At 46.1% G+C, this 72,089-nt stretch overlaps 1 protein-coding gene across 2 annotated transcripts; it reads right to left on the bottom strand.

Moving 5' to 3' along the window:
* Window positions 1-31,504: 31,504 nt before the first annotated feature.
* LOC141048090 (protein FAM162B-like) lies at window positions 31,505-54,843 on the bottom strand. 2 transcript variants are annotated; one of them, XM_073543473.1, is made up of 5 exons: window positions 54,433-54,843; window positions 54,125-54,254; window positions 36,443-36,548; window positions 35,661-35,769; window positions 31,505-31,742 (listed from the first exon to the last, which is right to left on the bottom strand). In XM_073543473.1, exons 1-5 carry the CDS (start codon window positions 54,445-54,447, stop codon window positions 31,638-31,640), a joined length of 465 nt encoding a protein of 154 aa, XP_073399574.1. In that variant the 5' UTR covers window positions 54,448-54,843; the 3' UTR covers window positions 31,505-31,637. The 2 variants fall into 2 exon arrangements, with proteins under 2 accessions (XP_073399574.1, XP_073399575.1); XM_073543474.1 differs by lacking the exon at window positions 54,125-54,254 and having other exon boundaries at window positions 54,433-54,812.
* Window positions 54,844-72,089: the final 17,246 nt, after the last annotated feature.

Below are 72,089 nucleotides of genomic sequence, written 5' to 3'. Positions count from 1 at the left end.
TTCCTAAGACCGGTCCTTGCCACGAGATCGTAAGTATTATAAATTTAGGGGTTTTATTTTTATTAATCTGTGTTTTTCTAATCCACAGCTGATGCTTCTTGTAAAGGCATGGTAGTAATGATTTTCCTTTCTTCCACAGCACCTGGAGCAGCACCCTGCAACCTGGCCCTGGAGCGGTCCTTCCTCGGACGTCCTCTGACCCGTCCCAGCCATCCGACAGCCAGGAAGCACCTTGCAGGTCAACCACACACACAGCTGGTGACCAGGAAGCTGGGCCATCAGGTGTTCCCCTGTCCCAGGTCTCTGCCACTGGTTATGCGGGCACTACCCGCCAGCGGCAGAGGGCCTTGGACAGGAATGTCTTGCCCGAGTTTATGCATTTGAGCGAGACATTTAATTCCAGCCTCAAGTCACTGTCCGACAGAGTTGAAAGCGGTTTTGCACTCATGGAACGTGGTTTTAACCACTTTGAACACCGCTTCAATTCTGTAGAACAGCGCCTTGACCGTCTGGAGGCCGACCTCAACAGACCAGCACACCATTTTTTTAGTAAGATTGAAAAGGGCATGGAGGAACACCTTAGTCCTGATCAACAGCTGAATGTGCTGCAGGCCTGCAACAATGCTTTCTTGCAGGCTATGCAGCATAATCGGTACGGTTAGCAGTCAGTGGTGTCCTTTCCACCTGTGCCACCATTGACTCGCTTCACCTCACTACCGACTTGTGCTGCATACCACTGCACGGACACCTCTATTCAAAGCCAGGACACCCACCGTTACACCACCACAAGTCTGAGTGCAGCTGGTCACTTCACCGACACCACCATGGCAAGCGCTGCTCCTGTCTGGAGCACCACCGCCACTCCCATGCATGCGTGGAGCTCAGCCACCACTAGGCAAACATGGAACAGCCCTGCCGCTACAACAACATGTAGTAGCCCTGCCACCACCACTCTGCAAACCTGGACCATCACTGCCGCCACCAGTCCTCCTGCAAGGACGAGCACTGACAACGAAGAGCAGCAGCAGCAGCCACCTCAGCAGCAGCAGCCACCTCAGCAGCAGCCACCTCAGCAGCAGCAGCAGCCACCTCAGCAGCAGCAGCAACCACCTCAGCAGCAGCAACCACCTCAGCAGCAGCAGCCACCACCTCAGCAGCAGCAACCACCTCAGCAGCAGCAGCCACCTCAGCAGCAGCCGCCACCTCAGCAGCAGCCGCCACCTCAGCAGCAGCAGCCGCCACCTCAGCAGCAGCAGCAGCCATACCAGCAGACGGGGGACCTACATTCAATATTTGCCCCTAGTTCAAGGCGAAATCTATCAAGGCGGGCATTGGGCCAAAGTCGGTCCAGGCACACAAGCCTACGGCGACATGCCATTACAACTAATGTACCTGAACAGATTTCCTCTCCTCCAAGTGTTCCTAGTTTAATTCCCTTAACTGGACTACTTTCCCCCACAAGTTTTGTTGCCCCTTCCCCTCAAACACCGTCTTCAACTGCAAGTGTTGCATATTCCCTGCACACCCCCAAATTGAAACCATCTGCCCCCAAACGACGGAAAAAATAATTTTTTGGTTTATTTTTGTGATAAAAAATAAATTTACATTTGTGGTTCACCATTACTAAGTTTCATTAATGTTGTTTGCGCCGCTCACACACACTGATGGGTAAATACATGTTAAAAACCAACCCAAGGCCTAGTATAGTCATATGTGAAATAACACGGACTAGTATAGTCATACCAAGGCCTAGTGTAATAACTCGAGTTTTACCAACTTGGATCTGGTTTCATGAAAAACAAACTGTTGAAACTTGTCTTAAAAATAAGTTTCTTTCTACTTTCAACAGTTTGTTTTTTGTGAAACAAGATGCTAGTTGTTAAAAATCGAGTTATTACAGTATGCCTTGGTATGACTATACTAGGCCGTGGTATTTCACATATTACTATACTACTAGCCCCAAGGCCTACTATACTCATATTTGAAATACCACGGCCTAGTATAGTCATTACAAGGCCTAGTGTAATAACTCGAGTTTTACCAACTTGGATCTGGTTTCATGAAAAACAAACTGTTGAAACTTGTCTTAAAAATAAGTTTCTTTCTAGTTTCACAAGTTTGTTTTTTGTGAAACAAGATGCTAGTTGTTAAAAATCGAGTTATTACAGTATGCCTTGGTATGACTATACTAGGCCGTGGTATTTCACATATTACTATACTACTAGCCCCAAGGCCTACTATACTCATATTTGAAATACCACGGCCTAGTATAGTCATTACAAGGCCTAGTGTAATAACTCGAGTTTTACCAACTTGGATCTGGTTTCATGAAAAACAAACTGTTGAAACTTGTCTTAAAAATAAGTTTCTTTCTAGTTTCACAAGTTTGTTTTTTGTGAAACAAGATGCTAGTTGTTAAAAATCGAGTTATTACAGTATGCCTTGGTATGACTATACTAGGCCGTGGTATTTCACATATTACTATACTACTAGCCCCAAGGCCTACTATACTCATATTTGAAATACCACGGCCTAGTATAGTCATTACAAGGCCTAGTGTAATAACTCGAGTTTTACCAACTTGGATCTGGTTTCATGAAAAACAAACTGTTGAAACTTGTCTTAAAAATAAGTTTCTTTCTAGTTTCACAAGTTTGTTTTTTGTGAAACAAGATGCTAGTTGTTAAAAATCGAGTTATTACAGTATGCCTTGGTATGACTATACTAGGCCGTGGTATTTCACATATTACTATACTACTAGCCCCAAGGCCTACTATACTCATATTTGAAATACCACGGCCTAGTATAGTCATTACAAGGCCTAGTGTAATAACTCGAGTTTTACCAACTTGGATCTGGTTTCATGAAAAACAAACTGTTGAAACTTGTCTTAAAAATAAGTTTCTTTCTAGTTTCATAAGTTTGTTTTTTGTGAAACAAGATGCTAGTTGTTAAAAATCGAGTTATTACAGTATGCCTTGGTATGACTATACTAGGCCGTGGTATTTCACATATTACTATACTACTAGCCCCAAGGCCTACTATACTCATATTTGAAATACCATGGCCTAGTATAGTCATTACAAGGCCTAGTGTAATAACTCTAGTTTCACCAACTAGAATCTGGTTTCATGAAAAAAAAACTGTTGAAACTTGTCAAGTTTCACCAGTTTGTTTTTCGTGAAACAAGATCCTAGTTGGTAAAATTCGAGTAGGCCTTGGTATGACTATACTAGGCCGTGGTATTTCACATATTACTATACTACAAGCCCCAAGGCCTACTATACTCATATTTGAAATACCACGGCCTAGTGTAGTCATTAAAAGGCCTAGTGTAATAACTCTATTTTTACCAACTAGAATCTGGTTTCATGAAAAACAAACTGTTGAAACTTGTCAAGTTTCACCCGTTTGTTTTTCGTGAAACAAGATCCTAGTTGGCAAAAATCGAGTAGGCCTTGTTATGACTATACTAGGCCGTGGTATTTCACATATGACTATACTAGTAGGCCCAAGGCCTACTATACTCATATTTGAAATACCACGGCCTAGTATAGTCATTCCAAGGCCTAGTGTAATAACTTGTAAGTTGGAATGGAGCAGATTACATTCATCCACTCAATGCTGACTTGTATTCCCCATGGACTTTCATTGGGGTTGGGTTTTGAGGGTTGTGTTTTGAGAAAATCACATACTTTGTTTTCAACTAGTTTCACAATTTTCTCTTGAAAAAAATGGTTTCCTGATTCATGGCCTGCAGCTTTGCTCGTTCCAATATATTTCACGCAGACTAGCAATGCTGCATTTTAACTCATATGTGTATTTACCTGCCCAGGTGTGTGAACATCAAAAAATTCAGTTATACATGGGAAGTTTTTTATTTAATTGGAGTTTAAAAAATATAGTGCACTCAGTAATGGTATCAAATAAGGTTTTTTATTACCATAAACAAACAAAAACATTACACCATTTCATCTTGCCAGTGCACCCGTCCTACATCAGAAATAAAGTAGGCCGCAAATTGGTCCCTCATTTGGCCAACTTCAGCGGATGACCTGAGAGTGTGCTGAGTGAATTCAGGCAATGGGTTAGGAGCATCATCGTCCAGTTCAAAGGTCGGGTGCTCTTTAGCCATCACAAAGTTATGTAGAACCACACAGGCCTTCACCACCTCATCGACTGTTTCAAGTTTAAGATTAATGGCCGTGCCCAGAATTCGTCATCTGGAAACAAGAATCCCAAAAGCACACTCGACAGTTCTTCTGGCCCTGGTCAGCCTGTAATTAAATATTTTTTTGGTGTGGTCCAAGTCCCGGCTGGAGTAGGGTTTCAGTAAGTTTCCGCACATTTGAAAAGCCTCATCGCCAACCATTACAAAGGGCAGTGGCGGAGCTTCGGTGTGAGGAAGAGGCCGTGGCATAGGGAAATTAAATTGGTTGCCATACAACCTCCGGCCCATGTCTGAGTTTTTAAAAGCCTGTGAGTCATTACCACGGCCAAATGCTCCAATGTCCACTGCTACAAACATACATCCGGCATCCGCAATCGCAATGAGTACTATTGAAAAGTACTTTTTGTAATTATAGTACTCAGATCCCGTTCTTTGGGGTTTGATGATCCGTATGTATTTACCATCAACAGCTCCCAAACAGTTGGGAAAATTGCATACTGTCCAGAATTTGTCAGCAATTTCCATCCACTTTTCAGTGGTGGGCAGGGGCATAAATTCTGGGCAAAGAACATTCCAGAGAGCCCGGCAGGTGTCAGCAACAATTCCAGACAAGGTAGAGATTCCAATACGGTACTGGAAGTGTAGTGAAGATAGGGTTTCTCCAGTCGCCAGGAATCTGTGAACAGACAAAGAAGTAAAATTAATATTTATGTATATTATTTTAAAAAACTATAAAATAAAATATTAGTACATTCACGAAAAATAATTACCCAAGGTTTTGAATACTAAATTTAAAAAAAAAACATCAGACCGCACCCCTTGTTTTTTAAAACATACCGTAATGTCACCAGTAGCCGTTCCTCAGGATGAATCGCACGACGGAGCTGTGTGTCCTGTCTCCGGATGGATTGTTGGACACGAGCAAGCAAATCCATGAAACTTTCGTGGGACATCCTGATATAATCTGTAAATTTCTCCGGGTTTGCCTGTAGCTCGCTGTAGAGGGTGTGGTATGCCCCACGGCTCTCCCGGAGTTCAACAATCGGATGTATCCACATACGCCGCCGTCTTCGCTGCCTCTCTCTCTTCCTTTGTTCATGGCAAGCAACTGCATACGCCTGAGCCATCGCGATGTCCAAATCCAAGTTGAAGTGAAAACTCTTCCAGCGCAGATCCATGGTCACGAGAAGAATCAAGCAAATGTGAAGAATACTGTAGACAGGGTCTATATATTAACATACCACACCCACAATGAAGTCCCATTGGTCTTGTGTGTTGTTGAATGGTTGTTTTTTCATTTTTGTGGGGTTTTTCCAAAATCTGTAAAAAAAACGCAAACGCACAAAAAACGCATACAAACGCGCAAAAACGCTGCGTTTTTTTCCTGCATGCGCATAAAAATGCTTGAAAAAACGCAGCGTTTGTATGCATTTGTATGCGTTTTTTTAATGCGTTTTTTTGCGGGAAAAACGCGCTGCAAAAAAAAGCAAGTGTGAAACTAGCCTAAGTGCACAAAAACCCAACGTGCAATACCAAAACCACCACCGGGGACAGTCAAGACACCTTGGAACTTTCCAAAGTAAAAAAAGTTCACCCAGTGATTTAAAACTGTCAGATCACTTCAGATCATGACAATTATTTTTCCCCACAGAGCCTTGATCTCAACATTATCCAGTCTGTCTGGGATCACATGAAGAGACAAAAGGATTTGCACAAGTGACATCAGAAGATCTGTGGTTAGTTCTCCAAGATGTTTGGAATAATCTCCCTACTGAGATCCTTCAAAAACTGTATTCAAGTGTAGCTAGCGGAATTGGTACTTTGATGCGTTTTTGATGAAAAATGGCGGTCACACCAAATATTGATTTGATTTAGATTTCTTTTTTTATGCATTCATTTTGCATTTTGTAAATTGATAAAAATATACTATTAACACTTCTAGTATATAAAGCATTCTTACTTTGCAGCATTTTCTCCACACCTGCTTAAAACTTAAGCACAATACTTTATATGAGTGCATAATGGGTAAATGTGTTTGTAATGTGAAACGTGCATATTTATACATGTATGAGTATTTGTATGCCTAATATGGATATGCATGGGTATGTGCGTAGTGTGTATGTGCGTAGTGTGTATGTGCACACATACATGAACCTGATGCAAATTCTGCACAGGAGTCCTTTGTTAACAGTGCCCGCTCCTTCTATAGAGGAAACCTTAGAATATATTTTAGAAACTATTGTGAGTAATATTTAAAACTATAATTTGATTCTATACTTCTATCTTACCATCCATAAATGTCTGTCATTGAGGCTATGATACTTTCAGAAATGTGGACTTTTTATTTTTATTGAAATGGTAAGTATGCATTCACTTTCAAAGCATCACTTCATATCTTCGAGCTCTAATATAAAAATCTTCCCACGGCCCAATATGATGAGCTGAATGCAGTAAAATGAGCTATAATACAATATAACAAGAGAAATAGTGACATCATGTGGCCATTGCATAGTTATAATGATGCAATCTGTATAAAAACCCCACAACATTGAAATTGCAAAACAAAGAAGGAAAAGTCATGGAATTATGGAAGGAAGAATAGACGTGTTAATGATGAGTAAATGATAAATAATTATGGAAACAAAATTTTCAAATAATTTCACTTTATTCAATATCAGCTATGAGAGACAAGCACAGAAATACACGCACTTACATAATTTGGCATGATGTGAATGGTTGTCTGAGGATTGTTATATTAGGAAGAATGCACCTTACGTGCAAATCATCAAGATCCACAGCTGGCAGCTCCCTTTACAATTGCCGACTAAGGTGAGACAAGTCCCGAGACTCTGCAGGCCATGGTAGTCCTAATTGATGTTGCATCATTTTAAAAAGAATTCTGCCAAATAAAGCCTAATGAAAGATTTTTATCAACGCCCTGGTGTGTGAACTGGATCCATTTTCATACTGTTCAGGCCATGGTAGCACATTTCGGCCATGCAAACTGCTTACAGTAGCAATAGCAAAAAATGGCCTGGCACCACGTGTTGAAAAATAGCTCCTGGGACACTGGGGAAATAGCAGTGCAACTTGTTCCATAACCAAATCAATGTAATGTCGAGCTAGTAGTATACCTAAAATAGAGATATTATGAAACAAATTGCCATAATCCTCGGACAAGGACAAATGTGACATTCCCTTGTGAAGGCTAATTCATTCCACTGCCCTTGTGGTCTGCACACCAATGTCCACCTATCAATGTATTCAAGATAAAAGCAAGTCTCTTCCAGCCTCCATTGCCATCTTTATAATAGCCCCTGAGAGTATTAGCATGAGGTCAATGGATGACCCGTAGCAGAACATCTGACTCGTAGTCCAATGTTGTGAAACCTTCTGATGGTTTGTGTAGACACTGTTTGACAACTGGCCTGCAGAGTCCCTGGTATTGTCTCTCATTGAGCTCATTTAGGACATCATTGGTCGGTAATGTCGAAGGCAGCTGTCAGCAGGAGATCTTGATGATGAGCGTTCCCATGTGCATTCGGCGAGGCAGAACATTCCTCTGACTATTAATAATAGGCTGACTGATAGCAGCCAAGACATGTAAGTGTGGGGATTTCTGTATGTGGTGCTCATACTCTATATTAACCCCTTCCTGACATTGGACGTACTATTCTGTCCATGTGCCCTAGGACTTAATGTCCATGGATGGAATAGTGCGTCATACGCGATCAGCCGCGCTCAGGGAGGAACGCGGCTGATTGCGGCAGGGTGTCAGCTGATTCTCACAGCTGACACCCGCAGTAAGCTCTGATAGCTCCGCCCCCGGCCGCACCTCCTTCGGTCAGCTCCGCCTCCTTCGGCATGCGGCATGCGTACCCTATTTTTTGCATTAGGTATGCAGGCCGTGCCGATGAATGCAGAATGCGTTTGGTGCAGGTTGCAACATTGTCAAAAAGACGCATGCGGAGGCATCCACATACATCGGCACGGCCTGTGTACCTAATGCTAAAGATAGGGTATGCAGGCCGCATGCCGACAGAGGCGGAGCTGGCCGGAGGAGGCGCAGCCGGGGGCGGAGCTTCATGGAGGAAGTCCGCAGCCATCTGCAGCTCCTCCATACGCTAGTGTGAAACTAGCCTTAGACCACAAACATGCCTCTGATTTATAAAGGCCCAAGACCGGACCAGACCTTTTTACAAACCCCAGCCTCGTAATTTGTGGAGCCTGGACTAGACAAACCCACAAACAGAACCTTGAACAAACACAGAGGGATCTTCAGATCCATCTTCTAATCAGCCCCATCTATGAGGACCACAGACCAGCCTTGTATACAGATCTTAGACCAGATATGCAGATACTAACCTTTCTCATCCCTACAGTCCTCCTCACTCTCAGGCACTGGATTAGATAGCATCCCAAAAATGCTCAGTTTGAAGATGATGTTTGCAGGGACACCTGGAGCAAGGGGAAGTGCAGAGGTATCATTTAAAAATTTCTAATAAAAAGTTAATAGCCAACTTGCTTGTTTTTACAAGCATTTTGTATTTTTACCCATCTGCGAGGACATGACAACACCTTTTGGACTAGAATAATGAATGGATCATCAATCCCATTAAGTTTACCCACCTATTAGATGCTATAGGAAAGCACCCAGCACCAAGGTGGCCAACATCGGTGATGTAAGTCCTGAAGGTAAAGACTCCAACAACAGTAGGTTGCTGAGAGATATTTATTGGGACTAGATTATGGGTCTAGGTTTTAGGAATGAGCAGAAGAGCTTGGGTAGGAATTGTTGATCCCATACCTCCAGTATGGGCATTGCAGCTTCCTATTTAAGGCAGCTGAACTGTTTCAGAGGGGTCTGTTTGTGAGTGAGGAAAAACCTGCTAGTGATGGTCAGCCTCTGACAGAATCTCAGAGAACTGGACGCTCTCAAGATACAGGCTGTACTGCTGTATTGAACTGTTTTCTTTCTTTTTTTTACCGCTGTGTCAAAAAAAAGCTGCTTTTATTTCGAATCCTCTAAATGTTTATGAAAGTAACAAATCTTGTCTTGTTGCACCAGAATTTGTGTATGTATGTGTAGGGGTGGCGAGGAATGGGTAATTAGGTGGTGCTGCTGACGCTGATAGGTGGGAGAGGTGTGCTGATCCCACAGAACTGGGGGGGGGGTGACCCACTTCTTGACGCAAACAGACTGGAGACTGAAACAGGAGCTTACATTCAACAGGTCTGTGTTTATTCACCACTCTCGTGACGACTTCCAGAGTTCATGGCAGGACTTTTGACAATTTCTTTTCACACAGACCCGGGTACCTTTACCCTTTACTTGTTCTGTGTCACCGTCGTGGTGTCCTCTGCGGTTCTCCTCACTGTGGCTGCTGTGTCACACAGATTCTTGGTCACACAGACTCTCGGTCACACAGACCCTTTGTCACACAGACCATTGGTCACATAGACCCTTACTCAGGTAACCAGTCCGTCTGTCTTCTTCTGGTCCCGTCGTCTGGTCAACTCAGATAAGTCGTGATCATCATACTCTTCGTACCCAGGACCTGCTGAACACATTTTTTTTTTATAACACTTTAACATTTCAACTTCACTCCACACTTTTTCATATTTGTTGCAATACGTCTTTATCAAAACAGATATATATATATACACTCACTGGCCACTTTATTAGGTACACCATGCTAGTAAGGGGTTGGACCCCCTTTTGCCTTCAGAACTGCCTCAATTCTTCGTGGCAGAGATTCAACAAGGTGCTGGAAGCATTCCTCAGAGATTTTGGACCATATTGACATGATGGCATCACACAGTTGGCGCAGATTTGTCGGCTGCACATCCCTGATGCGAATCTCCCGTTCCACCACATCCCAAAGATGCTCTATTGGATTGAGATCTGGTGACTGAGGAGGCCATTTGAGTACAGTAAACTCATTGTCATGTTCAAGAAACCAATCTGAGATGATTCGAGCTTTATGACATGGCGCATTATCCTGCTGAAAGTAGCCATCAGATGTTGGGTACATTGTGGTCATAAAGGGATGGACATGGTCAGCAACAATACTCAGGTAGGCTGTGGCGTTGCAACGATGCTCAATTGGTACCAAGGGGCCCAAAGAGTGCCCAGAAAAAATTCCCCACACCATGACACCACCACCACCAGCCTGAACCGTTGATACAAGGCAGGATGGATCCATGCTTTCATGTTGTTTACGCCAAATTCTGACCCTACCATCCGAATGTCGCAGCAGAAATCGAGACTCATCAGACCAGGCAACGTTTTTCCAATCTTCTACTGTCCAATTTCGATGAGCTTGTGCAAATTGTAGCCTCAGTTTCCTGTTCTTAGCTGAGAGGAGTGGTACCCAGTGTGGTCTTCTGCTGCTGTAGCCCATCTGCCTCAAAGTTCGACGCACTGTGCGTTCAGAGATGCTCTTCTGCCTACCTTGGTTGTAACGGGTGGCAATTTGAGTCACTGTTGCCTTTCTATCAGCTCGAACCAGTCTGCCCATTCTCCTCTGACCTCTGGCATCAACATGGCATTTCCGGCCACAGAACTGCCGCTCACTGGATTTTTTTTCTTTTTCGGACCATTCTCTGTAAACCCTAGAGATGGTTGTGCGTGAAAATCCCAGTAGATCAGCAGTTTCTGAAATTCTCAGACCAGCCCTTCTGGCACCAACAATCATGCCACGTTCAAAGGCACTCAAATCACCTTTCTTCCCCATACTGATGCTCGGTTTGAACTGCAGGAGATTGTCTTGACCATGTCTACATTCCTAAATGCACTGAGTTGCCGCCATGTGATTGGCTGATTAGAAATTAAGTCTTAACACACAGTTGGACAGGTGTACCTAATAAAGTGGCCAGTGAGTGTATATATATATATATATCTATTTTTCTTTTACCCTTTTCTTTTTCAAACATCAAGAACTGTCATGCTGACATACTCCCCCTTTCTTTGACCTGAGCATCCCTTGTATGAGCCCCTACTATGTCAGGAGATGAACAGCAACAACAAAAACGTTTCTATTAACTCGGACGTGAAACTGTCCGATGAATTGCACAACGGTTCATCAAATTCCCGGTACTCCGGGCCGTCTCCTGAGGCCAGTGTTTTACCAACTCAGCAAGGGGCTTAAAGTCCTGGGACTCTTGGGGTGTCTCTGAGAGTCCCTTTTACGGGGGCACGTAATCTTCATGACACGCAATTACTGCCACAGCGTAGTAGCCTTGGGGGCAGTACTCCTTATAATAAGAGACCCAGTCTCCTTCCTGTATAGCCCGGCCGTGACGGATAGACGCCACATTTAAATAAACTTTTTCTCCACTGGCGCGATCCCGGATAAAGCCATACCCTTTCTCCCGGTTTGCATGCACCAGCCTCCCGATAGAACGTGGAGCCGCCATGCCAGCCTCTCCTTTTTCATGGAGTAGCCCCCAGATCTCCCGCTCTCTGGCCTTCTGCCCTTCGATAACCTCCGCAACCCAGGCAGAGGGTCCGGTATAGGCCACAGAGTCTGGTGGGCGGGTCGCGGTCAAGGTTGGGGGCGGGGCAGAAGCAGCCGCAGACTCCGGTGTTGAATAGGCCATGGCTGGCTTTGACAGCGACGTCGGCGTGGCCGCAGCTGGTACCAAGTCATCCTCGGGCACCGGCAGAGAAAACAAAGGTAGGGCCACAGATGAAGCAGCGGCCGCAATTGCCGGTGAGTCAGGCACTGCAGCTGATGGCCCGATTTCAGCAGTGACCAAGAGTGGAACCGATGAGGTGGCAGTCAGCTTGGCGGGGGCCACGCCGTCGCTCAGAGCGGGAGGCACCATAACGTAAGGAGGCAGGCGGGGAGGCCGAGGACCAGTGTCAAGACCCCGTGGTTTGTCCGCTGCATGGTACGTGGGGACGGGGTTTGCCTGGGGTGTCGCCGGCGGGGCCGGGGACACGCTCACCTTCCCAGCCGCCGCGACTCCCAGCAGACTCTCCCACCGCTCCTGTTTCGGCCGTTGATTTTCACCCCGCCGTCCGACAGGGCCGGCCTCCAGGCCCAACAGGGCCGGCCTCCAGGCCCAACAGCTCTGCGGGGAGGCTCCCTGAGCAGGTCTCCCCAAGTGTCTCCAATTCTTGGCACCACCGCCATTCCGGGCGTCCGATACACCGACAGCTAAAGTGTCTCATGCCGTCTGAGGTCCAGTAGCTGAATGGCGCCAAACAGCCGCAAGTCACTCCACCCGGGCCACTCCCGTTCTTGGGGGGTGCGGCGGTGGGCCTCTCCACCCATCTTCCAGGGTCCAACATGAGGTAACAATTCTCTTCATATGAACACCACTCCCCCCAGGGGCGGATTTGATATAGCCCTGGATCATCCAGTACAATCAGCAATGTCTGTATCTCTCTCTTTGGACACCAAATCACCACAGCCATTTTTTCTTTTTAGTACACTTTTCTGCTCCAGTTGAACTTTTTGTTAGCCAGCAATCCACAGTCCAGTTTCAAATTGTAATCCACAGGGAAAACAAACAAAAAAAAAATTTCTTCACCCCACACAGCTTGAGGGGCCTTTGTTCTTGGTGGCAGGCTTGCCGCTGAAGATGTTGTATTGGCAGCAATGATCCTGCCGACTACGCCAAATGTAGGGGTGGCGAGGAATGGGTAATTAGGTGGTGCTGCTGATGCTGATAGGCGGGAGAGGTGTGCTGATCCCACAGAACTGGGGGGGGGGTGACCCACTTCTTGACGCAAACAGACTGGAGACTGAAATAGGAGCTTACATTCAACAGGTCTGTGTTTATTCACCACTCTCCTGACGATTTCCAGAGTTCATGGCAGCACTTTTGACAATTTCTTTTCACACAGACCCGGGTACCTTTACTTGCTCTGTGTCACCGTCGTGGTGTCCTCTGCGGTTCTCCTCACTGTGGCTGCCCTAGGCACTTCCACCACAGCGCTTCACCGTTCAGAGTACACTGTCCCTTACTTCACTCAGACTGTCTCTGTCTGATGCTACTGTACTTTTGGGTCACCCCCAGTGACCGTCTCCACTGTCAGGCTCTCTCTGAGGTTCTCCACTGCCTTTCCCTGCGCAGCAGAACCTCCTATCCAGTGAGCTCCCCTGGCTGACTGACTCTTCTGGAACCTTCCCTCAGCCTTTTATACTACCAGCCTAGGTAGCCCCGCCCACTGTCACCAGACAGTCACCTTTGACCAATGAGAGTGACCTTCACCTGTGGCAGTTACATAACTACTCTCTTCTGTGCTCCCCACTGCCCTCTAATGGTCACACTCAGTACGACACCCTATTCTTCTTCATCTCAGTGCTTCTATTCCTACACTGAGCTATTCCCTCTGCCTCTCACTGAAAGCAGATTCATCGGTCAGACTAACCTCCCCACATTCCCCCTTCCTTTAACCATTGTTGTCCTCGACAATCTCGTCCTGGGGTATAAGTGGTGTCAGGGGCCTGGCACTATAACAAGTCAAGGTCGGTGTCTGGGTCACACAGACCCTTGGTCACACAGACCCCTTTGTCACACAGATTCTTGGTCACACAGACCCCTTTGTCACACAGACTCTCGGTCACACAGACCCTTTGTCACACAGACCCTTGGTCACATAGACCCTTACTCAGGTAACCAGTCCGTCTGTCTTCTTCTTGTCCCGTCGTCTGGTCAACTCAGATAAGTCGTGATCATCATACTCTTCGTACCCAGGACCTGCTGAACACATTTTTTTTATAACACTTTAACATTTCAACTTCACTCCACACTTTTTCATATTTGTTGCAATCCGTCTTTATCAAAACAGATATATATATATATATATTTTTCTTTTACCCTTTTCTTTTTCAAACATCAAGAACTGTCATGCTGACATACTCCCCCTTTCTTTGACCTGAGCATCCCTTGTATGAGCCCCTACTATGTCAGGAGATGAACAGCAACAACAAAAACGTTTCTATTAACTCGGACGTGAAACTGTCCGATGAATTGCACAACGGTTCATCAAATTCCCGGTTCTCTGGGCCGTCTCCTGAGGCCAGTGTTTTACCAACTCAGCAAGGGGCTTAAAGTCCTGGGACTCTTGGGGTGTCTCTGAGAGTCCCTTTTACGGGGGCACGTAATCTTCATGACACGCAATTACTGCCACAGCGTAGTAGTCTCGGGGGCAGTACTCCTTATAATAAGAGACCCAGTCTCCTTCCTGTATAGCCCGGCCGTGACGGATAGACGCCACATTTAAATAAACTTTTTCTCCACTGGCGCGATCCCGGATAAAGCCATACCCTTTCTCCCGGTTTGCATGCACCAGCCTCCTGATAGAACGTGGAGCCGCCATGCCAGCCTCTCCTTTTTCATGGAGTAGCCCCCAGATCTCCCGCTCTCTGGCCTTCTGCCCTTCGATAACCTCCGCAACCCAGGCAGAGGGTCCGGTATAGGCCACAGAGTCTGGTGGGCGGGTCGCGGTCAAGGTCGGGGGCGGGGCAGAAGCGGCCACAGACTCCGGTGTTGAATAGGCCGTGGCTGGCTTTGACAGCGACGTCGGCGTGGCCGCAGCTGATACCAAGTCGTCCTCGGGCACCGGCAGAGAAAACAAAGGTAGGGCCACAGATGAAGCAGCTGCCGCAATTGCCGGTGAGTCAGGCACTGCAGCTGATGGCCCGATTTCAGCAGTGACCAAGAGTGGAACCGATGAGGTGGCAGTCAGCTTGGCGGGGGCCACGCCGTCGCTCAGAGCGGGAGGCACCACAACGTAAGGAGGCAGGTGGGGAGGCCGAGGACCGGTGTCAAGGCCCCGTGGTCTGTCCGCTGCATGGTACGTGGGGACGGGGTTTGCCTGGGGTGTCGCCGGCGGGGCCGGGGACACGCTCACCTTCCCAGCCGCCGCGACTCCCAGCAGACTCTCCCACCGCTCCTGTTTCGGCCGTTGATTTTCACCCCGCCGTCCGACAGGGCCGGCCTCCAGGCCCAACAGCTCTGCGGGGAGGCTCCCTGAGCAGGTCTCCCCAAGTGTCTCCAATTCTTGGCACCACCACCATTCCGGGCGTCCAATACACCGACAGCTAAAGTGTCTCATGCCGTCTGAGGTCCAGTAGCTGAATGGCGCCAAACAGCCACAAGTCACTCCACCCGGGCCACTCCCGTTCTTGGGGGGTGCGGCGGTGGGCCTCTCCACCCATCTTCCAGGGTCCAACATGAGGTAACAGTTCTCTTCATATGAACACCACTCCCCCCAGGGGCGGATTTGATATAGCCCTGGATCATCCAGTACAATCAGCAATGTCTGTATCTCTCTTTTTGGACGCCAAATCACCACAGCCATTTTTTCTTTTTAGTACACTTTTCTGCTCCAGTTGAACTTTTTGTTAGCTAGCAATCCACAGTCCAGTTTCAAATTGTAATCCACAGGGAAAACAAACAAAAAAAAAAATTTCTTCACCCCACACAGCTTGAGGGGCCTTTGTTCTTGGTGGCAGGCTTGCCGCTGAAGATGTTGTATTGGCAGCAATGATCCTGCCGACTACGCCAAATGTAGGGGTGGCGAGGAATGGGTAATTAGGTGGTGCTGCTGATGCTGATAGGCGGGAGAGGTGTGCTGATCCCACAGAACTGGGGGGGGTGACCCACTTCTTGACGCAAACAGACTGGAGACTGAAACAGGAGCTTACATTCAACAGGTCTGTGTTTATTCACCACTCTCGTGACGACTTCCAGAGTTCATGGCAGGACTTTTGACAATTTCTTTTCACACAGACCCGGGTACCTTTACTTGCTCTGTGTCACCGTCGTGGTGTCCTCTGCGGTTCTCCTCACTGTGGCTGCCCTAGGCATTTCTACCACAGCGCTTCACCGTTCAGAGTACACTGTCCCTTATTTCACTCAGACTGTCTCCGTCTGATGCTACTGTGCTTTTGGGTCACCCCCAGTGACCGTCTCCACTGTCAGGCTTTCTCTGAGGTTCTCCACTGCCTTTCCCTGTGCAGCAGAACCTCCTATCCAGTGAGCTCCCCTGGCTGACTGACTCTTCTGGAACCTTCCCTCAGCCTTTATACTACCAGCATAGGTAGCCCCGCCCACTGTCACCTGACAGTCACCTTTGACCAATGAGAGTGACCTTGACCTGTGGCAGTTACATAACTACTCTCTTCTGTGCTCCCCACTGCCCTCTAATGGTCACACTCAGTAAGGCACCCTATTCTTCTTCATGTCAGTGCTTCTATTCCTACACTGAGCTATTCCCTCTGCCTCTCACTGAAAGCAGATTCATCGGTCAGGCCAACCTCCCCACATATGTTAAAGGCTGCAAAAGAGAGTGAATCCCTACAATGCCTATAATGCACCAACAAAAAGGTGTATGAAACACATAATAAAATGGTGCAAGCCATGTACCACAGTTTTTGGGTGCATATTAAAACACAATTCTGAATCCTTATACTTAGATTTCCCGCATTGTAACATTATAGAAAAGTATTCTAATATATAAAGCTCAATGTGTGTGTGTGTATATGTTTGTATGTATGTGTGTATGTCCGGGATTGGCATCTGCACCGTCGCAGCTACAGCCACAAAATTTTGCACAGTCACACGTCTGGACCCCGAGAGCGTCATAGGCTATGTTGTGAGGCGAAATTTTAACCCCGTGCATTCCAATTCACCAAACAATTTTGCCTATTATTCTTATCATTTCTATGGTGTTATCGTCCTTCTGTGAAGCTGTAAATAACACAATTTATTACCGTGCCAACACAGACCACCCTCTGACACAGACTGCAGGGCGAGCCCAGTATCACACAGGATAGGATTAGATACACAGCTCAGCAGTCAATATCACACAGGATAGGATTAGATACACAGCTCAGCAGTCAGTATCACACAGGAGAGGATTAGACACATAGCTCAGCAGTCACTATCACACAGGAGAGGATTAGATACACAGCTCAGCAGTCAGTATCACACAGGATAGGATTAGATACACGGCCCAGCAGTCAGTATCACACAGGATAGGATTAGATACACAGCTCAGCAGACAGTATCACACAAGATAGGATTAGATACACGGCTCAGCAGTCAGTATCACACAGGATAGGGTTAGATACACGGCTCAGCAGACGGTATCACACAGGATAGGATTAGATACACTGCTCAGCAGTCAGTATCACACAGGATAGGAATAGATACACTGCTCAGCAGTCAGTATCACACAAGATAGGATTAGATACACAGCTCACAGGCAGTATCACACAGGATAGGATTAGATACACAGCTCAGCAGAAATTATCACACAGGAGAGGATTAGATACACAGCTCAGCAGACATTATCACACAGGATAGGGTTAGATACACAGCTCAGAAACAGGATGTGCCAAAGGAGAGGAAATTTTCAATCCTAGAATTCCACTCATTCCATCTGATTTGTTTTTTGATTTTAAACGCCTCCAGTTTCCAGTTCAACTGCTATTTGCAATCTCCATTAACAATGCTCAGGGACAGTCCTTGAAAGTAGTAGGGATCGATTTGCAATCTCCATGCTTTTCTCATGGTCAACTTTACGTGATCTGTTCAAGAGTTGGAACTGTCAAAAATCTGTTCATCTTTGCAGCGAAAGGAAAAATCAAAAATGTTGTTTATGAAAAGGCTCTTGAATGAGTTGAAAATAAAATACTGTCAATACTTGGGTAATCGTTTAGTTAATTTGTGTTGCAAATCTGTAGTGCTGAATATATGATGTGAAATGTTTTTAAATGTGCAATATAATCATTATAATTTGTTATAATTAACCACAGTTGGTTACTATGCCCAGGCAACGCCGGGCTCTTCAGCTAGTTCATTCTAAAGCCCCAAAATGTTACAATAATGAAATAACTAATTCAGATAAAGCAAGTCTTTAAAGATAAAATACAGAAGCTGTGAAAAGGCAGCAGTCGTACTCAGGTCCTTGATGCCTGGGGAGCCAAAAATGCCCCTTTTCCACAGGGACTGTAGGCGAGGGCCTTGTTCCAGATTTTGCACTAAGACCTGGGGATACTTTGCAATGAGCAATCCCTTATGTTGATTCTGCTTCATCAGTAAAACAAACTACTAAATTCTGTTTGGCAGCTAAATGCCATCTGCGAAGATAGGAAATCAGAAATTCTGCAGGGTTTTGCAACGTGAGGAGACTCGGTTAACGTTTCTTATCTACAGTAAGGATCAGATTTCTATACAAGTTTTAACAAGGGTTGATGGATACGAAATCCATATTAGACCTCCGAGTACAGGACCCAATAATCCCGAGAAGTGTGAAAAGAAGAACTGCTCAGTAATTACTGGTGATGACTATGTAACATGCACAGACGCGGTTACAGAGAACAAGTAATGTCAGGTGTGACAGCGATTGTCATCACTAGAGACAGCTTGGCTCACACTGGAAAGATGTCCTACATCAGAAATTGTGCACAATCCGGGGGCTAGTGGAGACAGCGCTGCACTGGGTGAAATCTGGCACCAATGAACATTATTCACAGGAGATGGAGCACTCGTTATTTGCGTGCAGGCCCGGAATGGTAATATAATCAACCGGGCATTTTCCCGCTGGGCCGCTGTCATATAGGCCGCGGGCGACAGCGCCCGATCATCTGGCCGCTTGCCAGCTGATGCAGCCACTGGCACTCCATTCTCGCTCTAGCATGAGACTCCCCCCCCCCACGCACTCCATCCACGCCCTAGCATGAGACCCCCCCCGCCTGCAGCCCCTCATAGTGTCGCTTGCCTGCTCTTCTCTGTACACAGGACCTTTGATGAGGTCACAGGAGGGGAGGAGTCAGGGGTCACATGATCAGGAGCCTTTGTCCAGACCCCTGATCATGTGACTCCGCCCCTCCTTTGATCTCATCACAGGTCCTGTGCGCACAGCCCTGCCTCTTGGTGTCTGCAGGACTCTGCTATGCTGGTTGTCATGGCGCTGGATGAGGGAAGTATGTGTGGGGTCAGGAGGGGTTTACAGGATAGATGTAGCAGAGCCGTGTGTGTACGAGGTGTACGGAGTGGAGCGGTGTGTGTACGAGGTGTACGGAGTGGAGCAGGATGTATACGGGGTGTACGGAGCGGAGCCACGTGTGTATGAGATGTACGGAGTGGAGCGGTATGTGTGCAAGGTGTACGGAGCGGAGCCGCGTGTGTACGAGATGTACGGAGTGGAGCGGTGTGTGTACAGGGTGTACGGAGCGGAGCCGTGTGTGTACGAGATGTACGGAGAGGAACTGCATGTGTATTAGGTGTTCGGAGCAGAGCCGCTTGTGCGAGGTGTACGGAGCGGAGCCGCGCATGTACGAGGTGTACAGAGAGGAGCCGTGTGTGTACGAGGTGTACGGAGCGGAGCCGCGCGTGTACGAGGTGTACAGATCGGAGCCATGTGTGTACGGAGTGGAGCCATATGTGTACGGGATGAACGGAGCGGAGCCAAGTGTGTACGAAGCATACAAAGCAGGCTTTTCCCACGGACACAGGAGTACATGGGAGAGCCCCGAGGAGCATTTTAATACTCGCACATGACGTTCCACCTGAAGTGATGTGCTGGAAGCTGACCGGATATTAGATAATTTCATGAGGAGATTGTGACGGAACTAGGAAATGCTTCCGATCCATCACCATGTCCTCCTCTGACAGCGCAGACAGCAGGATCGTCTTGGAATCGGGGATGTCGGCCATGTGAGCGGATCATGATATGTCCTGCATCGGGAGGCTCAGGTGGGCACTACAATGGGAGCCGGGCTGCTATAGTATCTTTATAGAATATTTCTTTATTTTTCTCTGTTCTTTCTCTCTCTCTCTGTTCTTTCTTTCCTCTTTCTTTTTCTTTCCTCTTTCCTTCTCTGTTCTTTCTCTTTTCTTTACTTCATTCTCTCTCTGTTCTTTCTTTCCCCTCTTTCTTTCTCTCTGTTCTTTCTCTCTCGATCTCCTTTCTTTTTTCTGTTTTCTCTCTTTCTTAGTGCCAGTCAGTGTGCCCATAATGCCAGCCACTGTGTCCTCAGTACCAGTCAGTGTGATCAGCAGTGCTAAATGGGTGCAATTGGGCGTGGACATGGGTGTGACTAGTTGTGAAATGGGTGTGGCCAGGGCGTGGCCTAAAATTTGCCGCAGTCTTTGTCCCTCTTTCCCTTCTTCAAAAGTTGGGTGGTATGATAGGGGCGGCTGTGACCAGGGGGTCTGGTTGCCCAATGGATAGCAGCTCTGCCAGGAATTCTGTCATCGTGCGTACAAAAGTGGACAGAGCTTTGGAAGGAGTACTGTACCTAAAAGCAATAAATAGGACTGAGCTGAAATACTGGGCACAGCTGTGACTACATGTTATATAGTCGTGTTAATCTCCTCTCACTTCTTGTAACCTACAAGTGTACAAAAATATTATATAGTCACCATGTGACTAGTGGCCCTGTGTAACTTCAAATGCCAGTCCTGAATTTTAGTCCCAGTCCGGCCCTGTTTGTGTGTGACAACAGATTCAGGTCTCAGCGTTCCTATCAAACATATTGCAACCACCAAGTGTCATACATGGCATTGGGTGATGCAAGTGAATGTTGAGATCACAATTACTTAGTCCCTGAGTCGGTAAAGTCTATCCAGCGTACCACAATGTAGAAGTTGGACACCAGTGTGCCCTTGAAGAGTTAATGCACTGAGCTGCTGGTGACATGGCTGGGTCAGGAGGTGGCGTGGAATAACACACCTATGCCACCTAACGATGGTGCACAGATAGGAGTAGTAGTCTGCACTGCTGTGCTAGAATCAAGTTTGGAGGACATGATGAGGGATTAGATTATGTGGTTTCAGCATTTTTCTTTTATCATACTGATTTGGCACGAGAAAAAAAAATGTAAAAATCGAAGCATGCTGCAATATGACGTGTAAATCGGATCAGACTCACCCATTCAACTCTATGGGTGCGTTGAAATCAGACTGCACTTGGATGACATCTTAGTGCAGATCGATTTCCACGGACTCACAGAATGTAGGAGATGGAGATATTTTTTGAGTTTGATCGGAGCGTCATTAGCAAAATTGACCTGATTATCTTGGATGAGATCTACAGCTGTGTGACCTGAACTTTAGGCAACATTCACACGTTCAGTATTTGGACAGTATTTGACATTAGTATTTGTAAGCCAAAACCAGGAGTGGGTGATAAATGCAGAAGTGGTCACATATTTCAATTAGACTTTTCCTCTGATTGTTCATCTTCGAGTTTTGGCTTAGAAATACTGATGTAAAATACTGACCAAATATTGAACATGTGAACGTGGCCTTAGAAGAACATACCTGCTGAATAGAGTTGAGCGATACCGTCCGATACTTCAAAGTATCGTATCGGATGGTATCGGCCGATCTTTAAAAAAAGTATCGGTATCGCCGATTCCGATACCGGAAGTCCCATTCAAGTCTATGGGACTTCCGGTATCGGAATAAGAAAAACCCTTTCCTGCCCTTGTACAGCCTCTCTGGGGTCTGTACGGGCCTTTCGGGGGGCTGTGCCGGCCTGCCAGGGGGTCTGTGCAGGCTCCGGGGGGCTGTGCCGGCCTGCCGGGGGGCTGTGCCGGCCTGCCGGGGGGCTGTGCAGGCTCCGGGGGGCTGTGCCGGCCTGCCGGGAGGCTGTGCCGGCCTGCCGGGGGGCTGTGCCGGCCTGCCGGTGGTCTGTGCAGGCTCCGGGGGTCTGTGCAGGCATCGTCCGATGGGACTACAAGTCCCATCGGGCGATGCCTGCTACCATGACAGTGATTGACACATTAGCCAATGATGGGACAGTAGTAGTCCCATCATCCGGCTAATGTGTTAAATGTAAAAAAAAAAAAAAAAAAAAAAAAAAAAAAAAAATTACATGCTACATACATACAACATACTTACTACATACATGCTACATTCATACTACATACTACATACATGCTACATTCATACTACATAAATACTACATGCAACATACATACTACATATATACTACATGCATGCTACATACATACTGCATGCTACATACATACCACATACATACTACATACATACTACATGCATGCTACATGCATGCTACATGCTACATACATAACACATATATACTACATGCATGCTACATACATACTACATGCTACATACTACATATATACTACATGCATGCTACATACTACATACATACTACATATATACTACATGCATGCTACATACATACTACATGCATGCTACATACATACTACATGCTACATACATACTACATACATACTACATACATACTACATGCATGCTACATACATACTACATGCTACATACATACTACATATATACTACATGCATGCTACATACATACTACATGCTACATACATACTACATATATACTACATGCATGCTACATACATACTACATGCTACATACATACTACATATATACTACATGCATGCTACATACATACTACATGCATGCTACATACATACTACATGCATGCTACATACATACTACATGCTACATACATACCACATATATACTACATACATACAATACATTCATACAATACATACATAGACATACAGTACATATAACATAGAGTAACATACTTACCAATACTTGTCACATTGTTCCCCGAAGCCATTGTCTTTTCCGGGATAAATATTAACATAACAAACCACAAAAATACTCACCCACGATCCGAAGCAGTCCACGAGTGTGTCCCACGACGATCTTGGGTAGAGAACTGCAGCATCAGATGATGCTGCCGTTCTCTACGGGCTGCAGGAATCCAATGACGGAAGGTAGGTATCCTTCCGCACTGTATTCCTCCGCCACTTAAAAAAAAAAAGTCCCTAGTCTCACTTTATGCCATTGCTGTGTGGGAAATTCCCACACAGCAATGGCATAAAGTGAGACTAGGGACTTTTTTTTTTTAAGTGGCGGAGGAATACAGTGCGGAAGGATACCTACCTTCCGTCATTGGATTCCTGCAGCCCGTAGAGAACGGCAGCATCATCTGATGCTGCAGTTCTCTACCCAAGATCGTCGTGGGACACACTCGTGGACTGCTTCGGATCGTGGGTGAGTATTTTTGTGGTTTGTTATGTTAATATTTATCCCGGAAAAGACAATGGCTTCGGGGAACAATGTGACAAGTATTGGTAAGTATGTTACTCTATGTTATATGTACTGTATGTCTATGTATGTATTGTATGAATGTATTGTATGTATGTAGTATATATGTGGTATGTATGTAGCATGTAGTATGCATGTAGCATGCATGTAGTATGCATGTAGCATGCATGTAGTATGTATGTAGCATGCATGTAGTATGTATGTAGTATGTATGTAGCATGTATGTAGTATGTATGTAGTATATATGTAGTATGTATGTAGCATGTAGTATGTATGTAGCATGCATGTAGTATATATGTAGTATGTATGTAGCATGCATGTAGTATGTATGTAGTATGTATGTAGTATGTATGTAGCATGCAGTATGTATGTAGCATGTATGTAGTATGTATGTAGTATATATGTAGTATGTATGTAGCATGCATGTAGTATGTATGTAGTATGTATGTAGCATGCAGTATGTATGTAGCATGTATGTAGTATGTATGTAGTATATATGTAGTATGTATGTAGCATGCATGTAGTATGTATGTAGCATGCAGTATGTATGTAGCATGTATGTAGTATGTATGTAGTATATATGTAGTATGTATGTAGCATGCATGTAGTATGTATGTAGCATGCATGTAGTATTTTTTTTTTTTTTTTTAACATTTAACACATTAGCCGGATGATGGGACTACTACTGTCCCATCATTGGCTAATGTGTCAATCACTGTCATGGTAGCAGGCATCGCCCGATGGGACTTGTAGTCCCATCGGACGATGCTTGCACAGACCCCCGGACATCAGCACAGCCCCCCGGCAGGCCGGCACAGCCCCCCGGCAGGCCGGTACAGACCCCCACAGGGTGCACAGACCACCGGCAGGCCGGCACAGCCCCCCGGCAGGCCGGTACAGACCCCGGGCAGTCCACACAGCCCCCCGGCAGGCCGGCACAGCCCCCCGGCAGGCCGGCAGAGACCCCCGGAAGGCCCGAAATGACGGCGCATCATGATGCGCACACACCGCGCATCATGATGACGTCAGGCCGTCAATCAACTGAACTTCCGATTCCGATGCCGAATTCCGATATTGAAAAAATATCGGAAGTCGGTATCGGAATTCCGATACAGCAAGTATCGGCCGATACCCGATACTTGCGGTATCGGAATGCTCAACACTACTGCTGAAGCATTCCAGCATCACCTCTCTACTGGTCAGTTTTTATTACCAGAGAAGAATAGAGAAAGCGGCACCCAAGTCCCACTGTAAGGTACTCAAATAGGGTCCTAACCCACGATAGTCAAAAGAACTATTTTTCAAACTGCAAAGTACAATCGTTCTGTTTATTGCCAGCATTCCAAAAGCAAAGCTATTTTTTTTTATTAGATTGCAAGAACTTTTTAAAATATCAGATTTCAGGAGCTAAACAGAACATAGAAGAAAAGGGCAATGGGTTTCACAGATCTGGTGAGAGACACCTCATAGTTACATAGTCATACTGCTTCTCGCTTAGACCGGGGCTGATTATCCATGTGACACTCGGCTCAAACTGTCAGAGTGGAAGCTGAGTGTCAGTGCTCTGAATATCTCGCATGAGAGCATCGCAGCACAGATGCGGAAGAGACGGAGAAAGTAATTTCTCTCCATCTTCTCCATTGCCGGCATCTGAGGTAGTTGGACTGCACTGGGATGACATCAGAGTGCAGTCCAAAGTTTCACACGCAGCCATAGACTTGTATAGGTATGTGTTATAAATGAGTCACAGTAGGAAGCAAAAACAGAAATACTAGCTAAGTCCAGAAAACCAGAGAAGTTGGCAGCTATCGGATTGCAGACCCCTGAACCTAACAACAACAACTAGCCGTAGCCGTGGGGGGTTCCTACGGTGCCCTAGACCCCTTGATCACAGCCGGAGAACTACATAGCCTAAAGACAGAAAGGGAAATCTAAACTGCCCCAGAGCAGACCCCAAAGCAATAGGCAGCCCCAACATATAATGACGGTGAAGCAAGATGAAAAAACACTCACACAGATCGAAAGATAGGCTGAGCAAATGATGGGGCCCAAGCTAACTAAATAGGACAGAATAGAAAAGCTGCTGTCTGCAATCCACCAAAACCCTCTCAAAAACAAGAGCCAACAGACTGATAGGGAAAAAAGCCCTGAAGACGCTAGGCTTCAAAAAGACTATATCAGTACTCAGGTATTTTCTGAAGACAGAGCAAAAAGGAATTCAGCACACCCAGCAGGGAAAGGCAGAAATCCAGAAAAACAAGGCAAAACAAAACCGAAACACGAATGCAAAAAGTAGAGCAGAAAACTTAGCTTTTGAGGAGCAGGAATCAGACTGGTCTCCAAGAATCCCTCAGAGTAATCACCCGCAAGGCAGAAGGGCGTCGGCTGCCTTATATCCAGTCAGCAATTCTAGTCACCCAGTCATCATCATTCTGCTCAGGTGCTTTGTAATCAGCCTCACTACCTTCCTTCACCAGAAGAGGGAGTTCATCAGACCTCCATGGTGAAGGGGAAAATGAACTAACAGTACCTCCCCCTTGAGGAGGGGTCAGCGAACCCTCATTCACACCACCAGGGCGATCAGGGTGAGCCCGATGAAAGGCACGCACCAATCTTTTGGCATGAATATCAGTGGCAGAGACCCAGGAATTATCCTCCTGACCATAACCCTTCCACTTAACCAAATACTGGAGTCTCCGTCTAGCCAGACGGGAATGCAGTATCTTCTCTACCTCATATTCCATGTTACCTTCAACTAATACAGGGTCCGGAGGTGCCACCCCAGGAACAACTGGTTCAACAAACTTCTTCAACAAGGACTTATGAAACACATTATGAATTTTAAATGTGACAGGAAGAGCCAAACGAAAAGAGACTGGATTAATAATCTCCAAAATCTTGTAAGGTCCAATAAATCTAGGCTTAAACTTAGGAGAAGCCACCTTCATAGCAATATTTTTTGATGATAACCAAACCATATCACCAACCTTAAACTGGGGACCAATGGTCCTATGTCGGTTGGAAAACCGCTGGGCCTTTTCCTGGGAGAGAGATAACTTATCCACCACTTGGTCCCAGATCTGGTGAATTCTCTCCACCACAGTGTCAACACCTGGGCAGGCAGAAGGCTCCACCTGCCCTGAAGAAAATCGAGGATGAAACCCAAAGTTACAAAAAAAAGGTGACATCAAAGTGGCAGAACTAGCTCTATTATTTAAAGCAAATTCGGCCAAGGACAAAAATGAAACCCAATCATCCTGATCAGCGGAAATAAAACATCTCAAATACGACTCCAAGGTCTGGTTTGTTCTCTCCGTCTGCCCATTGGTCTGAGGGTCAAAAGCAGAGGAGAAGGACAACTGAATTCCCAGCTTGGAACAGAAAGTCCTCCAAAATCTAGACACAAACTGAACTCCTCTGTCAGATACAATATTCTCAGGAATCCCGTGCAAGCGAACCACCTGTTGCAAAAACAGGGGCACCAACTCAGAGGAAGATGGCAACTTAGGGAGTGGTACAAGATGAACCATCTTAGAGAACCTATCACAAATCACCCAAATAACAGTCATTCTCTGAGAGACAGGCATATCAGAGATGAAATCCATTGAAATATGGGTCCATGGCCTCCTGGGGACCGGCAAAGGCATCGACAACCCATTAGAGCGAGAACAAGGTTTAGACCGGGAGCAAGTCCCACAGGACTGCACAAAATTCCTGACATCACGAGACAAGGCGGGCCACCAAAATGACCGACTCACTAGATCTCTAGTACCAAAAATACCTGGATGACCAGCCAATGCAGAGCAATGAACTTCAGACATCACTCTCTTCTTCCACTGGTCAGTAACATACAACTTTCCACTGGGACAACGCTCAGGTTTGTCCTCCTGGAACTCTTCCAGAGCACGTCTCAAATCATGCGAGATGGCAGAAAGAACTACCCCTTCGCCTAAGATGGTAGCAGGCTTGGTCACCACAGGAGAATCAGCAAAGAAGCTCCTAGAGAGGGCGTCTGCCTTGACATTCTTAGTGCCAGGAAGAATAGAGACCACAAAATCAAAACGTGTAAAAAAACAAGGCCCACCTAGCCTGTCTAGGGTTCAAGCGTTTGGCCGACTCCAGGTAAATCAAATTCTTGTGGTCAGTGAGGACCACAACTTGGTGTTTAGCTCCCTCCAACCAATGTCTCCACTCCTCAAATGCCCATTTCAAGGCTAACAGTTTCCGATTCCCCACATCATAGTTACGTTCAGATGGAGAGAACTTTCGGGAAAAGAAAGCACAAGGATTCATTTTAGATGTTACAGGATCCTTTTGGGACAAAACAGCTCCTGCACCAATCTCAGAAGCGTCCACCTCTACCTGGAAGGGGAGTGAGACATCAGGTTGCCGCAAAACCGGGGCAGAAGTGAATCTTCGCTTCAGCTCCTGAAAGGAAGAAACAGCCTCCGGAGACCAATTCAACAAATCAGCACCCTTCTTAGTCAGATCAGTCAATGGCTTGGCAATACTAGAAAATTTTGCTATAAATTTCCGATAAAAATGAGCAAAACCCAAAAACTTCTGGAGGGCCTTCAAAGAAGTGGGCTGAACCCAATCATAAATGGCCTGTACCTTGGCCGGGTCCATTTCAATAGTTGACGGAGACAAAATAAATCCCAAAAATGAAATCCTCTGTACTCCAAAAAGGCATTTCGATCCTTTGACATACAGGGAATTCTCCCTCAAGATACGGAACACAGTCCGAACATGTTCCACATAAGAATCCCAATCCTTGGAGAAGATCAAAATATCATCCAGATAGATAATCAAAAATTTATCCACAAAGTCTCCGAAAATGTCGTTCATGAAGCACTGGAAGACAGAAGGGGCATTAGTGAGCCCAAAAGGCATCACCAGGTACTCAAAATGTCCCTCCGGAGTATTAAACGCCGTCTTCCATTCATCCCCATGCTTAATGCGGATAAGATTATACGCCCCCCTGAGGTCAGGCTTGGTAAACCAGCAAGCACCTTTAACTCTGGAGAATAGATCCGAAATCAGGGGTAACGGATACTGATATTTAATAGTAATTTTGTTGAGGGCACGATAAACAATACAAGGCCTTAATGAACCATCCTTTTTGGCCACGAAAAAAAAACCGGCACCTAAGGGTGAAGAGGATGGTCTAATATGACCCTTCTCCAACGCCTCCTTAATATAGGATCGCATAGCCTCGTGTTCGGGTACAGATAAATTGAAGAGCCGACCCTTAGGAAATTTACACCCCGGGCTCAGTTCAATTGCACAATCATAACTCCTATGAGGAGGCAAAGACACAGACTCATTCTCACTAAATACATCATAAAAGTCCGCCAAATAGTCAGGAACATCATGCGACTGAGGAGAGGTGGAAAAAACCGGAGCCTCACTAAGGGCACACCGACAACCCCAACTCACCACAGACACAGATTTCCAATCCAAAACTGGATTATGAATTTGCAACCAGGGAAACCCTAGAACAATGGTATCATGCAAATTATGCAACACCAAAAATCTGCAATTTTCTTGATGGTCTGGGGCGACCCGCATTACCACCTGGGTCCAAAACTGAGGTTTATTTTTCGCCAAAGGAGTAGCATCAATCCCCCTCAAAGGGATAGGCGTCCGCAGAGGTGTCATAGGAAATCCACAACGTTTAGCAAAATCCAAGTCCATTAGGTTCAGGGCTGCTCCCGAATCCACAAAAGCCTTGGCGGAAAATGTGGACAGGGAGCAGATCAGAGTAATTGCCAGAAGAAACTAAGGTTGAACACCACCCACAGAAAACGTGTGTGCAAAACGTTTCTCTCGTTTAGGACAGACAGAAATAACATGCGAGGCATCTCCACAAAAAAAAAAAACAGCTTATTACGCCTTCTGAACTCCTGACGTTGCTCTCTGGACAAAACTCTATGACATTGCATAGGTTCAGACACTTGTTCAACAGGTGGCAACACCTCTCGTGCAGTTCTGCGTTCACGTAAACGCCGATCAACCTGAATGGCTAATGACATAGAATCGTCAAGACCAGAGGGGACAGGAAATCCCACCATAGTATCTTTTACGGCTTCTGACAAACCCTTCCGAAAGAGAGCTGTCAAGGCATTATCATTCCAGGTAGTAAGGACCTCCCACTTTCGGAATTTTTGACAGTACAATTCTGCAGAATCTCGACCCTGGCTCAATGCCAACAGGGTCTTTTCAGCTTGATCAATAGCATTAGGTTCGTCATACAACAACCCCAAGGCTTGAAAAAATGCGTTCACATTAGTCAGAATAGGATCATCTGGTTTCAAAGAAAATGCCCAATCCTGGGGATCGCCACGCAGCAAAGAGATGACAATTTTAACCTGCTGCGTGGAGCTCCCTGACGAGTTAGGCTTCAAGGCAAAAAATAATTTACAATTATTTTTGAAATTCCAAAATTTAGACCGATCCCCAAAAAACACATCAGGAGTAGGGATCTTTGGTTCAGCAGCATGTGAATGAGCAAGGTAGGCGCAAATTCCCCGCACTTCCGCAGCGAGCTGCTCCACACGATCAGACAATTGCTTTATCTCCATTGAGAGAAAAAAAAATTCCCCCTACGGCCTCAGAGATATAGAGGAAAAAATATACACACTTTTTTTTTTTTACAATTCTTTCCTGCTATTGAGTACCCTAGGATCTGCGGTATGGCGGGTGATTCTGTTATGAATGAGTCACCGTAGGAGGCAAAAACAGAAATACTAGCTAAGTCCAGAAAAACAGAGAAGTTGGCAGCTATCGGATTGCAGACCCCTGAACCTAACAACAACAACTAGCAGTAGCAGTGGGGGATTCCTACGGTGCCCTAGACCCCTCGATCACAGCCGGAGAACTACATAGCCTAAAGACAGAAAGGGAAATCTAAACTGCCCTAGAGCAGGCCCCAAAGCAATAGGCAGCCCCAACATATAATGACGGTGAAGCAAGATGAAAAAACACTCACACAGATAGAAAGATAGGCTGAGCAAATGATGGGGCCCAAGCTAACTAAATAGGACAGAATAGAAAAGCTGCTGTCTGCAATCCACCAAAACCCTCTCAAAAACAAGAGCCAACAGACTGATAGGGAAAAAAGCCCTGAAGACGCTAGGCTTCAAAAAGACTATATCAGTACTCAGGTATTTTCTGAAGACAGAGCAAAAAGGAATTCAGCACACCCAGCAGGGAAAGGCAGAAATCCAAAAAAACAAGGCAAAACAAAACCGAAACACAAATGCAAAAAGTAGAGCAGAAAACTTAGCTTTTGAGGAGCAGGAATCAGGCTGGGCTCCAAGAATCCCTCAGAGTAATCACCCGCAAGGCAGAAGGGCGTCGGCTGCCTTATATCCAGTCAGCAATTCTAGTCACCCAGTCATCATCATTCTGCTCAGGTGCTTTGTAATCAGCCTCACTACCTTCCTTCACCAGAAGAGGGAGTTCATCAGACCTCCATGGTGAAGGGGAAAATGAACTCACAACAGGTATGTGTGATCTTCTGGGAGACACTCACAGCATGAGAAATGGCATGAGAAAATAATCACAGATCAAGATTGCCCCATAGTATAACACTGGGACGAGTGCTATGTGCCAAAACACTCGGCCATATTATACGCTCGTGTGAGCGAGGCCTTACATTCTGATTAGCTCCTGCAATTTGATGTTTGAGCAAGGTTACATAAATCTGATCGAAACATCACGGTTTTAGATTTATTGTAAGAAAACACAAAAAAACCTGTTCTTTGCAATGTGGAGATGATTGGGCTACAGCGGTGACATCCCGTCTACAACATATAACTGCTGCAGCCTCTTACTGATGATTGGGCAGCAGCGGTGATATCCCATTCACTTCCCCCTGCTTGAATGACCGCTTCTGTGCGACTTCAGGAGAACAAGCTGTTAAAGCAGGACTGGGCATGGAGTAGAGCTGGAGTGACAGAGGCTTCAGATTTATCACAGCCAGTTTATTTTATTTTAGTTAAAACAGTCTAAAAAAAAAAAAACGCTCTGTGTAGCTCTGACAATCCAACATCTCACAGGTAGGATGAATGGAGCCCAGGAACATGAATCCACTTGTACTTTTCCACATTGCTCTGTGCAATGTCAAGTAACTACTTTTGACATGTTAAAAATACAACGGAGAACAAAGAGGTCAGCACTGAGATCCCCTGACTTTTACTATCAGACGTGAAGAAATCAGTGAAAAAGAAGCCGTACCTGGACACTTATTTATTGAGACACACTAATAAATCACATACAGAAAATAAAGGTTGTGCTTTTCCTATAAAATCTATTGCATCTACTGGGAAAGGTTACAGATATCCTCGATAAAAAAGAAGACATCGGCTCAATGACTCTTGAGGGACTGGGACTGTTCTTGCTCTGCTTCCTCTCTCCATTTGGCTTTCTTCTCTATATTCCTTTGGAGCAGAGTATTGTCTTCTTTAAGAGCCTGCAAATGGAAGGAAGGGAGGAAAGTGAATTTTTCACAAGAGGGAAACATATAGGAGGGTCAAGGATTCAACCACTTAAGAGTAGCACTCCTCATTGTCTTGAGTGTGGTATTCAACCCCAACAGAATGAATGGGCAGTACTGCAGTATCAGAAAAAGAACTAACAAAGCCATGCATAGAAAATCCCATGAAGTATGTGAAACCTAAATCTAGATCTACTAATTTCATATGCAGTTGTTTCTTCATTACTGCTATCCATCGTTCCCAGTTATTTCCACATTTTGGAAGACAGCTATAGAGGTCTGCATGAGTGCAGTTGTGTAGAGCACTAATGACTTGAAAAGGAATCTGTCAGCAGAATTATACCCCCCCAAACTATTTGTATGTGGAAAAGTCCACCAATATCTTTACATGGCAAGTCCGTTCCTCCTTTAATGAGAAATCTGGTTTTGAATTGATATGCAAATGAGACTGAAGTATTATGGTAGATCTGAGACCTCTGTCTCTCCAGGTCTATTCCTAGCCCTGCATTACTTCCCCCTGGTTGAATGACCACTTTTATGCTGTGTGACTTCAGGCAAACAAGCTGTTAAGCAGGAGGAAGCAGCACTGGGCAAAAAATAGAGCTGGAGTGACAGATTTACCATAGCCCGGAAGTCTAATTTGGCTCACCATGTAAAGGATTTGTGGAAATGTCTGTGAAAGAGCTACATGCAAATATAAATAGTTTTGAAAAGATGGGATGAAATCCCACTGACAGATTCCTTATCACAATATTCACAAGTCCCATGGAAGTAAATGGAGAGAGAGACCGGTGAACGCAGCTACCTCTCAATTCCCAATGGAACAAGGTTGGTTCCATTCTCAAAATAGAGAGGGGACCCGCATATATTAGACCATGTAATATCCCAAACTATTCTTAGAAAATGAGAAGTACGCCATCTTCTATAATGTCACTGACTACTGTAACATTTCTTTTCAACATGGTAAATAGCCCCAGGTCACTCGACCACTCTACAGTTCATGATTGGGAAGCAGATCATCTGAAATTACAGTGGGGAAAAAAAGTATTTAGTCAGTCAGCAATAGTGCAAGTTCCACCACTTAAAAAGATGAGAGGCGTCTGTAATTTACATCATAGGTAGACCTCAACTATGGGAGACAAACTGAGAAAAAAAAATCCAGAAAATCACATTGTCTGTTTTTTTTTCATTTTATTTGCATATTATGGTGGAAAATAAGTATTTGGTCAGAAACAAGCAATCAAGATTTCTGGCTCTCACAGACCTGTAACTTCTTCTTTAAGAGTCTCCTCTTTCCTCCACTCATTACCTGTAGTAATGGCACCTGTTTAAACTTGTTATCAGTATAAAAAGACACCTGTGCACACCCTCAAACAGTCTGACTCCAAACTCCACTATGGTGAAGACCAAAGAGCTGTCAAAGGACACCAGAAACAAAATTGTAGCCCTGCACCAGGCTGGTAAGACTGAATCTGCAATAGCCAACCAGCTTGGAGTGAAGAAATCAACTGTGGGAGCAATAATTAGAAAATGGAAGACATACAAGACCACTGATAATCTCCCTCGATCTGGTGCTCCACGCAAAATCCCACCCCGTGGGGTCAGAATGATCACAAGAACGGTGAGCAAAAATCCCAGAACCACGCGGGGGGACCTAGTGAATGAACTGCAGAGAGCTGGGACCAATGTAACAAGGCCTACCATAAGTAACACACTACGCCACCATCGACTCAGATCCTGCAGTGCCAGACGTGTCCCACTGCTTAAGCCTGTACATGTCCGGGCCCGTCTGAAGTTTGCTAGAGAGCATTTGGATGATCCAGAGGAGTTTTGGGAGAATGTCCTATGGTCTGATGAAACCAAACTGGAACTGTTTGGTAGAAACACAACTTGTCGTGTTTGGAGGAAAAAGAATACTGAGTTGCATCCATCAAACACCATACCTACTGTAAAGCATGGTGGTGGAAACATCATGCTTTGGGGCTGTTTCTCTGCAAAGGGGCCAGGACGACTGATCCGGGTACATGAAAGAATGAATGGGGCCATGTATCGTGAGATTTTGAGTGCAAACCTCCTTCCATCAGCAAGGGCATTGAAGATGAAACGTGGCTGGGTCTTTTAACATGACAATGATCCAAAGCACACCGCCAGGGCAACGAAGGAGTGGCTTTGTAAGAAGCATTTCAAGGTCCTGGAGTGGCCTAGCCAGTCTCCAGATCTCAACCCTATAGAAAACCTTTGGAGGGAGTTGAAAGTCCATGTTGCCAAGCGAAAAGCCAAAAACATCACTGCTCTAGAGGAGATCTGCATGGAGGAATGGGCCAGCATACCAACAACAGTGTGTGGCAACCTTGTGAAGACTTACAGAAAACGTTTGTCCTCTGTCATTGCCAACAAAGGATATATCACAAAGTATTGAGATGAAATTTTGTTTCTGACCAAATACTTATTTTCCACCATAATATGCAAATAAAATGAAAAAAAAACAGACAATGTGATTTTCTGGATTTTTTTTTCTCAGTTTGTCTCCTATAGTTGAGGTCTACCTATGATGTAAATTACAGACGCCTCTCATCTTTTTAAGTGGTGGAACTTGCACTATTGCTGACTGACTAAATACTTTTTTTCCCCACTGTATGTCATTCTTCCCTACATATGATGTCAAAGTCTAAAAAGGTATACAGGAAATATGATTGCAATTTCATTTTTCTATTAAGACGACTATGACAGTTTCCCATGCTCCCAGTTTTGATTAGAATCCTATGCTATTCTGTTGCCTTGTTGCCTATTGTCTTGTGCTGCCTTTAAATTTGTGGTATAAATAATCATGCATTTAGTCTGATATATTTCCAATTAGTTCAAATAAAAGAAAGCAAGGAAAAAAGCTAAATGATAAGTGGTCCCTAGTTATAAAAATAGAAAGCAGAAAACTATTATAAAAATGTTAAAAAATTGAAAACACGTTTTGGCTGTACCGCCAGACACCAGATGAAGACTGGGTACAGCTGAAACGCATTGAGTATTTTTTAATAAATATTTTCATGGCGAGTTTACGACTTTCTATTTTTATAACTGCGTGAGTGTCACGATTTTACCTATTGGTGTTTCTGGACACAGCCAGAAACAGTTCAGTTGTCTAAATCAGGTCAGGGGCATGCTGAGCTGTCAGTATGGAGATGGACATCTCCGCTGGAGCATGCTGAACTGTTAATGTGTTGCGTGACAGTCCAGCCGCCCAATCAGAACCAGTGTGTACGAGTTTCCACCATGTGTCTCTTGTTCAGAGTGATTACCTGGCTATTTAGCTGGCTCTCTGCATCCAATTATTGCCAGTTGTAGCTTCTGTTCGGTGGTGTCTGCATGCCTCGTCTTCCTATACTCAGTCTCAGATCTATTGTTACTCAACTTTTTACCTTGCTTCTGACCATCCACTTGCCTAACCCCTCTGTATTGATCTGTCAATTTCCTGGAATCCTGACCTTGGACCATGACCTTACTACACCTGGTCTTATGCCTTTCTTTATGACAAATTCTTTTGGACCTCTTGACTACCCAACCTCACGGCTTGCCAGTGAGTAGTAAAAGGAAGCACCTATCATCTGGCTTTTTTTCCCTTGATCACGTTCAGCCTAAACTCTTCTTGGAGGAAAATCCTGCAGCACACCATGCCGGCTGCACCCACTTGAAACACTTCTCACTTGTGTTATATGAAGTTGTGCCCTATATTGCACAACTGTAATCAGGTAAAAAGTTTTCCTTTTTCCATGGTCAAAATAGTTTTAATGTTATTATGCTCAGACAGCTTCTCTCGCTCTCCCTTTCCCTCGATGGAACTCCATATTCATAAAATAAAGCCAAAATCTTAACTCAATTTCGCTTGAAACAAGTACTAACCTTTTTGCCAGATCGCACCATGAAGACGCAACCGACAATTGTGAAAAGTATCATCGCCATGCAAATTTTGATCCGAACATTGCTTCTTGCAGCAGAAATTACCTCCCATCTAAAAAGAAATGCAAAAATGTAACCTATTGGATGTCCGGGAGGTACATTGGTTCAGTCCTGGAGATTGTGTGTTTTGCGGAGCTTGTAAAAGTCCATTTACCCGGACAGGGAAGCAATGTTACAAAATTATTATTATGCAAAGAAGCACCTATGTGATCATGGTGGAATCTGTGCGATTGGCCAGAATGGGCAGTGGGAGTGGAGAGAGGAAAGTGGCTGCGAGTACATCTCTACATCATAATAGAACATTCATGAGTAGAAGTGTTGCGAACACCAAGGAGTACATAGAGTCATACAAATAAGGTTGACGTGGGTTAATTGTTTTTGGGGTAACAGTGACGTTTGATGAACTTAATTTTTGTGTTTTTTATTAATAAAATGAATTTGATATACTGGTAGTTTGGTATATTAGTGTATAAAAATTGTGGTTAATAAATTTAAAACTTATTAGGAAATAATTTGCAGGAAGTGCCCCAAGATTTCCAAGTACCTAGGGGTGCTTTTTCAGCACTACTCTTTCTGCAACAGCAGGAGAACCCAAAGCTGGGGAAAAGTATAAGAATTTCCAATATGTGGAGTTGTGATGAATGCTCCTATATGAGACCGGTTACAAAGTAGGTGGAAGACAATCTCGGGCCTCTGGGAAACAATACTGTATACACAATACTCACGAGACATATTCTGGGATTTCTTCCCGATTCTTGTACCGCCCGGCCCACACAAGCACCTTCTTGTCAACATCTGTTGGTTTTCTCTCGTTTCTATACAGTTGGTGACCTGAATGGAGAAAGAAACAAAGGCGTAATTGGGGTTTTGGTTAACAAGATCAGACAACATTGCAATTAAAGAGAATCTGTCATCTGATCAAAACAATATAATCTGTATACATCATGAAATAGACCACCTAGTTCTAATGAGGCTGGTGTACTTACTTTGACAATCTATGACAGAATAGCTATCTTAAAGTTTTATTTTTAACCTAGATATTAAACATTTAATGAGTCCAGCTAAAGAAAAAATGTAAAAAAGGATTATACAGCCATTCTGACAGATTTTCAAAGCAAGAACACTAGCCTTAAGATCTATTTCAATGTATGCATTTTGTATTGCAGAATCTGGTAAGAATAAAGAAATAAGTGATAGATCTCAGGAGAGTTGCAAGTGAGATAAAGACCAAGATCAGAGTCTATTAGGGCAGGTGCAGACGACCATTTTTTCCACATCAAAGAAAATGGGTTTGATTATGCTGATCTGATATTCTCAGAGGTGGACAGAAAGAAAGAAAAAAAAAAGTTTTGCCACCTTCTCTATAATGTCGGCCCTTGAAAATCAGAATGCACTTGGATGAAATTGAAGTGCTGTCCGATTTTTTTTCATGGACCCATAGAGTTGAATGGGCGAATATCATCTGGTTCTCAGAGGCAAACAGAGCACACCGCAATTTTTTCCTTGGACCCAAATCGGTCTAAGGAAGAAATAATAATAAAAAAAGCAAAGAAAAAAAAAAAAAAACACTCAACACAAAACAGTTTGTGTAGACGAAAAATAATATTTCTAAGCTTTTATCTTAAATTGTTAGTAAGGAGTGTTTTTTCCTCTCCTACAGGAGTGAGAACATGAGCAGTTGAATGTTAAGTGGGTGGTCTAAAAAGCAAAGTTGAATTTCATCCTAAATAACAATTTAAAAATGTAATTAAATTTAATGACCTAATCATTTATGATTGAGTATCTCAGCATTGCACTGGGGACTCACAAACGGGATGTTAGCTGCCACTGTCCCCATCCTGAAACGAAACTCCATCAGCGACATCCATTTCAGGATCTGGGCTAGTCCCTGCTCTACTGAGCATGCCTCTGTTGTCAATTCTCAGTACATTCTCCCCGCTCACCATGCAGTATTACATTTCGGGGTGGTGACGTCTGCTTCGGGGGCTGGTCTCTGCTTTCCACGTTCTCTATTTTTCAATGCCTTTTTTTGCCACTACTCAGAAAATTTGCTTTTTATTTTAAAATTCACATTTTGTCATTAATATGAAAAAGGTCTCAAAACTACTGCTAGTGAAATGGTTAAAATCAAATGGCCATTTTTGCCAACATTTTTACCTTTTCAAAAGATCTACTGTTATGAACAGGAAGCAACTTGATACAGGTTTTCCTTCCATTATCTACAGTTCCCCAATAAATCTATATGTCTCCATACTCAATTTGCCTCTTGAGAAAGAGGTCTAGAACTCAACAGCGCCACCTGTTGGAAGTAGCGCTCCTACAAGTCACCATCGACTCTTAAGCGAGCCATGCAATACGACTTAAGATACTAGCAAAACCAGAATCTCAATTTGCAGACACTGTTTCGGGGTACTGCCCCTCGTCAGTGCAAAGTATGAGATCGGTCCAGAGCCTATCACTTACCCAAATCGGAGCTCACACTTTGCACTGACGAGGGGCAATACCCCGAAACACTGTCTGCAAATTGAGATTCTGATTTGGCTTTTATCCTAACACATACTGTATTGCAAAGCAGAAACATTACTCCTTAGACCTATGTCTCCATAGTAATAGACAAACAAATGTTGTGTAGTCTGTTGTTGCAATTATATTCCTCATATGTGCCCTATTTCTTGCTATCCCACTAAATGTTTCACAGCAAGAGAACCAACCATCGTTGGAAGAGAATGGAGTGATCTAGGAAAATAAAACAAATATCCGCCTTTATAGTCCTCTCTGAACTGCAGTTTATCTGTAAAAAAAATGGTTAGGCATGGATAATGATATTTACATACCATGTAGATTATGCCTTGGAATAAGGCAACGTCAGGTTTATTACACACTCATTGGATTTACTGTATAGGATATGTACTATTTTTACACCTACAGATTGTAGACTGTGTAAACCAAGGGAACTTGTCACTAGAGATAAGCGAATATTTCAATGTTTGGTTCGTATTGCGATAGCCGAATTTGCAATATTCGCCGATTAATTTGTCGAATATTCGCCGAATATAACTGAACGCCATTCAGCTCAATGGGAGGCAAAAACAAACGCATGCACAACACCTTATTATGGCCTCAAATGCTGCCAAAACACATCAAATGAGGGACAGACACCAGGAAAGTGGCCTCAATTCACCCACAATTCAAATTTTAGCATGGAACTGCAGCAATCAGCCAGGCATGAGGTATCGAGGTCTGGGACAGCATTTACAGCTTTCAATTGAATGTCACAGTAAGACGAGGTGGGTGAAGGATCAGTGTAGGTCTCCTTTGCTGGGAGCCTTGATACCACATGCAACACCTCTACCTGCTTTCATGCTGAGCCAGACTCAGAGGTTTGTAGACTACCATTGTCAGAAAAATTTAAGGATAGTAACACGGGTAGTTGAGTCCAAGGAAGTGGAGGCCTGATGGTCTCGGAGGACCACTGCTACAGGCAACATGCATTAAGGAGACCCAATCAGGAGTGTTCACATTTCCAAAAATTATTGGAAGACACCACCAAAGTGGCATCAATTTCACCACAGTAGAAATAGTATAATAGGGACCAATAGGTCTTCCACTACACCCAATACAGCAGATGGACACCCAACCAGGAGTGTTCACATTTAAACAAATGATGGCCTTACACCACAGAAGTGGAATAACATTCACGAGAATAGAAATAGTATAATTTGGACTGCCAAGTCTTCCACTACAGCTAACCCAGCAGATATAGACCAACCATGACTGTTGACATTTCCACAAATTTGTGTTAACATCTGAAGCAGCAGCCACAGCAGGCAAAGAAGACACACTAAAGATATTACAAAGTGCAGTTGTGTGACAATAATGCATCACACTAAAAATGCAATATCACCTAGTCAGTAAAGTCTGTGATTAGGGTGCAAATGTCCTTGGAGATCCATGACTTGTTCATATTGAAGAAAGTTAGGCAGTCTACACTTTCAGGGGACAGCTGGCTGCGCTTATTCGTCATGACACCACCAGCAGTGCTGAAGACACGTTCTGAGAGAACGCTGGCTACCGGGCACAATAAAACCTTCAAGGCGTGTGAGGTGCGCTCAGGCCACTCATCAATTTTGGAAGACCAAAATCAAGGTTGTGTAAAATCGTGTTTGGATACTCCAGTATTCGCAGGTCCCTTTCCAGGATGGGAGGCATCTAGCAAAATTTGGTTTTATAACGTGGATCTAAAAGTGGCAGCCCAGTAGTGAGCAGTATTCCTAATCATAACTAAATGGGGATCATGTTGCAGATAGTGCAGCAAGAAGGCACTTATATGTCGGGCTCTACCATCAGGTCCAAGCCCATGCTGCATTGGAGGCTGGGTAAAAATGAGGCTCGTTTCCTCCATCCCCTCCTGCCAACCACGAACAGAGAAGGGAGAATTATCCTCTTCATTTGACAGTTGCTCGCCCATCACCTCTTCCTCCTCCATTTGTTCCTTGGATCTTGCACCTTCGATAACAGTTTGTCTGTTATCACCAGCCCCCCTCGATCGCAGTAAGCCACCCTCCCTTGGTACCCGCCTGTGTGACGATAGTCTTAAACTTAGAGGCAATGTTATCCTCCTCTTCTTCTGGGACCACCATCTCCTCCCACAGGCTATTCAAAGTCTGCTCCAGCATATAGATGACCGGAATAGTGATGCTTATAACGGCGGCGGCAGCACTAACCATCTTAGTAACCATTTAGAAACTGTGCCTACTCCGTGAATGTGATATGCGCCATGTCCATATTTGCATTGGCCCAGGCTATATGACATGACATACTGCGTTAGGGCTCGTTGCTGCTGCCACCATCACTGCATGTGCAGAGTGGAATTCCATCGTGTTGGCACATCGCACATCACCTGTTAACTGGCATGGACAAAGACCGCTGTATCAATGCAAGTCGATGACCTGAGGGGTGCAAATGGCAGAAATGAGCACACAGCTTAGGCTAGTTTCACATTAGCGTTTACGGCCGCAGCGTCGGGCTGCGCACGGCCGCCGCTAGGCCCCGCCCCGTCGCGCCTCCGCCCTAGCTCCGCCTACCAGCGCATGACGCTGCATGCGTCCTGCGTCCCCTATCTTTAGCACTGAGGACGCAGGCCGAGCGCAGGTATGCGTTTGGCGGCGCATGCGTCCTTTTGACGCTGCGCCGACCACACCAAATTGCTGCAGGTTGCGTTTGGCGCTGGTCGGCGCACCGTCAAAAGGACGCATGCGCCGCCAAATGCATACCTGCGCTCAGCCTGCGTCCCCAGTGCTAAAGATAGGAGACGCAGGACGCATGCAGCGTCATGCACCCGTAGGCGGAGCTACCAGCGGAGGTGCGGCAGGGGCTTAACGGTGGCCGTGCGCAGCCCGACGATGCGGCCGTAAACGCTAATGTGAAACTAGCCTTAAGTGCTTGCTGGAGCAGCTCACACAGGCCAGGACAGTGACAGAAAACGCTGTAGCACCAGGTTGAGGATGTGAGCCATGCAAGGCACGTGTGCGAGCTTGCTTTGCCATAGGGCCACCACCAGGTACGTACCATTATCGGACATGGCCTTCCCTGTATGCAGGTTCAGCGGAGACAGCCATTGATCAAACTCAGCCTGGATAGCTGTCGACAACTTTTCAGCTGTATGATTGCAATCTCCAAGGCATGTCAATTTTAATACTGCCTGATTGCGGTGAGTCCTGGCTGCGCAGTACGGAGTTGGTAGGGATTCGCTCTGCACTGCTGGAATGCGTGTCTCATTAAGGCAGAGGTTGAGGGTGCAGGTGGAGGCCGTAGAGGAGGTAGAGAAGGAGGAAGAAGCAGTGGAAGAAGCGTTAAAATGTAGAGGTTTATCCTGCAAGCCTTGGAGATTCCAAGACTTGTGGAGCAGTGCCTGCCCCCACAGCCCCAGAGTCACCCAGTGCCAAGCCAGCGAGATGTAACGCCATTGGCCATGCTTACTCGTCCAATTGTCTGTGGTGAAATACACCCTTGCAAAGATTTAGTCAAGGAACAGGTGATGCTGTCTGCGAAATGCTGGTGTAGCGCAGACACAGCTTTCTTAGAAAAGTAATGGCGACTGAGCAATTGGTATTGGGGGACTGCAACGGCCATTAGCTTTCAGAAACCGTCTGCATCTACTAGGCGGAAAGGCAACATTTCCGTGGCCAACATATTGTAGATGGTGGAGTTCAACCTTTTAATTTTGTCATGCGTAGGGGGAATAATCTTTTACGTAACCACAACTGTGGAACCATGGACTGGCTGCAGTGCTGAGAGAGGGCGGAGTACGGTGAACCGGACAAACTGCTGGACCGTGAGAGAGATGCAGACGGAGTTCTTACAGTGGACTGAGAAAGATGTGGTGTGCTCGTTCTCTGAGATCGGTCAAAAACAGCACGCATGTCAACTGCAGTTACAGCTGATGACGGACTCTCATTCAGCGTGACTGGAGCGGGTAAAGAACCTGAGATTCTGCGGTTGAAGACCTGTGTCTCAATAGTTGGCACGGTATCAGAGGAGGAGGAAGAAGCAGCAGATGCGATTGATGGGGCGGCTGATGGTTGTTGAGGTTCACTGGTCCACATTTTTTGCGCAGTTGATTCCCACAGTAACACATTTTGATTGAGCATGTGAAGATGCATACATGTAGTAATCAAATTATTGTACCTCTACTAATTTTTTTTTTGCATAGTTGGCAGATTACGTGAGTTGGCTCATCCTTTGCAGTGTCAAAAAAGGCCCAGGCTAGTCAACCCTTGCCACCCCTGCGAGCAGGAGCCCCGCGGATGCTGCTGGTCACAGTCACAGTTGTGGCAGAGGATGCATTGCTCATTGTGGCTGCATCATGTGTCTGTGACATATGGTGCAACATAAACTCATTGTCTTCCTCCTTACATGACTTACTTAGGTGTGTGCCTCTATGTTCATGCCGACTGGGATCTAACACCTCATCTAACGTATGATAACGAGGGTCAGGATGCTGTTTGGACTTATTTTGTCCTGCCCCGAATGCAAGCAAAAAAAAATTTTGGTTGGAGAGTTGGGACATGGGTGTGATACTGAGGTGGAGGAGAGGCCTCTTGAAGCTGCGCTTGCCATCCACTAGAGCACATGCTCTTTCTGGGCCTCATCAACAAGGTGTACAGCGGTTTTCTTTGCATAGGAAATGATGTTGGTTCACTTGTGCTTTCACAAATATTACCACCTACTCCATGTACACATTGAACACCATGCCTAATTCCCCTTCCACCATGGCCTCGCTTTTTCCCAAGCATGTTGTTCAGATACTGATTTGGGAGCACATTATTTGCAACAAAAAAATAGATTTTAACCCCTTAACGACCAGGGATATTTTTGGTTTTGCATTTTCATCTTTCCCTCCCCTTCTTTCCAAAGCCATGTTGCATTTCGGCGCGCACGGCGCACCGTCAAAAGTGCGCAGCACGCTACTTTCACACTGGCAGCGCATGATCTGCGCGCCCTATGCTAAAGATAGGGTGCGCCGATCGCATGCGTGCAAATGCGATAGTAGGCGGTGATCCCGGATGGGGCGGGCAGGGAGCCGGATCGGGGCGGGGCTTACCGACGCAGTGTGCAGCGTTGTTTCAACGCTAATGTGAAACCAGCCTTACAGTGTCAAAAAGGAGCTAAAACAAGATGTCCGCTATATATTTGGAGAGGGACATGTGATTTCAGCAGCCAACGACACAAGCTGTTGTGTCAGGACATTGTGGATGTTTCCTGCTCCCTGAATGGCTAGCCGCAATGTGCGCACAAAGTTCGGGAAAAAAAAATGACTGTTTACAGGAATGCTGCGCTCTGAGCTCTGCAACCCCCTCCCCTCTTCAAACGTGCCAAACACTCATGATACACCACCATTATCGTTGCTAAAGTGCTGAAAATACATTTGTGGCAACGCAAATATTTTACCGCACTTTTTACCGAATGTTACCGAGTTTTTCCGATTTTATAAAATTTTTCTTGTGATCACGAATCCCAATGTGCCATATTTGTGCCAAATTTAGGTTGGGCATTGGTTTTCCGAACAAATTCGCTCATCACAACTTGTCACAAAACTTACATGAACCGGATCCTGGGCAAGAAAAGTAAATGGCCCTTGCTGTGTACGACTATGTGCACATGCTGCTTTTTATGCAAATTAAAAGTTTCTTTTTACGCAAATTAAAAGTTTCTTTTTACAGTACCAGTGAAAGCTATAAAACTTCACAAATTTAATTCACATGGTTGTTTTTACCAACCGAATATGAGACCTGCAGCGTTTTTTCCACACAAAGAAATCAATGGCACAGTGATAAAACACAACAAACTTTATCACTGCATTTTTTGTGGCATTTTTGTGAATAAAACTAACTTTATCCTTGAGAAAGCGCCTCCTGAGCGTGAAACATACGTCAGAGGTTTGTTCCATGGCTGGGGGTAACTGTGCACCACCTGGTAAGCTTTTTCCATATGACTGTCGCTGATATTTGATGTAATTTATGATGAATGTTATGGGTTCTGCTTGCCGTAATTAGCCCTATTGCCTGATTACACATCGGCTGGTTGCCTTGAGGATATTTTGTCCAGCCTATATGGCGATTATTTGGCATTTGTAACAGCCCTTGTGTCGGCATATTTTACAAACTATCCTGGCTAATGTTATATACAGGTGCAGTACTTTTTTTTTTTTTTTTTTTCACCCCCATCTGCCTTCTTAATATTGGTGTCTATTTGTCATCTACAACTTTGCTGGTTATTTATATATATTGTCTGTGCTTGCATTTAATAAAGGATTTTGATATTTTTATACTACTTGGATTCGTTTGCTCCCTTTTTTTCTCCTAAATTTGTATGTTTATGGAGCAGAACATAATATTATTATGGCGGCTTATTTCCATGGATTGCCGCATTGTGTTTTGTTGAAAGTATTAGGCTCATGCTTATTTCTTAGACTCTGAAATATATTGCCTTTCCTTGGCATCAAAATTGACACCAATTCGATGGTTTTTCACTTACCAGCTGAGTAAATACAGAAAACACTACATATGTTGGAGGGTTTCTTTCAAGTTAAAGAAGTCACCCTCCAACAGATGCACACCATGCTGGGTCTGCTAACATTCGCCAGCCGTGTTATGCTGGTCGGCAGAGCCTTCTCTCGCCAATTATCATTAGCAACAAAGGGCATTTCCCAGCCAGGACATAGGATTAGAATTACTCACTCATTGAGGGCCGACTTACTAGTCTGGAAGACATTCCTACAATCCTAAAATGGCCATACCTGTGTCATGGCAAAAGATATGACAAGCAAGGATCTAGGGCTCGTGGTAGGAGGGAGTGTGGAAGAGGGTTTTGCAGCAATATACAAAAACGAATGTGGACCACAGCAAGCTGGGGATGCGATCTAGCCCTGTTAGAAATTTTCGCAATAGCATCATCAGTGGAGCTATGTGGTACCCAACTGAAAAACATGAACATTCGATTTATAACGAAAAATCCGGGAACCGCAAAGAGCTTAAACCATATGTCCTCTGCATCACTGCCCTTACTCACACTCTTACGCCGGCTAGCACTACTGTGCCTGAAACACAACATCTGGTGTCACGCAAGATTAGTGTCGAACATAGATGATAATCTCGTTAACTCCCTGTTCTCTTCGGATTGGCAGGCCTTCAGAGACCTGCTCCCCAGTGCACAACAAGCGGGTATCCAGTGTCCTCCATCCCTATGAGACGCAGTGGCCAAATCACTGATGCCATTAATATGCGCCTCAGTTACCTGGCAGGTCTATGGTAAAGCGTGGGAAGAGTGGTGCACTCTAATTCAGGGTAGGCCCGTCGATAAGTGTGACAGAGCAAGTTGTGAGGTGTCTACAGAATTCTTGATTCGCCTCAGAGAAAGAGGGGCGTCGGGTACATCGGCACAACACGACAATTATCGGAAATAGCCTTTTTCTTTCAACTAATGGGGTGGGTGACATTACTAAGTTCTTTTTCATCAGACAAGTCATTAAAGGCTGGAAAAGGCTCCAACCGAGTCAGGAATGCCGTCGCCCCATTTCAATTAGATAATTGCATGACATTATTTCAATATCTCCATCAGTATTCAAGTCGCAATACGAGCCGATCCACATATCAGCAGCTTTCGCTATCGCTTTTTTTGGCGCACTGCGCATTAGCGAGTTGTTGCTGTGGTCAAAGATGGCATCGGAAGGCCGTTTGATCAATGAGGATATAGTCATATGCAGCAATGCTCTGCACATTCACGTGCATAAATCCAAGTGCGATCCTGCAGGTAGGGGCACGTGGGTCATAGTTAAATCATCAGACGGCCCAGTATGCCCACTAAGAATAGTTAAGCACTACGCGGTAATAAGCCACATAAGCAGATTTTTTTTTCTTACATACAGATTGGTCTCCTCTTACAAAGTATCAGTTTCAGGCAGTTTTTAAGCAATGCTTACAAAAAAATGACGCTAATCCAAAGGAGTACGGGAAGCATTCCTTTCGAATTGGGCCAGCCACTGAAGCAGCTAGGGCAGGAGTATCGGAGGCCGAAGTGCAGAGAATGGGTCGTTGGAAATCTGCATGTTTCTCCAGATATATAAGACCTGATTTGCTGAAGTAACACATCTTGTCTCGTACAGGCGTATATAAGCCAGCAGTCTGTTTTGGGACATTCATATGTCTACTGGGCGGCTAAGAGGGCCGAGCTTCGGCCGGGAGGAAAAAATCTAGGATTTCCAGGGTTGAAGGTCACCTGGAGAGGTATCAGAGGGCTCCAGTGGCAACAGATTTTCCCGGAACTAGTCAACATCGCTAAGAGGGCCAAGAGACCAGTGATACTAGTCTTACACGCTGGTGGCAATGATTTGGGCAAACGAAAAAGCGCTGAGCTCTGTTCGGTGATGTCAACAGACAGAGTGTTTCACATGTCTTTTACCAGAGATGATATTGGTGTGGTCGGAGATAGTGCCACAAGCCATTTGCCACGGAGCAAGGGACGCAAAAGCCATAGAGCGATCAAGAAGATTAATGCGCGGATGGCGAAATTTGTAAGGGGAAAATGCGGCATCGTGGTTCATCACCACCAGCTGGAATGAGATAATTCTGCACTATTAAGTACGGATGGAATTCACCTGACGGACATTGGTCTTGACATATTTTTGTCCGGCTTGCAGGATGGAGTCGAGCAGGCTATATTGCTAATGGGTGGGGGGCGGAGTCCTGTGTAGATTATACACATGATCCTCCATGGCGGAAGTTGTAGAGAGGGGCAAAGGTTCGTAACTGCTCATTGGACGGCTTGCTTGTCGGCCGCAGACAGGGTCTTCGGTGATGAGCCAGTTGCGAAATGTAATTGCCTTTCTCTGCTTTTGTAATTAATAAACTGTGACCGACCTGTTTCAACCCATCTAGGGCTGTCCGTGTGTTCATTACGGGACTGGTGGGAGGGGGAAGACAGTGCTTGACACACACACAGGTTTATCACCCACTAATGGTTTTGGCTTGCAAATACGGATGTAAAATACTGAAAGTTTGAACGTGGCCTAAAGCTTCTCCTATCCTTTGCAATGTTAAATATGGACAGCACACAGACTGTACACTGTTGCCATCCATGCGCTATCCATGATTTCCACGGACCTATAGGTTTGTATTATCAATTTTCAACAGTGATGCCAGTAAAAAACAGACATGTCTCTGATGTTTTTGCATGGACTTGCAGTCTGAAAAAGAACAAAACAAACAAAAGACATGTGAGCAGCCCCAGTCATTATAATGGGTTCTTGTTCTATCCACGAAAAACGGACATCTGAATAAAGACTTTTTCCCCTTTAGGAAATTGAAAACATTGTACCTTGTACATACTGCATCTTCTTAGGCTATGTGCACACGTTGCAGATTCACCTGCGGGTTTTTCCGCGCGGAACCGCAGGTAAAGTGACCTGCGGGTTTCCTGCGGTTTGGTCTGCGGTTTTACACCTCTACTATGTTAAAGGTGTGAAACCGCTGCGGAAACCACCCAAACAATTGACATGCTGCGGTTTGTAAACCGCAGCAAAACCGCACGGAAAAAAACGCACCGTCAGCACAGCGTTTTTGAAAACCCATAGGGTTTCATTGTACTGTACTTGGTCTGTGGAACTGCTGCGGAAACGCAGCAGAATCCGCACCGTGTGCACATAGCCTTAGGTTTCGTTAAAGCCAGGTTCACACTTGCGTTTGGGTAGAGTGCGTAGGGCTGTGTACTTCCTCACTTAAGCTCCGCCTACTTACAATCTTCTTCCCTTAAGCTCCTCCTACTTCCGCATGCATCCTGCGTACCTATCTTTAACATTGGGTACGCAGGGACATGCGTTGTATGTGGATGCGTCCGCATGCGTCGTTTTGACGTGCCTGCCGAACGCAAAAATCAGGGACCGCACACAAATGACATCCGTGTGCAATGCATAGAAGCTTACCAATATACACTCACTGGCCACTTTATTAGGTACACCATGCTAGTAAGGGGTTGGACCCCCTTTTGCCTTCAGAACTGCCTCAATTCTTCGTGGCAGAGATTCAACAAGGTGCTGGAAGCATTCCTCAGAGATTTTGGACCATATTGACATGATGGCATCACACAGTTGGCGCAGATTTGTCGGCTGCACATCCCTGATGCGAATCTCCCGTTCCACCACATCCCAAAGATGCTCTATTGGATTGAGATCTGGTGACTGAGGAGGCCATTTGAGTACAGTGAACTCATTGTCATGTTCAAGAAACCAATCTGAGATGATTCGAGCTTTATGACATGGCGCATTATCCTGCTGAAAGTAGCCATCAGATGCCTGTTCTTAGCTGAGAGGAGTGGTACCCAGTGTGGTCTTCTGCTGCTGTAGCCCATCTGCCTCAAAGTTCGACGCACTGTGCGTTCAGAGATGCTCTTCTGCCTACCTTGGTTGTAACGGGTGGCAATTTGAGTCACTGTTGCCTTTCTATCAGCTCGAACCAGTATGCCCATTCTCCTCTGACCTCTGGCATCAACAAGGCATTTCCGGCCACAGAACTGCCGCTCACTGGATTTTTTTTCTTTTTCGGACCATTCTCTGTAAACCCTAGAGATGGTTGTGCGTGAAAATCCCAGTAGATCAGCAGTTTCTGAAATACTCAGACCAGCCCTTCTGGCACCAACAATCATGCCACGTTCAAAGGCACTCAAATCACCTTTCTTCCCCATACTGATGCTCGGTTTGAACTGCAGGAGATTGTCTTGACCATGTCTACATGCCTAAATGCACTGAGTTGCCGCCATGTGATTGGCTGATTAGAAATTAAGTCTTAACACACAGTTGGACAGGTGTACCTAATAAAGTGGCCAGTGAGTGTATTTATCCATGCGTGAAAATCACTAATCTGATACACCAACAAAACACTAATGCAGACTGTTTTTTTTGTGCGTATGTGGAAAAAGAAAGAAAAGAAAAAGAAAGATAAAAGGAAACTGTATGTGACTCCAGCCTCAAGCATTTTCTTTTGTTGCCGATTGGGTACTTTAATTTATTACCTTCAAGATGAAAAAAATAAATAAAAAATCAGACATGGTTTTCAATTAAAATCCGCATAAAAAATCTTTGTGGTCATTCAACAGTTTTCCCTTATAAGGGTGTGTGCACACGATGCGGATTGTGCTGCGGATTTTTCCACGCGGATTTTGCAAAATTCGCAGGTAAATCTGCAGGTCAAAAGACTTGCGGTTTATCTGCGGATTAGCCTGCGGTTTGACACCTGGACAATGGAGCAGGTGTGAAACCGCTGCGGATTCCGCACAAAGACTTGTCATGCTGCGGATTTGAAACCGCGGAAAAATCCACAGCATTGTGCACTGCGGTTTTCATTTTCCATAGAAAACAAAGGTACTGTACAATGCAGCAGGAACTGCCGATTTTGATCCTACACCTCTCACATATTTTCCACTGACCACTCATTCTGAAGGCAAAAAAAATATTGGACATTTGAGCAGCCCCACAGAATAATATGGGTATGGTAATGTATGAGGGATATCCTTGAAAAAAATGGATAGCACTCATATGAGAAAAAAAAAATGACATGTGAATGAGCCCCAATTACTGTGTACCCCCCCACAGTGATATCCACAACTGTATCTCATAGCAAAGAATCTCTGTGTGGTTGCACATTTCACCCGTTCCAGTGCAAACAGTGACATTTGCAATGACATCCATAGCATAAATTGATCTCCGCTCTTGATCATTTACAATGTGGATGTTTTTATGCAGCATGTACACAACATTTTTTTTTTTTAAATATCATTACTTTTCTTATGCAACATGCTAGCACTCAAAGCTGCAAACTATTTTCCACAAGTGAATACTTTCAGACGTCTGTGTTCCCTGTATGGGGGCAATCTGTGGTTTTCGGGGATCGCACTTGGACCTGTGCTATTCTATGAGGCCATTTACATGGAAAATATCGGCAACATGTCCGATTTTGAACTGAGGATGTGATCAAAATCAGCAATGCAAGTCAATGGGTGCGTGAAAAAAAATTGAAAAAAAATAAAACTAAATTGCACGGCACCAGGAAGACATCAGAGTGCAGTTTCATTTTCATGAAGTGTCAGAATGGAGAAGGTGGAGACATTTTCTTTTTCAATATCTCCACGTAAAATAAAATCGGATGAAATTCGTACAACAATCTGATCAGAGTAAGGCTAAGTTCACACTAGGTGTTTTTGCTGCTTTTTTTTTTCCGGAAGCAAAACCTGCACTCATGGCAGGAAAGAAGCAGCGTCAAAACCGCTGGTGTGTTTTTGGTGCAGTTTTTTTTGCGTTTTTCAGGATCCCAAAGTTCAGCTTTGCTTCAGAAGCATCAACACAGGTCACCAATACAAGACATACAGTATGTTCATAAAAAAATACACATACAAATGTAACAGCTGAGAGCGGAGAATCGGTCTGGAATAATTTACCTAAGACACTGGCAGTGCATTGAGTTTGTAGGACACTGTTTAACTTTCACACTTTGGTCTGCCATTGAGTTGTTCAGGCATTGTTCAATCCCACACCTCGGTCAGCCACAGGCATTGTTCAATCCCACACCTCGGTCAGCCACAGGCATTCTTCAATCCCACACCTCGGTCAGCCACAGGCATTCTTCAATCCCACACCTCGGTCAGCCACAGGCATTCTTCAATCCCACACCTCGGTCAGCCACAGGCATTCTTCAATCCCACACCTCGGTCAGCCACAGGCATTCTTCAATCCCACACCTCGGTCAGCCACAGGCATTCTTCAATCCCACACCTCGGTCAGCCACAGGCATTCTTCAATCCCACACCTCGGTCAGCCACAGGCATTCTTCAATCCCACACCTCGGTCAGCCACAGGCATTCTTCAATCCCACACCTCGGTCAGCCACGGGCATTCTTCAATCCCACACCTCGGTCAGCCACGGGCATTCTTCAATCCCACACCTCGGTCAGCCACGGGCATTCTTCAATCCCACACCTCGGTCAGCCACGGGCATTCTTCAATCCCACACCTCGGTCAGCCACGGGCATTCTTCAATCCCACACCTCGGTCAGCCACGGGCATTCTTCAATCCCACACCTCGGTCAGCCACGGGCATTCTTCAATCCCACACCTCGGTCAGCCACGGGCATTCTTCAATCCCACACCTCGGTCAGCCACGGGCATTCTTCAATCCCACACCTCGGTCAGCCACAGGCATTCTTCAATCCCACACCTCGGTCAGCCACGGGCATTCTTCAATCCCACACCTCGGTCAGCCACGGGCATTCTTCAATCCCACACCTCGGTCAGCCACGGGCATTCTTCAATCCCACACCTCGGTCAGCCACGGGCATTCTTCAATCCCACACCTCGGTCAGCCACGGGCATTCTTCAATCCCACACCTCGGTCAGCCACGGGCATTCTTCAATCCCACACCTCGGTCAGCCACAGGCATTCTTCAATCCCACACCTCGGTCAGCCACGGGCATTCTTCAATCCCACACCTCGGTCAGCCACGGGCATTCTTCAATCCCACACCTCGGTCAGCCACGGGCATTCTTCAATCCCACACCTCGGTCAGCCACGGGCATTCTTCAATCCCACACCTCGGTCAGCCACGGGCATTCTTCAATCCCACACCTCGGTCAGCCACGGGCATTCTTCAATCCCACACCTCGGTCAGCCACGGGCATTCTTCAATCCCACACCTCGGTCAGCCACGGGCATTGTTCAATCCCACACCTCGGTCAGCCACGGGCATTCTTCAATCCCACACCTCGGTCAGCCACGGGCATTGTTCAATCCCACACCTCGGTCAGCCACGGGCATTGTTCAATCCCACACCTCGGTCAGCCACAGGCATTGTTCAATCCCACACCTCGGTCAGCCACAGGCATTGTTCAATCCCACACCTCGGTCAGCCACAGGCATTGTTCAATCCCACACCTCGGTCAGCCACAGGCATTGTTCAATCCCACACCTCGGTCAGCCACAGGCATTGTTCAATCCCACACCTCGGTCAGCCACAGGCATTGTTCAATCCCACACCTCGGTCAGCCACAGGCATTGTTCAATCCCACACCTCGGTCAGCCACAGGCATTGTTCAATCCCACACCTCGGTCAGCCACAGGCATTGTTCAATCCCACACCTCGGTCAGCCACAGGCATTTTTCAATCCCACACCTCGGTCAGCCACAGGCATTGTTCAATCCCACACCTCGGTCAGCCACAGACATTGTTCAATCCCACACCTCGGTCAGCCACAGGCATTGTTCAATCCCACACCTCGGTCAGCCACAGGCATTGTTCAATCCCACACCTCGGTCAGCCACAGGCATTGTTCAATCCCACACCTCGGTCAGCCACAGGCATTGTTCAATCCCACACCTCGGTCAGCCACAGGCATTGTTCAATCCCACACCTCGGTCAGCCACAGGCATTGTTCAATCCCACACCTCGGTCAGCCACAGGCATTGTTCAATCCCACACCTCGGTCAGCCACAGGCATTGTTCAATCCCACACCTCGGTCAGCCACAGGCATTGTTCAATCCCACACCTCGGTCAGCCACAGGCATTGTTCAATCCCACACCTCGGTCAGCCACAGGCATTGTTCAATCCCACACCTCGGTCAGCCACAGGCATTGTTCAATCCCACACCTCGGTCAGCCACAGGCATTGTTCAATCCCACACCTCGGTCAGCCACAGGCATTGTTCAATCCCACACCTCGGTCAGCCACAGGCATTGTTCAATCCCACACCTCGGTCAGCCACAGGCATTGTTCAATCTCACACCTTGGTTGGCCAATGTTTACTTTTCACGCATCACTAATTTAATTAAACTGTACTAATCCCAACTGCCTTCTCAGGTGACCAAGACAAGATGGTAAACCTGGAAAAAAAACATAAAAATAAATGGGTTTTATATACTGCTATACTTGCTTTTTTTATTAGCCATTGCTTTCAATGGGTGAAAACCCTGAAAAAAGTGACATGCTCCATTGCGCAAAAAAACATCCAACACACAAAATCCCAATTACAAAAAAAAAACTGTGCATGAGATTCTTGAAATCTCACAGGCTTTGCTGGTACTGTAAAGGGCATGTCACACTAAGCGATATCGCTAGCAATATCGCTATAACTTGTGACGTTATAGAGATATTGCTAGCGATATCTCTGTGTCTGATACTTACCTACGACCGGCTCCCCCGCTGGTTATCGCTGATCGCGCGAGAACGTCCTGGACCGCTTCTCGTCGTCAGCTTCCTGCGGCGCTTCCTGCTGTGACGACGAGCGACGCGTGGAGCCGGGCGGGAGGACGCAGGATCGCCTGGTGTGACAGGTAAGTAGCGACCCCCGACCCCAGCGACGTCGCTGGTGAGATCTGCCTGTGTGGCAGATCACTAGCGACCACTTAGCGATGTACCAGCGATCCTGACCGCGTCATATCGCTAGTCGGGATCGCTGGTACATCTCTAAGTGTGACAGTACCTTAAGACACAGCTGAAAATTAGCAGGAAAAGGTGGTAAAAAACGCCTAGTGAGAACTTAGCCTAAAGACATATTCAGACGTCAGTATTTTTCATCAGTGTTTGTATGTCAAAACCAGGAGTGGAACATACAAAGCAAACTATAATTGAAAGAATGACAGCTGTTCTGTGTTTTGGACACACTTGTGGTTTTGGCATACAAACCCGGATGTTAAATCACTGACGTCTGAAAGAGCCCTAATTGTTCCGATTTTCTTGCGCACGTGAAAAAAAAAATCAGAGGCCAAAAGGAAACAGAGATTTTTTCTGTAGCAAAATTAAATCGTGGCATGTTGTATCAGATACGATAACACAAGTATTACATCCTGGAGAGAATTATTCGCTAACTTGGAATCACATAGTGTAGCCTTTCACCACTGGTCAGGGATGCGCACACACACTCTGCAGGGGTGGACAGACAGGACAAGGAGTTGGCACACAACTTTCTTTGCACTGCAGATGTAGTCGCACCAGCATCCTGAGAAATCAGAAATTAGAACACTTTGTAAGAACTTTTCCCATTTAGGGCAACTTTTTAAAGTACAAACTAAACTTTCTCTGATCTGCACCTTATTGCAGATGACACCAGACTCTACATACACTACTACCTTATCAGCTGTTGTGTATGTGCATTGCGCTCCATGGGAGGCACTTACCCGCATTGGCTTCATTTTTCGCTACACTGGGCTTGGCAGGATTGGCATTCTGGCAGTATGACCTTGTATTAGTCCTTGGAGCACAGACACCTCTCACTAAGGATCTTAAAGTGACAGCAGCCAGTCTTGACATTGTCCCTGCTGTTAGGCCTCAGTGATCGGCTGCAGGCAGTGGGACACTGTGCTCACTGCTCTCCTCTGTGCTCAGGGTGAGTGCAGTATGGACGTCACTGCAGGAAGAGTGCAAGCCCCAGCTCCTCCTCACTGGCTGCACAGTTCCCCTGAGTCATGGTGACAGCCTCAGAGTCTGCAGCAGCCTGTACAGGACAGGAGTCCCAGCAGCTGCAGAGTGCACGTACACAGCCCTGTCCTGTGCCACAACACAGCAGACACTGTCTGGAAGGTACAGTCATTAAACAGAAGCACCTGGGGAGGAACAGTGTAGTACTACTGCACCCAGCAAAGTGTATCATCCCTGGGAGGCTGCCTAGTCACTATGTGTCAGCAGACCTGTAGCTAGCCAGGCATAGACATTATCACCTAGCTCACATCTAGTGTTTATTTACTTGTGTTTTATTAATACCAGAAAAGGAGAATGAAAAAAGGGAAAACCTGGTGATATTTTCCCTGTGATTTGTTATCCTGTTTACAGATCAAGATAAAAAAGCAACAAATGAAAATGTTGTGCATGTAACAAGTGGAAAGGACATGTTAGGCTTTGTTCACACTTGTGTTTGCACATTCCTTTTATTCCTTTATGAGGAACAATGAAGTGGAATTATTCAGAGGCGCAGCTGGGGGGGAATCTGAGTGGGCCCCTAACCAGCAACCCTGGCTACAACTCAGGTGGTGAACCCAGTGGCAGTAGCTCTGGGTGGGCCCCTTCAGAGCAAGAATCCCGGGGCGACCGCACCCTCTGCCCCCCTGGTAGCTATGCTCCTGAAATTAATGTACAAAGCAGATTAGTTTGATAACTAATGGAAATGAAAGCACAGGGACAAGACTGACTATTATGAGCTTCATCTGGGTTTGATTTGTCAGTTCAAACATCCGTTTTCTCCACACACAAGAAAAAGGAACCAGTTCTCCTTATCAGACTTTGATCAGAGCAGCATCAGTTTTTGTCCAAGGTGCAGGGTAAAAAAAAAAAAAGCTTCTCCACCTTGTCCTTTATGTTAGTATGTAAAAATCAGACCACACTCAGATGCGGTCCAATTTTTTTCACGGACCCCAAGACATGCACTGTCATTTTTTATTTGAATTCTCGGATCAAAATTGGACATACCGGTATCTCCATTTTCTGCAGGACACTGAGTCCAAGGAAAGAAATTGGACATGTGCACAGCCCCCTAGACTATCATAGTTATGAGTGCAAATCACAAATAGGACTCAGGCGAGAAAATCAACTGTGCACCAGCTCGTATAGCAAGAAAGAGAGAGTTCTGCATGATGCTTTTTTTAACCATTTTAAAACCCGGACATGTGATTCAATGCAGAAGAATCCCATAAAAATCAACAGAGTCCCTCATCGTTTATGCAATGGATGCAATTTTTGAATTAAGGATGGAGTCACACTTGCAACTGCAATGCGAGAAACTCGCATCAATCTGCTGCCGGCACTGTCGCCGGCACTCAGGACCGGAGTGTGCGGCTACATGTATTTCTATGCAGCTGAGGCTGGTTTCACACTAGCGTTTTTCTGCGCAGCGTTTGTTGCGCACATGAAACGCGTGACAAAATCGCATACTAACGCTTACGCTGCTTATTATTTTCGCATAATTGTGCGCATAAAGTGAAAAAACCGCGTGTGTATGCGTTGTTAAGCGTTTTCCAATCGTTTGCGTTTATTTTGCGCATGAAGGCACTAATCACCAGATGGAACTCCATAAAAAATTATTGCATCAGACTACACCAATTGGACAGCAGTGGGTGTGTATATGGGAATTCTTTAAATAGACCCTTTATTCAGCTACAGTGTTCACATAGCTTGCTTTTTTAGCTTGACAACATGGATCTGGGATGGAAGACTTTTCAATTCAACTTGGATTTGGACATCAGGATGGCTCAGGCTTATGCAGTAGCTTGCCACAAACAAAGTGAGAGAGAGAGACAGAGAAGACGTCAGCATCGGCGTTTATGGATACATCCAATTGTTGAACTCCGTGAGAGCCGTGGAGCGTACCACACCCTCTACAGTGAGCTCCAGGCAAATCCGGAGAAATTTATGGACTATACACGGATGTCCCAACAAACCTTCATGTATTTGCTTGGACGTGTCCAAGATGCCATCCGGAGACAGGACACACATCTCCGTAATGCTATTTCTCCTGAGGAAGGGCTACTGGTGACTCTACGGTATGTAATGATATTAACAAAACAATGCCTGCCTTCTTATGGTTCTGCCATGAAATCTTCCATAGCATGCATATTTCTTGGTCGGAAATGTAAAAATAATTTTTTTCTTTTATGTATATAAATTGACACCTTTGTTTTTTGTCTGCTTATCAGATTCCTGGCAACTGGAGAGACCCTATCTTCACTACACTTTCAGTTCCGGATCGGAATCTCCACCTTGTCGGGTATTGTTGCTGATACCTGCCGGGCTTTGTGGAACGTTCTTTGTCCTGAATATATGCCCCTGCGCACCGTAGAAAAGTGGATAGAAATTTCAGACAACTTGCAGTTTTCCAAACTGTTTGGGAGCTGTGGATGGCAAACACATCCGGATAATCAAACCCAAAAGAACTGGCTCGGAGTACTATAATTACAAAAAGTACTTCTCTACAGTACTCATGGCCATTTCTGATGCTTACTGTAAGTTTGTGGCAGTGGACATTGGTGCTTTTGGCCGTAGGAATGACTCACAGGCCTTTAAGAACTCAGACATGGGCCGCAGGTTGTATGGAAACCGATTTAATTTCCCCATGCCACGTCCTCTTCACCACAGCCCTTTGTAATGGTTGGCGATGAAGCATTCCAGATGTGCCAGAACCTCCTGAAACCATACTCCAGCCGTGACTTGGACCACGAAAAAAAAATATTTAATTATAGGCTGACCAGGGCAAGAAGAACTGTCAAGTGTGCCTTTGGTATTCTGGTGTCCCGATGGCGCATTCTTGCCACAGCAATTAATCTAAAATTGGAAACTGTTGATGAGGTGGTGAAAGGTGGATTTTGCAAGTATCTAGACAGTGTTTACTCCAAAAAGGCATCTTGTGATAAGCGCTGACGTGCGTTGAGCAATGCGATTGTCAGCGCTCCCATAGGTTTTAATATTATGTTTTTGTGCATTCTGCGTGCACACGCGCGCATGCGCAATTTTTGGGGCGTCGGACGGAACAAAAAATGCAACATGATGAGTCTGGCGAGACCGGGCGCATACTTTGAAAAAACGCTGCGCGCGCGAATCGCTGATGGACGCTGACATGCGCTAAACATTGCGCACACATGTTAAAGATAGGGGAGACATGCGCAAGCGCATAACAGCGCACAAGGCGCAGCGCTTAAAAACGCTAGTGTGAAACCAGCCTGAGCGCTCCGGTCCCGAGTGCCGGCGGCAGTGCCGGGTTTTGATGCAAGAGACTCGCGCGAGTTTCTCTCATTGCAGTTGCAAGTGTGACCCCGACCTAATTCATTTGTCTGTTCCCAATTTCAAATGTCAAACCATCACCATTAGGGTAGGGTCACATGATCGTATCAAAAAATCGTTCCATGTCATCCAGAACAGTGGGACGATTTCTTTCTCACTAGCTATTCGTATGTAATCCTTTTTTTTACAGCAGCTGCTTCCTATGTTACAGAATTTCAATGTATCTGTAAAATGAGATGCTGTACCGTGGCTGTGCGCGGCATTCGTTTTTTTTCTCTCACCCATAGACTTGAATGTGTGAGCCTTGTCTGATTTACAGAAGATATTAGTGCAGGCAGATTTGGTCAGTGAAAACAAATCACTCATCTGCCCTGCCCCTTTGAGTAATATTGGTGCTGTCTGATGTTTTCACGGACAAAACTCGGACTGAAGATAAATGGGTTTTCCAGGCTTATGATATTTATGACCTATCTTTAGGTCAGGTTCACACTTTCATTATTTGGTCAGTATTTCCCATCAGTGTTTGTAAGCCAAAACCAGGGGTGGGTGATAAATCCAGAAATGGTGACGTGTTTCTATTAGACTTTTCCTCTGATTGTTCGGCTCCTGGTTTTGGCTTACAAATACTGATGAAAAATACTGACCAAATACTGACCATGTGAACGTGGGCTTAGAGATGGTGATGAACATCAGAGAGATCGGGATCAGACACCTGGCTCCCCTTCTATCAGCTGTTTTCTTCAGATTATATAAATATAATTTTATTCTAGGCGGCAGTTCGACATTTATGCCCTCCGCTGAAGTGGCAGTGTATCAGGCAGCTGCTATCCTTCAGCCTTCAAGTTACACAAGTAAAATTAAATCACACATGATGGAGTACAGGAAAGATGTATATCTTTGTACCGTGTTAGCTAGTAGATAGAAAAATATTCAGAATTGAGAGTCCTCAGTGGTTGATACCGTTTAATGGCTAAGGCCGGGATCACACTTGCGATTTAAACGGTCGAGTTTCGCATGGTAATACACGGCGCTGCCGCCGGGACTCAGGAGCGGGGCGTGCAGCTCCATGTATTGCTATGCGGCCGCATGCCCCGCTCCTGAGTCCCGACGGCAGCGCCGTGTATTACCATGCGAAACTCGGCCGTTTTATTCGCCAGTGTGACTCTGGCCTTACTGAAAAGATGGTAACACATTGCAAGCTTTCGAGACTACTCAGGTCTCTTCATCAGGCATAGACTAATACAAAATCTGAAGAGTCACATACATACATGATGGAGTAGGATTTTAGTGACACTAGCTATGGCTGCATAGCACACTATAGAGGTGAATGTTCTGCTCTAAAACCACTAAAAAGCGTGATTTTCATATATTTCTAATAGGTGATAGGTTTTATAGCTGATGCCATCTTCTAAACTCTTTAATGTTTAGCAGTAGTATAAACTGGGGTGTAGCTTCCAGGAGAGGCTTTGTGTCTAGGAGCCCAGATGGAGTGCCAACAAGCTATTTTGACTTAGGCCCAGATCACACTACAATGTTTGATGCAAGAAACTCGCACGAATCTCTCTCATCTACACCTGCCACTGCCGCCGGCACTCAGGACCGGATCTGCAGCTGCATGTATTTTTATGCAGCCACAGCTCCGGTCCTTAGTGCCGGCGGTAGCGCTGGGTGTTGATGCGAGAGACTCGTGCGAGTTTCTCGCATCACACACGGTAGTGTGATCCTGGCCTTAGGCTGGAGTCACACTACAGCGAGATATGGCCGAGTCTCGCAGGTTAAAACCAAGCTCTGGCACCGGCACTCCGCAGTGGAGCGTGCAGCTCCATGTATTGCTGTGCGGCTGCACGCTCCGCTCCGGAGTGCCGGCGCCAGAGCTTGGTTTTAACCTGCGAGACTCGGCCGTATCTCGCTGTGTGTGATCCCGGCCTTAGTCTGGGATCATACGAGCGTATAAAAAAAATCGGTCCGATTTTCATCCAAAAAGATGGGATGATTTTTTTCTCACTTGTGATCAGTGTGCCTTTTTTTGTGGACCCATAGACTTCTGGGGGTGGGTAATTTTCATTCACATGTAGTTGTGTGCACACATCTTTTTTAGGCGTATACTGGTTAAAAGAAATTAAATATCCATTCATCTGGCTTTTTTCCACTCGGAAGATGTTTTATATTTTACAATAAAATTCAATGGAAAAAGCTCGAAATACAGCTGAAACATGACCGAACGTTTTTTGGAGTATTTGCCAATATAGTAACTAAAAAAAATGGTAACGATTTCTTCATTATTAAATGGAGCGTAAAAAATGACCGAAAAAAACGACAGTAAAAAAGACTTCACAAAAATCATGGGAAAAACCTGCAAAAAATGCTGGCCGAGGAAAAACATCTAAAAACACTCAGGAAATAAAAAAAAAAAAAAAAACAATACAAAAAACGTTTTGGAAGAAAACTTAGACTTTTCTGAAGTATCTTTTGCTTGGAAAACTAATCTGGTTCGGCTGAGTTTAAAATATGTTGTGCATATAACAAGTGAGTCAAAAACATGCATCTGTATATTTTGGGCAGACAAATGATAAGCAAAGAAAGTGAAAGTGATCAGCCCCATGGAATATAATGGATAGGACTTCTGAATGAGGCTTTGGTGTATTGTTTTTTAAATACAGGACATGACAACTAATTTTACCCAACTGAGGAAAAAACGGGACAAAAAAATGTTTTTTCCCCTGTGATTCCGGGCGAGTGGGTCTACCCTGTAAAGTAATGCTATTTCTGAAATCTAGTCTTTTGGGGACATTGATCAGACTCCATAGCACATCATCAAAAGAGAACTGTATCTCTCCTCAAAACGCAGTCCAGTATATTCAAGTATCTGCAGAAATGTTGAATTTCTGGAAATATTTCATGATTTTCCCTCTTAGTAATTTTCAATTGACTTAAAGAGGACCTGTCACCACTCACCAGGATTCTGGCATAAAACTGTCAAGAGGGTGTCATGTCCCCCTTGAAGAGCTGGAATTAGATGGTCATGTCGGGTAATGAATCGCAGGTCTTCTCTAGAAATGGTGTACCGTAATTTGTGTCCCATATTAAATCGATTTAGTTTCTTCTGGTGCTGAAGAGGTTGACGACTCATTGTTTGCTGGTCAGAAATATGCAGCTCCATTTAAGCTCCATTTAAGCTGTTTCTGATCTGGACATTACCTCTTCCTGAATAACCTGATCAAACCATATTGTTCCTGCCAGTGAAAGATTCATGTTTCTGTTCTGTGTGCTCAAAAAATATGTAGCGCCTGTGAAGCCATCACCCTTGGGGCCACCACTGATTATTGTTGACAGTAATTTGGAGTTTCAGGTGGAAAGAATTGTAGATTCTCGTATGGTTCACCACTCTTTACAATACTTGGTGCACTGGAAGGGGTATGGTCCTGAAGAGAAGATGCCGGTACCATCATCTGAGGTTAATGCCAGTAAACTAATTTGGTTCTTCCATGTGTCCCATCCAAATAAGCCCAGTCCCAAAGGTCCAGGGACCACTTGAAGGAGGTGTGGTACAGTCACGAGGGTGTCAAGTCTCCCTGGAAGACCTGGAGTTAGGTGGTCACATCGGGTAATGAATTGCAGGTGTTTTTTTAGAGATGGTGTACTTTGTTTCCCATATTATATGGATTTCGTATCTTCTGGAACTGTACAGGTTAATGACCCATTGTATGCTGGTCAGAAACATGCAGCTCCATTTCAGCTGCTTCTGATCTGGTCATTACCTCTCCCGGTATAACTTGATCAGACCATCTTGTCCCTACCAGTGAAAGATTCATCTTCATATTCTGTGTGCTAAAGCTAAGTAATTGGAGTAGAGTTGTAGTAGATGTGTTCTCTGTTTTGCTGTAGTACGTGTGTGTTTATCTCCTGGTCCCGGTTCCTGTTTAGCTAGTCCTCCCTGGCCCTATCCTCCACCCTGTTGTTGGTTACTGCTTTTGTATGATAAAGGTTTTCTATTATCCTTGATTTGTCTTTTGTGTCCTGTTTATATTACATTTCTATCCCATAGCTCATGGGGTGGATGAGTGGACAGACCAGGATTTAACAGGAGCATAGTTACGTCATAGACTCTGGCCTCTCTACGTTCAAGAGTACCCCTGGGACAGGGATAGTTAGCATCCAAGTTCCATGGACCATTTGAGGTCCCCTTTCCTTACCGAAGACCATCACAGCATGACAAAAACACCTTTAAATGTGGCAACATTTTACGGGATTTGAAGATACAAAAAATGTTGCTCCTCCAAACTATTTTTCAACAGTCTAAAGTAGGCAGAATGGAGCATGGCAAAGATGAGCCAAAAAAATGTATTAAAATTAACATCAAATTTTTGGTGTAAATTTTGCCAGAAATGTAGGCCATTCCCTGGCTGGAGTAATTTTTTCATTGGAGGCATATGCCAGTTGTTATTTGCACCTCATTCAATAAGTGGAGGGTGTCTCTTAATTTATTAGTTACTTTTTCTTGTATTTGTCCAATCCGTTAAAGAAACACTCTCATCAAAATTGTTATCCTCTTAACATATTGCAGTCATCATGTGATATAGCACTGTGTACTTAAAATTGCTAATTTTGCCTTTCTACCCAGCTTATTCTTCTCTTTTCCATTAGTTCTATGACATCATGTGATTAAAAACTGACAAGCTGAATCCTTCTAAGCTCTATGTAGAAACAGGAGTTTGAGTTTCCCTGTATGAGTCAATAGTGACTGTAAAAGTCCCTTGGAGGGGGGAGGAGGGAGCAACTGAGTCATGAGTTGAAGAGAGGAATTATTTTTGCTTTTAAAAGAGACTTTCTGTTTCTGTGTACAGCAAACAAGAGAATAATTATCTGGGTAGAAAGGCAAAATGTGTAATTGTAAGTACACATTGCTATATAATGTGATGACTGTGTAAGGAGGTGCTGGGGACACTCATGCAACTTTTCTCTTCTGAATGCTGTTCACTTTTGTCACATGCAGCACCCTGATGTTTTATTAATGTTTTACTATTGTGTGTACTGTAATGTAAATGTATCTGTCATGTGTTGCGCATAGGCTTAGGGATAGATTAGGAAGTAGTGTAGAGCTGTAGGGGGATTAGAATAAAGGGGGCACATTAGCGATAGAGAATAGGATAGATAAGAGTGTTTGGTTAGGCACAGGCAGCAAGGAGTTAAGTAGATGGGTGGGGCACAGAGCAAGGAGATATAGGAAAGGCACTTCCTGTTTAGAATCAGACGACTGAGCAGTCTACCCAAGTGCAGAACGCATACTGTGAGACAGTTACAGGCTGTGGGGGAAATGTCTGCGGATGGCAGTAAGGGCCCCCCGGCTGAAGAACAGTGTAAATGGGCACCAGCTCAACAGGATCAACCCCAGGAAGGATTCGGGGTCTAAAACCAGGGCTGGAGCAGTTGAGATGGCGTTCCCGACACCTTTCCCTATTGGAACTGGACAAGGTGCCGACAAGGAGCTGTTGATGCTGAAGGTACAGATGGGACATGGACTGTCAAAAGGGACTGCCTGGATGGCAGAGGAAAGGAAAGTACAGGAAACATTGCCCTGTGTGAACTGTGCTGCTGATGTGAATGATGCCTTGCTGATTGGTAAAGTTCAACTGTTGGAAAAGAACTGTGACTTTGTGGTGTTTCAAAGAACCTGAGAGCCAGAAGCTGGAGTAACAGAGGTAACCAACTGTAGAGCAGCACCAGGACTTTATCTATTCATGTACAAGGTGCCAGGGTGCTCACTGACTGTTTCTTAATGGACTCGCCCACGACTAACACCCCGTGCCACCTTGTTACATTTGGCATAGTCGGCAGGATGAAGACTATGAGCACAGAGGCAGCATGCCAAACATCATGGGTGCCCCAAGGGCCAGCTTTCCCCTGAGGGCCATACTCAGCAATCTCCCAAAATTTACAGGGAGCAATTCACTGCTGTGGGACTGGACTGAGCAGGTTAAAGACATGCTGAGAATGCACCCTATGACCTCCCCGCTATGCAAGCAGAGATAGCTGTGATGGCCCTGGAAGGGGAGACAAGATGTTCTGTAATGTTTTGGCCCCCTCAGGAACGGAACACCTTCACCAAGGTGTTGCAAATTTTAGAAGAGATGCATGGGGATCCCACTGATGTCGGAGAGTTGTGGATGCAATTGTTTAGCCGTGTTCAGAGAGAGGGAGAATCTGTGACTCAATATATGAATTATCTCCAAGAGGTGCACGTGGTGATCGCCAAGCGGGATGATGTGGGCGCGGGACCCCCTGATGTGATCTTGAGATATCAACTTGTAGCAGACCTAAGAGAGACGTCGCTTAAACAAGCTTTGCGGGAGTGCCTGCGTACCGATCTGCGCATGACTTTCCTGGAGATCGGAACGGAAGCGTGCGTTCAAGAGCAAGAGCGGGGGATGGCAGCCTCAGCAGGGATGGTTCGGAGCAGTGGGGTACCCGCCTCGCCCACGGCCAAGCCAGAATGGGCCAGAGAGATTTGAAAAGAAATACGGGAGATGCAGGAAGAGTGGTCTGGCCTCAGAAGAGTCCCCACTGTGACTCCAAATCCATCCAGAGACAGGAATGACCCCAACTCCCACTTCCCTTTTGTACCTCGCCAGAGAAGGGGACAATCCCGAGCAGAGAGACATCTTACTTGTTTCAAGTGTGGGGACGTTGGACACTATGCCCGAGGTTGTGCGAGACAGGGTGGCCCCCTTATTTGGCAGCCGTTAAACTAGTGGGTGCCATTGCTGGGGGACAACGCCCGGAGCCTGAGAGGCCAAACAGAAGAGAAGGCAGTCCTGAAAGTTTAATTTCCATGAGTCCCCTCGTATGGGCTTAAATGAATGGTCGAGCCATCCGCTGCCTAGTTGATACCGGTTCACAGGTGACCACCATGCCGGAGGAATATTTCAGATGTCATTTTTCAGAGATGACGCAGCAGGAGTGGGGCCAAGTAATCAAGCTGACAGCGGCCAATCGGTTGCCCATCACAGTTGCAGGGGTGGTCTGGATGCAAATTACAGTGTGCTGTAAAGATATGGGCCAGAAAGGAGTCATGTTGACCGCCGGAGAAAATAGCAATGGCTATCCAGTTACTCTGGAGATAAATGTGCTGAAAGAACTCAGAACTTTCTTGATCAGCGATTCACCAGACGCTTTTGTGGACCGATGGAACCCACAACCCCCCCAGAAGAAGGCGTTTCAACAATTGATATGGGTCACCCAGGCCCAGGAAACGTCGAGTGAAGGGAAAGTTCTAGGAAAAGTGATAGTCCCTGCAGCTGCTAAATTCGTCCTCCCACCTTGCCAGACTGTGCTCACATTACCCGTACGAGCTTGTACACCCCTCAAAGGAGTGGAAGTCCAGATAGAGCCAACATTAATTTAACAGATACCCTCTGGACTGCTCATTGCCCGGACATTAGCTGTCATCCATGATGGTAACGTTGTGGTGCGGTGCATCAACCTGGGGAAGGACAATCTTACTCTCCCGCCCAAGAGTGAAGTGGCGCAGGTGCTGGGAATGCCAGAAGAGTTGATGCAATCGGAGGCCATCCAGTTCGCAGCAAAGCAAGGATATCCATGGACTGCAGCCATTATAATGACCCGAGAGCACCCTCTTGGAAGCACGAAGGAAGGGCACCAAATCTTGGAGCAATTGCTGGCTGAATTGATGGGACTCTCACCGGAACTGGTGCAACAGAAGGAAGTGGTACTGGAGCATTACCAGGATGTCTTCACCCGTCATAAAGATAACTTTGGGTGCACTACAGCCATTACCCATGAGATACCTACGGAAAGTGCCGCATCGATCCGGGAGAGATACCTGCAGATACCTCCTCAAATGTACCAGGAGGTGAAAGAAATGTTGGCACATATGCTGCAGAGTGGAGTCATACGGGAGAGCCAGAGCCCGTGGGCAGCTCACATTGTCCTAGTTCAGAAGAAAGACGGAACCCTGCATTTTTGTGTTGACTATAGGCGACTGAATGCCTGTACGGTGTGGGATTCTTACCTCTTACCCAGAATTGAGGAGTCACTACTGGCCTTGGGAAAGACAAAGTATTTCTCATCCCTGGATCTGGTCAGCGGATAGTGGCAGGTGCCCATGGCCCGACATGAAAAGCCGAAGACAGCGTTCATTCCGCACATGGGATTGTTTGAATTTAGTCGGAAACCCTTGGGCCTGGCTAGCACTTCTGAGACTTTCCAGCGATTGATGGTAAGGTGCCTGGGGGATCGGAACTTCGAAGCAACACTTATCTACCTGGATGATATCATTGTCTATGCAGCCACCTTTGAAGAGCACCTCTGGCAGCTGGAGTAAGTGAGTGGATTACAGAAGCACGGCCTGAAGGTGAAGCCCCAAAAATGTCACCTTTTCCGTAAGCAGATTGAGTATCTGGGACACATCGTATCCACTGAAGGAGTGAGACCTGCATGTGTGAAGATAGCGGCCGTACAGGACTGGCCTACCACGAAGACAGTGAATGACGTTCCGGCCTTTCTGGGGCTAACTTGGTACTACCGAAGGTTCGTGAAGAATTTCAACCGTATCGTTAATCCACTGCTGAAACTTCTAAAGGGAGTGCCATCTGGTTCAAAGAATTGGATTATCCAGTGGGGAAGCAGCCAAGAAGAAGCCTTTTGAGCCTTGAAGATGGCCTTGACTGAGGCCCCAATACTCGCCTATGCAGACTTCTCACAGCCCTTCCGTCGTCACACCGATGGGAGTCTACATGGGCCAGGGTCCTTGCAGTCACAGATGCAGGATAGGAAAGAACAAGTGATTGCCTACGCAAGTCGGTCCCTCCACGACTTGGAGCAGAACCCAGACAATTACAGCTCCTTCAAGTTGGAACTGCTGGCATTAGTGTGGGCGGTGACCAATTCATTCGCCAAATATTTGTCCGGATCCGAAGTTTTGATGTGCACTGACAACAATCCCCTAGCCCACCTAGAAAATGCAAAACTGGGGGCCTTGGAGCAACAATGGGTGGCCCGCATGGTGAAGTATCGGTACAAGATCCCATATCGGGCGGAGCTGAGAACATGCATGCTGATGCTCTGTCGAGAGTGACCCATGAGCGACCTGGATGTGACCAAGATGAAGAGTTGGAGGCAGAAGAGATTCCTGATTTCCGAGACCTCGCCAGGTTGTTGGCGGCGACGCAGGGACAGATCAGAGAGGCAGAACAGGTGCTGGGGTGACCCTGGGATGACTGGGTATGACTACAGCAGGAAGATAAGAAACTGGATCAGCTGAGACAGTGGGTGGCTTTGAAGCAACTTCCCAAAGGTGCTAAAGAGATGCTCTGTCCCTGGGAACTGCAGAATTTAAGGCAGTAGGATAGACTCCAGTTGAATGATGGCTTGCTGAATAGAAGAGTGCAGCTCTTGCGGGAGTTTGGGGTCACCTGGTGCTCCCAGAGAAGTTGATCCAAGTAGTGGCTACGAAGGCCCATGAGAGAGGGGCTCACTTTGGTCCGGAGATGTTCCAGTGGTTGCAGAAGCTGGTATATCACCCCCGATGGAAGACTGCAGTAGAGGAGGCCTGCCAGTGATGTCGGAGCTGTGAAACAGCCAAACCTTCAGAGCAGAGAACCCCAATGCAGACAAACGTGACTTCTGCCCCCTTAGAGCTGTTGATGATCGACTACTTGACCATGGGCCCGGCTTATCTTGGGTATGAACATTGTCTGGTGATGACCGACCACTTCACCAAGTTCGCTGTGGTGACTTCCACTCGGGATCAGACTGCTGAGTCAGCGCCGCAGGCTATCTGCCGAGACTTCATCAGAGTGTACAGTTGTCCGAAAAGGATCCATTTGGCAAAGGCTCTTGTTTTCAAGGTCGAGCGATGGAAGAGTTGCATCGCCTGTACCAGATTGAGAAGTCATGGACGATGCCCTATCATCCTCAGGGGAATGGAGCCAGTGAATGCTTCAACTGGTTGCTGATTCAGATGCTCCGAACATTGGAGGAAAATCAGTTAATACGGTGGCCTGAATACGTGGCTGAATTAGTCTGGATGTATAACAACCAAGGGCACAGTACAACAGGATACACTCCAGATACCCTACTGTTAGGGTGAAAAGGACAGGAAATCACAGAGCTGGAGCTGAACTCAGAAGAAGACTACCCATAGACAGGGGTGTCTTCCTGGGTCTGAGAACATCGACATCAGCTGCAGACACTTCATCAGCTGGTACAGACTAAGTTTCGGGATCTCTAGCACCATGAAGCGATGCCCATTCGAGGGACAGCTTTTAAGGCCGGTGTAAGGAGGAAGACCGGGCTGTGGGTACATGCATTAAGCTGAGTCCAGAACTGTCGAGGCTGCATCCCATGTTGCCCTAGGGAAAGAATATGGGACCATACATGTCCCATGACCCTGGAAGAGGGGGCATGTTTAAGCCAGAAGCAGAGCTGAAAGCGTGCAAAGCAGCAGACTGTTTCCCGCCATTGGTGAGAGTGCAGCAGGGTGAGTGCACTCTTTGCATCCAGTGCAACAGAGCCGAGACGTGCTGCGACAGGGCTTACCGCACGCTCCAGCGGGACCAAGACAGAGGAGGGCACTGGGCACCTGGATTAATGGGATGATTTAGCGAATCCTGCTTTGAGCAGGGGGTTGGACCAGATGACCCAGGAGGTCCCTTCCAACTCTACGATTCTATGATAATGCCGGGCAGTGCTCATACGTAAAAGTGTGGGGCAGCTAGAGGACACTGAGGTGCGGCTCCCTCTGCAGACCAGCGCATATCCGCCCACGCTTGCTACAGGGGCTCATGTAGCTTCTTTCACTTTGTCTGCTCAGGCTTATGGACTAGGGGCTCAGCGGGTAGAACTGGATTCCCCCCCGCTGCCGCCAGAAGTTGGAACGTTAACAGAGGACTCTATTTTGAGGATTCTATGTCGGCCATTACCGGTACTACGACCCCCATCGGACTTTATCCTAAGGTGGACCAGCGGGAGTCACGATAAGTGCCGTTTAAACTTCAGAGTGTCTCATTAATTCCCATTATCCCCTTAATTCCTGTTTACTGTTCATTAGCTCCCTGCGAGCAGATTATTTGCAATCTTATTGTTAAATTAAACTGTATTGTTATACCGCATTGCTCTGCAATCCTTGCATACTGCATCTCAGTATCTGCTTACATTTGGCGTAGTTGGCAGGATCAAATCCAGAAGTCCTGCAGCTACTAGGCTAGTGGGAAGACCCCTGGGACTTGTGGACTAGTGACTGAGTTGCGGTCCAAGATGGCGCCGAGCACTGACATGAAGATGGCGGTCAGTGGCGCGGAAGATGAGTGCAGTGCCACCCACCATGGGCATCCAAGACAGAAAAAGGTGCGAAGATGGAAGAAGCAGTGGCCTGAACCGAGGCCACATCCCATAGTGAGTAGTGCCAGCCTGAGATGGGCATGGCAGAAGAAGAAGCCCCTACCCCTACACCAGAATCTTGAGGTACGGGAGGGGCAACTGGAAGTAACTCCACCCACGAATGGATGGAGCCCAGAAGAGCAAGACAGCGTGTCCGGAAGAGAGACGCCATTACCAAGTGAGATACCTGTGCAGATGAAGATCGCTGAGAGCGAGGACACTGCGGGCGCGGAGAAGATGGAGCATCTCCACATGGCGGTTACCTAGATGAATCCTGGGCCCCGATAGCGAGACAGGCTCGGTGGGTAAAAGAAATAATAGAAAAGAAATGGCGGAAGCGCCATATTTTAAAGGAGCTGCAGTTGCAAGGTGGAGGAAGCATGTCCAGACGGATGACAAGCGGCCCCTACAGAAAGCCAGAGGGTAGAAGCGCCCTTAAATAAATTGGTGGCCACAGTTGGGTCACGGGAGCAGGAGGCTCCCAAGTTTGCTGAGTTGGCTTTTACTGGAGGAAAGAAGCTGGAGGAACAGTGATGAGTCGTTCTCCAGTGGGTCTTTGGGCCTCAGTACAGCCCACTATTCCAGCCGCAAGGAGTGAAAGTGGCCGTGCATTGACTAGTGAGGACCCCTTTAAGTGTGCCGGTTGCACTAAATGAGAGACTGTTCCGTGTCTCCTGAAGGGCAGGGAGCCCAGGACGGCACCAGGACTGAGTGTCAGTGGTGACCCGAATGGTCATGGATAAAAGACTGGTGTTTCTGTTTTCCCCCTTCCTCATCCAAGTTTCATGTGCGCATCCCCTGCTGAATTACGGGACTGGAACCCTGAAAGGCTTAATCACCATGGATTGTGTGTGCAGTTGCTTTAAGGACTGTGCTTTAACCCTACATCTTACCTGCATTTGCCCCGAATTTTACCTGTCTTAACCTTGAACTGTTCCTTTATAAAGCCGCCCATGTGTGTTTAAGGTCCCGTGATCTGCTAAAAGGTGGGAGGGGGAAAGAAAGGTCTATGCAGGAGGACCCGAGGAGCGAGCCGGGTCAGGACAGAAGGAACTAAATGGACTGATGCTGAGTTGGTCACAGGCCATGTGTTTTAAGAGATTTCCCATGTTTGGCTACTTAGAGCGGTGGAACAACCCTGCTGGCATCACTGCATGGCCTCTCATCCCCCGCACATCAACTTACTCACTGCTCCGGGTCATGCTGTGAATTCTGTCTGTTGCCAGTCCTGTGCTCTGTGCCTCTGCTCTCCTGTATGTTTCCTGGCTATGTGTGTATAGGGGGGTGGTGCCTGAACTCTCTGGTCCTTATGCAGTCAGGGTGCACCTGCCTAATCTGTCCCTGACCAATCACCTAGAGCCCTTGACTATTTAGTTCCGCCACACCCACTGAAACATGGCCTGTGCAATGTCTAAACTCAGTTAGCTCCTTGCTGCTGAGTTAGCCAGGCCCTGTCCTATGTCTTGCCTTCTCTGAAGGCTCTTATTGCATATTCCTGTGTCTTGGTACCTTGCCTAGTACTTCTCTGTCTGCCTGCCAGGAGGCTGAATATCCTGGCCCTTGAGTCTTGGTTCCAGTACCTTGTCTGTACTCTGTCCTACCTTAGTCTCCCTTTCTCCTTGTCCGTGGCTTCCTTCCTTGCTGTATCTTTCCTTGTGTCCTCCCTGTCTGTGCATCTGCACCCTTGCAGCTCTATCTGTGCATCTGCACCCTTGCAGCTCTATCTGTGCATCTGCACAATTGCAGCTCCATCTGTGCATCTGCACCCTTGCAGCTCTATCTGTGAATCTGCACCCTTGCAGCTCCATCTGTGAATCTGCACCCTTGCAGCTCCATCTGTGCATCTGCACCCTTGCAGCTCCATCTGTGCATCTGCACCCTAGCCGCTCTGCCTGCTCGGCTCCCTAGCCGCTCTGCCTGCACGGCTCCCTAGCCGCTCTGCCTGCACGGCTCCCTAGCCGCTCTGCCGGCACGGCTCCCTAGCCGCTCTGCCTGCACGGCTCCCTAGCCGCTCTGCCTGCACGGCTCCCTAGCCGCTCAGCCTGCACGGCTCTCTAGCCGCTCAGCCTGCACGGCTCTCTAGCCGCTCAGCCTGCACGGCTCTTTAGCCGCTCAGCCTGCACGGCTCTCTAGCCGCTCTGCCTGCCCGGCTCCCTTGCCGCCCAGCCTACTCCGCACTTATGCGGCTCTGCCTACTCCACACTCCTGCCTATATCCATACTTGCACCTCCTCTCCTGTGTGAACAGGTCCAAATCCTGTTCCAACGTGCACCACTCCCTCCTGCCTGCACCTGCTGTGTGAACAGGTCCCTACCTGCCCCTTCTCATACCACACCAGTCTGTCCTGTGTCTTCAAGCCGTGCCCACCTGTCCTGTGTCTCCAAGCCGTGCCCGTCTGTCCTGTGTCTCCAAGCCGTGCCCGCCTGACCTGTGTCTCCAAGCCGTACCCGCCTGTCCTGTGTCTCCAAGCCGTGCCGGCTTGCCCTGTGTCTCAGCCTGCTTGTCACTCGCACCTGTCCAGGTGTCCTGTTCCCGAGTGGGATCAGCAGCCACAGCCAGACACCACCCTGGAGTGGCACCCGGCAGCTACCTGCCGCACAAGCCTGACCTCACCATCAGAGGCTCCAGTGAAGACCGAGGTAGCTGCCGTAGTTACTCCCCTTCCAGGGTA

The sequence above is a fragment of the Dendrobates tinctorius genome, unplaced genomic scaffold (assembly GCF_039654945.1).
Source record: "Dendrobates tinctorius isolate UK_male_01 unplaced genomic scaffold, ASM3965494v1 ptg000133l, whole genome shotgun sequence".
Lineage (NCBI taxonomy): Eukaryota > Metazoa > Chordata > Amphibia > Anura > Dendrobatidae > Dendrobates > Dendrobates tinctorius.
Note: the sequence above shows the minus strand (reverse complement) of the source record. Positions and strands in the feature narration are given on the sequence as shown.

Coding starts and splice junctions, on each gene's coding strand:
- LOC141048090 (XM_073543473.1), bottom strand. Junction 36,549..54,124: donor GCTACACTATGTGATTCCAA/GTTAGCGAATAA, acceptor TTCTCCATTCAG/GTCACCAACTGTATAGAAAC. Junction 31,743..35,660: donor TGGTGCGATCTGGCAAAAAG/GTTAGTACTTGT, acceptor TTCCATTTGCAG/GCTCTTAAAGAAGACAATAC.